The sequence below is a fragment of the Lactuca sativa genome, chromosome 9 (genome assembly GCF_002870075.4).
Source record: "Lactuca sativa cultivar Salinas chromosome 9, Lsat_Salinas_v11, whole genome shotgun sequence".
Taxonomy (NCBI): domain Eukaryota; kingdom Viridiplantae; phylum Streptophyta; class Magnoliopsida; order Asterales; family Asteraceae; genus Lactuca; species Lactuca sativa.
The window spans coordinates 49,925,779-49,997,867 of NC_056631.2; the positions used below are offsets into that span (position 1 = coordinate 49,925,779).

At 34.1% G+C, this 72,089-nt stretch overlaps 5 protein-coding genes and 1 pseudogene across 10 annotated transcripts; 5 read left to right on the forward strand and 1 right to left on the reverse strand.

The window, feature by feature from the left end:
• Window positions 1-172: 172 nt before the first annotated feature.
• Window positions 173-3,766, forward strand: LOC111921277 (probable (S)-N-methylcoclaurine 3'-hydroxylase isozyme 2). 2 transcript variants are annotated; one of them, XM_042898258.2, is made up of 3 exons: window positions 173-1,379; window positions 1,573-2,214; window positions 2,930-3,766. In XM_042898258.2, exons 1-2 carry the CDS (start codon window positions 492-494, stop codon window positions 2,191-2,193), a joined length of 1,509 nt encoding a protein of 502 aa, XP_042754192.1. In that variant the 5' UTR covers window positions 173-491; the 3' UTR covers window positions 2,194-2,214; window positions 2,930-3,766. The 2 variants fall into 2 exon arrangements, with proteins under 2 accessions (XP_042754192.1, XP_023772621.1); XM_023916853.3 differs by lacking the exon at window positions 2,930-3,766 and having other exon boundaries at window positions 174-1,379; window positions 1,573-2,389.
• Window positions 3,767-29,163: 25,397 nt separating this feature from the next.
• Window positions 29,164-29,844, forward strand: LOC122196034 (FACT complex subunit SSRP1-like). The gene is made up of 2 exons (XM_052767147.1): window positions 29,164-29,327; window positions 29,423-29,844. Exons 1-2 carry the CDS (start codon window positions 29,196-29,198, stop codon window positions 29,543-29,545), a joined length of 255 nt encoding a protein of 84 aa, XP_052623107.1. The 5' UTR covers window positions 29,164-29,195; the 3' UTR covers window positions 29,546-29,844.
• A 3,225-nt stretch (window positions 29,845-33,069) lies between these two features.
• LOC111921276 (probable (S)-N-methylcoclaurine 3'-hydroxylase isozyme 2) lies at window positions 33,070-35,028 on the forward strand. The gene is made up of 2 exons (XM_023916852.2): window positions 33,070-34,121; window positions 34,196-35,028. The coding sequence occupies exons 1-2, from the start codon at window positions 33,264-33,266 to the stop codon at window positions 34,799-34,801; spliced, it is 1,464 nt and encodes a 487-aa protein (XP_023772620.1). The 5' UTR covers window positions 33,070-33,263; the 3' UTR covers window positions 34,802-35,028.
• Window positions 35,029-41,189: 6,161 nt separating this feature from the next.
• On the reverse strand, window positions 41,190-43,344 carry LOC111921275 (uncharacterized). 5 transcript variants are annotated; one of them, XR_002860131.3, is made up of 5 exons: window positions 42,906-43,344; window positions 42,719-42,772; window positions 42,443-42,517; window positions 42,134-42,259; window positions 41,190-41,408 (listed from the first exon to the last, which is right to left on the reverse strand). XR_002860131.3 is itself a non-coding variant. In XM_023916851.3 (4 exons), exons 1-3 carry the CDS (start codon window positions 43,287-43,289, stop codon window positions 42,218-42,220), a joined length of 480 nt encoding a protein of 159 aa, XP_023772619.1. In that variant the 5' UTR covers window positions 43,290-43,343; the 3' UTR covers window positions 41,190-41,408; window positions 42,134-42,217. The 5 variants fall into 5 exon arrangements, 1 of the variants encoding a protein (XP_023772619.1); XR_002860126.3 differs by having other exon boundaries at window positions 42,719-42,789; XR_002860127.2 differs by lacking the exon at window positions 42,443-42,517 and having other exon boundaries at window positions 42,719-42,789; window positions 42,906-43,340.
• Window positions 43,345-49,947: 6,603 nt separating this feature from the next.
• LOC111921329 (ras-related protein RAB1BV-like) lies at window positions 49,948-53,104 on the forward strand (annotated as a pseudogene).
• A 6,539-nt stretch (window positions 53,105-59,643) lies between these two features.
• Window positions 59,644-61,704, forward strand: LOC111921274 (probable (S)-N-methylcoclaurine 3'-hydroxylase isozyme 2). The gene is made up of 2 exons (XM_023916850.3): window positions 59,644-60,736; window positions 60,858-61,704. Exons 1-2 carry the CDS (start codon window positions 59,864-59,866, stop codon window positions 61,461-61,463), a joined length of 1,479 nt encoding a protein of 492 aa, XP_023772618.1. The 5' UTR covers window positions 59,644-59,863; the 3' UTR covers window positions 61,464-61,704.
• The last annotated feature ends 10,385 nt before the right edge of the window (window positions 61,705-72,089 follow it).

The window sequence follows — 72,089 nt, forward strand, 5'->3', positions numbered from 1 at the left end:
TAACTATCATGCCTCCACGGGTTTGGTCCACAGTCCACACCTTTTCTTCAAATTGGTCCGGCACCAATCGGGTCCGAACCCGATACTCAACTTAGTAGTAATGAGTAGTTATAATTATAGCAGCACCCATATTTTTTTAATAATAAAGTTGCTAGTTGCTCTTGTAGAATAGTTTAAATTTAACTAATGTTCTGGTATGAAGTGGAGGTAGAGTGTTAATTTCTATACAAAACTATTAACAATTATATATTTTATAGATTGATATAAATACATGAACATGTCACAAGAATAATAATTATCTGAGAAATATTTCTGATCAACCATTTTCAAGCTTCTTCTTGTTAAACACTCTTGCAATCCAAACAATTTAAGTCAAAGCCTCTTCTTGTAACCATCGGAAAAAAGAAAGAAAAGTCCCCAATCTCTTCTTCAAGAAATCTTTGCATCCTATCTGTTTCTGTCTTTTAAGCATTAACGAAAGAAAGAACACCATGATTCTGGGAAGACTTTCAATGGGAGAGATGATCATGTTCTTGATTCCTTCGTCACTCCTTTTCTACTTCTTCTTTCGTATGATTAAATCTTCTAAAGAGAAACCACTTCCACCAGGTCCATATCCATGGCCAATCGTAGGCAACCTTTTCCAAATGAGAAAGAAAGCACATATTCGTCTTGCGGAGATGGCTCAAGTGCATGGACCACTCATTTCACTACGTCTAGGTCAACGAATTGTCATTGTCGGGTCGTCATCTGCTGCAGCTTCTGAGATTCTCAAGACCCATGATCATGTGCTTTCGGGTCGACATGTACCAGTATTGCTTCGAGATAAGGAATCAACTGTTCACAATATGAATCTTGCCTTCACCTCAGAAACCGGTGATGGTTGGAGAAAAATCCGAAATCTCTATACATCACAGATTTTTTCAAGCAAAGCTCTTGAATCTCGAGCGAACATGAGACTAGAAAAAGTTATGGAGATGGTGAAGTACATAGCTTCAAAAAGTGGTGAGAATATAAGTATAAAGGATGTCATGCTTGTAACAGCTACTAACATCATGGGCAATATATCATTATCCATGGATCTTGTAGACTTCGAAGGCAATGGTATTGGTGCAAAGATTAACGACGCTTTAAGAAGATTTTCTTCGTTGGGTGCACAACCACAGTTAGCCGACTTGTATCCAATATTTGGTCGATGGGATATACAAAGCTGGAAGAAGAAGTTCATGCAGATTGTAGAACAAGAACTTGGAACTATTTGGGAGGATATACTCAAGAGGAAAAAAAATGGAAGGAATATTTCCACAGATAAAAAGGATTTCACTGATATTTTGATTGATAAAGGTTGTACACACCAACAAGTTAATGCTTTGATGCAGGTTCAAGTCCTCTCTCTCTCTCTCTCTCTCTCTCTCTCTCTCTCTCTCTCTCTCTCTCTCTCTCTCTCTCTCTCTCTCTCTCTCTCTCTCTCTCTCTCTCTCTCTCTCTCTCTCTCTCTCTCTCTCATATTAATATTCTTGAAGTAAAACTTAATTAATTAGTCATTATTTAACTCGTTGATTTCCTTCTCAGGAGCTATTTTCGGCTGGCACCGAGTCTATGGGTTCTACCACCGAGTGGTTAGTTGCAGAGCTTCTCAGAAACCAAGAGATAATGAAAAAGGTTAGTGATGAAGTCAGGAAAAAGATAGATGGGAATGTAGTCAAAGAGTCGGATTTGGTTCATTTTCCCTTTCTTGAAGCATGCTTAAAGGAAACCCTAAGATTGCATCCTCCAGGACCACTTCTTCTGCCACATAGAGCTACACAAACATGTGAGGTGATGGGATACACGATTCCAAAAGATAGTCTAATACTGGTTAACATGTGGGCCATCGGTCGTGATCCAAGTATCTGGGATGACCCTTTAAGCTTCAAACCCGAAAGATTTATGGGATCAAAGTTGAGTTATAAAGGTAAAGACTTTGAATATCTGCCGTTTGGTGCCGGGAGAAGAATGTGTCCTGGTGAAGCACTGGCTTCCAAGACAATACTTACAGTCGTTGCTTCTTTGATTCTAAACTTTGACTGGTTCCTTGTCGACAACATGAATCCTGAAGATATTAACATGGAGGAGGTTTTGGATGTAGCAATGCACAAAAAAGAACCATTGCATGTAACTCTCAAGCTCCGAGAGCAGGTCAAGACTTTTTGAGATCATGAAACGGGTTCAAAAGTAATTACTCTTCTAAATTAACTTTATTTTATATCTTTGAGTATATGATGGAAAGATAGTTATGGTCTTATGGATTATCATCACATCCTTATCTTTAGAGTAAACATATATATGAAGACTTGTTTTTACCTCTATGGTAATATCAAATAATTAAGATACGGGAAATTACATTAAAGGGTTTGCATGAGTATAGGAAGAGTGAATAACTGAAATCCTCCCTATGGTTTGGTAAAAATTGTATGTTTGGTCCCTAACGTCTTTTTGCACTCGGATCGTCCCTGTGGTTTGATTTTGTTGCGTTTTTCATCCTTATGGTTTGATCAAAATTGCACGTTTAGTCCCTAACTTTATGTACGTAAGAGATAAAAAAACACAACAAAATCAAACCACAAGGACGATCCGAGTGTAAAAAAAAAGTTAGAGACCAAACTTGCAACTTTAACTAAACCATAGGGAGATTTCCGTAATTTACTCCTTCAAGACTTATTTTGAATTTTTAAATTTGGAAACTTAAGATTGTATTTTATTGTTAAGTGATTGTATTTTATTTAATAGTTAAAGCTTAAAAGCTGGTATCTATATTTACTTTTAAAAGCAGGCGTCGGGCTTTTTAGTCGCTACTTTAATTATCTGGGTGGGGTCGGCATTCTAATCAAAGTAGATTACTTTTTTGCACGAAGTATGTGCATTTGTAATGGATTGGATAATATTGCAGGCAAGGTAATTCGGGAAGCTACTATTTTGACGGCGGTGGTAGAGATTAGTTTGAGTCTCTTCAATTTTTGGGCTGCAAATGAGAGGTTACGACTTCAACTTCTTGGTTATTTTAACCACGGTGGTGGTGTTTTGTTAAAATTTCTTGGACACTCTCAACTGGGGGTAGGGGTGTAAACGAACCGAATCGAGCCGAATACTATCAAGCTCGAAGCTCGGCTCGACTAAAATACTCGAGCTTGAAACTCGGTTCGAATTCGACTTGAGCCTTGATTTTAAGCTCGACCTTAGGCTCGTGAAATATTCGACAGTCTCGAGCTCGGCTCGGCTTGGCTCGACTAATATTAAAAGAAAACAAAATCACTAAATTGATTAAGAAATATTAAACATTCCACATGTAAATGTCCAACCTACTATTAATCACCTAATATCAATATAACATCAACCATATATGTCATAAATGAATAATTATAAAGAAATGACATATATTTTATAAATGAACAATTATAAAGAAATAGCATATATATATAAATTACACTAAGCTCGACTAAGCTCGCGAACCTTACGAGCTGAGTATTTTTGTACTCGAGCTCGGCTTGATAAGGTACTCGAGTAGCTCGAGCTCGGCTCGATTAAGGTCGAGTCGATTTCGAGTATTTTTCGATTCGGTCTCGAGTTTCTCACGAGTTGGCTTGTCTCACTTACACCCCTAAACTGGGGTGGTTTGAAGTTATTGGTAGTGGTGCTTTTTTAATTTTTTTGGCCACTAGTTGCCATAATCATACAAGATATCTATTTTGTTTTGGGGTTTTTGTCTCGGAGACCCAACAAATTTTTACATTAGATTTTAAAAGACCAATATTGTTTTTTTGGCCTTTATGGAACCTCAAACACGAAAATTACACGTCTCTTATACACTTATTCATTTCCGAATTTATTTAGCTGGTAAAATAGGTGGCGTAGCCATTGGCTTAGGTGGTCAATTATTAATTGTGCCAAGTGTGTTATTCTAGAGTGTAAAAACGGGTAAAAATTTTAATTCATTTTCCTTAGTCGTACGTCTTATAAGTAGAGGAATGAAGATTTGAACTAGGGTTTTTAACCATCTTAGCCACTATTGAGATTACACTACTTCTGTCGAAGGTATTCTACTCTTTAAAGATTGCTTCATTGTTGCATGGTTGAGAACGATAATGAAGCTGTATATATGAGAGTTCATCTACACTACAATGGTGTATTTGTTCGACATCCTTATGGATATGCTGGTGGGAATTACTTCATCTTCACTGATGATGATTGGCCAGGTATGGATGTAAGAGACTTTTTTGCTTTTCTTGATAGAGCTATTGGGGAAGAGTTTCAAAACCTCTACTACTTCTTACCTAACATCCCTTTATCTAAAGGGATTCGTCCCATTGTAGATGATTTGGATTTTGCCCAATTTATAGATACCAAGAATGAATACGGGGAAATTTCAATTTATGTTGATCATAATGGGAATGGGTTTGAGGAATGGTGGGATGATGACATGAATCTGGTTGTTAATGAAGATAATGAAAGTGGCCTTGAAGATGATTGTGTACCTAGAAATGAAGGAAACACTGCCCCTGATGAAACCCATCCCAATGTAGGTCTTGAAGATGAAGTAATTAACATTGTCAAAATACCTTTAAACAATAAGAATGGGGATGAGTTTCTTAATAAGTTATGTCCTCCATAAGGTGATACTGGTAACAATAAAGTTGAAGAAGAAGATGTTGAGATCCATTCCATTTTCAACCCTGATTTGCAGTGGAAAAGGCAAGTACCTGTTCTTGGGATGAAATTTGAAAGTCCAAGGCAGCTGAAAAATATGTTATGTAACTATGTTGTGGCAAATGAATACCAACTATGATTCAAGAAGAATGACAGTAAAAGGTTGTTGGTGGTGTGTTACAAAGGAGCTTGTCCATTCTGTTTATGGGCTACATGGATGAGGCAGGAGGTGTCATTTCAAATCAAGTCATTGAAGACTGAGCATAATTGTGCTAGAAACTACAAACTAGGATCAACTGTCACATACTCTTGGATAGGAGAACATTATACTAAGCAAATTTTGCACAGATAAAAGTTAACAATTAGACAATTAAGATTGGAGGTGATCAGGAAGTTTGGAATACAGGTTCGTTTAAGTCAATGCAGAAGAGCAAAGGCACATGCCATGAATTTTATTAAGGGAACCTTACTGAGCATTATGCAAAATTATGGTCTTATGGGGAGGAAATTAGAAGAAGCAATCTGGGTTCAATAGTCAAAATGGATGTCCAATGCATGCCTAATGGTTTCAATTACTTCAGTAAGTTCTATGTATGTTTTGCTAATGTGAAAGCTGGTTGTTTAGAAGGTTGTAGAAAGGTGTTAGGGATAGATGGATGATTCCTTAAGGGTGTATGTAATGGGGAGTTATTGTGTGTTGTGGGTAGAGATGCTAACAACCACATATTTCCAGTTGCATGGGCAATAGTGTGTGTTGAGAATAAGGAAGACTAGATGTGGTTTTTTGGAGTTGCTGAGAGATGATCTTGAACTAGGTATGGGCACTGGGTTCACCTTAATGTCTGACCAAACAAGGGTCTTATGGAGGCAGTTAAGGAGGTGCTTCCCTGTGTTGAGCATCGACAATGTGCAAGGCACATTGTTGCAAATTTTAAGAAGAGGTTTGCAGGAGCTATTTTTGAGAACCTTTTTTTGAATGCTTGCAATGTAACAACACCACAATCTTTCAATGTATTCATGAAAGAAATTGAAAGGTTAACTTCGAAGCCTATAACTACTTGATGGAAAAGGAACCAAATACCTAGTTAAGAGCATTTTATGAGGTAGGGAGGGCATGTGTTGCAGTGAAGAATGGTCTTTCTGAGAGCTTTAATGCAGTAATTGTGGACGCCAGAAGGAAACCAATAATCACTATGTTGGAGGAGTTGAGGTTATATATCATGGAGATGTTGTTTAACTTGAAACACAAGAAATGGACAAAGGATGTAAGTCCTGCAATAAGGAAGTTACTGAATGGTTTAAAGATTGAATCTAAGTACTGGAAAGTGCTCCCAAGTGGACTAAACAAGTCTGAGACAAGAAATGAAGATCAAGCTTATGATGTGGATCTTGACAACAAGACATGTTCTTGTAGGTTATGGCAACTAAATGGATATGGGTGTACCCATTCAGTTGCTACAATCTGATTTCTGAATAGGGATGTGGACACATATGTGGATCCTATTTTCTATAGATCAAACTACAATAAAACATACTTGAATAATATATTTCTTATTAATGGTAGTAACATTTGGACAGAGACATCATTCACCCCACCCTTACATCCCCAAAGAAGAAGGATGCTTGGAAGACTTGCAAAAGAAAAAAAGAAGAGAGATGTGACAGAGAAAATGGGGAAGCATAAGGTATCAAAGAAGGGTAAACCCATTGTATCAGCTTTATACCTCAAATAAGATCTAAGACATGAATAGTCAAGGTATCAGCTTTATACCTCAAATGAGCTGGGAATATGCCAAAACCTCTGGATCTACTTGCTTTCTCTTGATCTCCCAAGCTTCCTCTTTCTTCTCAAGCTTCAAATACAAACAAATGGCACAAAAAGCTCAAGAACACTCAATATTTGATTAGGGTTTCGTGAAGAGAGTCTGAGGGTGATGGAGGTTGGCGTGGAGACCCTATAAGTTGTTTAAATAGGGTGCAAACCCTCAAATTTAGGGTTTCATCTAGACAGGTCTACTTGTCGAGTCGGGGCTTCCGACTCGGCAAGTAGACTCTTCCACCCGCGTCCAAATTTTGCATCTACTCAATGAGTTAGGCCTCCAATTCTTCGAGTCCCAGTGTAAAAGTGCAAAAACTTATATTAAAAATATGTACCGGGAACCGAGCGTTACATACTTATCAGAATGCGAAGGCGGAACTGTACACACACATCGATAGTTTTATGATTCGAGATTTCGCATTGTCTTCTTATAACTCTGATTTTTGAATAATGGTTTATGAACAAATGGTTTGACCTGAATGTAACTTTATCAAAAATAAGTGTTTATTCTATTTTAAAAATGAAAATTTTATTCTAAAATTTGGGATGTTACATTTTGTTTAGAGTGTTTTGTCTAATGAGTAACCGATCTCTGTTTTACTTTTTATGACACACATTGTCGGGTCGGGTTGAATGCTAAACTTACAAAAATCATAACTTTCTCATACGAAGTCAGATTTGCACGTTTTTTTTTATATTTTTGGAATCTTGTTGACATGTACTTACAAATTATGTTATTATTTGTATAAAATAATACAAAATTTGTGCGCCTATATTTTTCCGTAATTGGATGATTTAATTCATTTTTCTTAGGTTTTCTAATGTATAATATTATATTTTCATCAAAAATAATTAAACGTTATACATTGGATTCATTACTTTAATGTTCGTCACATTTGCGATCAACAATCATTGTCTAATTTTTTACGGTTGCCACTAGGGCTAAACATGGTACGGTACCAGATTGTTTTTACTCAAACTGTGTACTGTACCAACAATAGTTGGGACAAAACCTTTGCTACCACTATTATATCAAATATACTTGGTATCAACTTGTTTGGCTACCTAAAAATTTCGCTCACACAAATTGACAATATTATATTACCAAATTTTTTCTGATTTTCAATTGTAATAGTTAAAAACTAAAATATCCGAAAACCGAAAAACCAAACCTAAAGACCTAAAAACCGTACTAATTTTCATGTTAATCAAATCGATATTTTTGAATTTCCTGTTTGGTTAACCAAACCGGTAAAACGGTTTTTCGTTTCAGTTATGGTTGATCCGAAAAACCGAAATTTTATTTTCTATTTTTATAAAATATTGTTTATGTTACTCGTTTAAGTCAATGTCAAATTTTTTCTTAGAAATTTTTAGTTACAATTCAGAATCGTCATATTATTTACGTTTTCTATCTTAAACCATGAATTATCATCGTTAACAATTGTTATAAATATACATATGTTGATATAGATAAAAATTGTCATTTATATTTCATCACCATTGCACATAAAAAACTAAATATTTAACTATCTTTTATATGTTGATTAAAAAGTATGTTTTTTTACTAGTTGATATTATCTTTCATATTCTATAAATATTTGATAATTCATCATATTTTCATTATTAATAGAAGCAACAATATAATTAAACAAATTATATGGATTATTCATTGTCATTCATTCTTTTTTAGGAAATTTGTTATGAGCATCAATAATCTTCACATGTTTTTATTAATTAGTAATGGTTAATTAGTTAACTGGATAACCGACTCGAAAAAATCGGTTAACCGATAACAGTGTCACAACTAGCATTTTTAGCTAGAAAATTTTGTCTTCATGTAAAAATCAACTCTTGTTTAACTTGTAGTCTAAGTTGATGTCATGTACTATGCTCATTCAAAATCAACCTTTTGAATCAAAACTCATGAGTGAAGTTCAAAACCTAATTCAATACATCTCATATACTCAACTATGGGTTTGAAACCCTAATATCCTGGTTCAAACATTTTAGAGGGCCAGGAATCATTTATTGGGCCTAATGGACCAATAAAACCTCAACTTGATTCTTTTAAGATAAGAGTCTTCAATTGGGCCCTAATTGGACTCACATTCATTTAACTATAGTATTTTGGATCATGTTGGACCAAAAATAAATCACTTTGTAATCATGGGCCTTAATGGGCCATAAGTGTTTTCTTAAATCTAAATGGGCCTAAAACCCATTTTGTTCACTCTTTTGGGCCATAAACCCTTAAGAGGGCCCAATGGGTCAAAAATTTCCACATTTGGGCCTTGTAATTTCAAGAGTATCCAAATTTAAGCCCAACACACCTTTTATTCCCTCTTCTCACCCTAATTCTCGGTTTCTATAAAAAAATAAAAATAAAAATAATAATAAATAAAAAGAGGAGGAAAAGATGGGGATTAAGCATGTGACACCTCATATTTATTTATTAGATATATAGGCTAATTATCCAAGTTAAGCCTTAAACCTCCATGTATTAACCTCATGTCAAATCACCCTCTTCTTTCTTCTTCTCTACCTCTTGGCCACTCTTTCCCTCTCTACCCTCATTCACCACGTCAATTCCAACTCATTTTCTCTCAACATTCAACATCCTCCCACCCTCTATCTCTCTAAGATCTCATGTCAGAGTGTGTGTGTGTGTGTGTGTTCTTCACAAACTCTTCATCAAAGATCATCATTTTTGGTAAGTAATTCTCTCACCAAAGTGTTTAACTCCACTTTATGATAATCTTCACTCCTTAACACATCCTTTCCTGATCCATACTCACAGATCCATCTTAAGTTCGAAAAACTCCACTCAAGAAGCTTCTAGGGCCAAGATCCTTCTCAATCTTCATCAAAACCAAAAACAACAACCCAAAGTGACTTCATACCCCCTATTTTCGGTTTTTACAATGTTTTGGGAGAGAATACAAGTTGTTTTGTGTAGATCTATGTGTGTAAGAATGATTTTGTGTGTTTTTCATGATATAAGTGTGATTATGTCATATGAACTTCATAAACTTGAAAATATACTAAAATATGAGGATATTTGTGGAACCCAACACCTATTACAACTTATTATGCAAGAAAAGGTTTAAAACACATCAAAGTTGTTCAAAACTAATAAAAGTGCATAAGAGGTCCAAAAATGACAAAATAATCAAAAATGAGGTTATTATATGTAACTCACGGTTTTTAGGGGACCAAAAAGGATTATTTTTTGTTAAATACGAATATTTATCGTATTTGTGATTCTAAAAGGGCTAAAAGTGTAAAATTTCGCAAATAAGCCTCATTTGGGCTTTTACAAATTTGGACCAAGATTGTAAATTTTTGGACTTTTGTGGCCTTAAGTGTCATTTTCAACAAAGTTGTGCCAAAATGTAAACTTTTGATAAGAAGAACTAAAAATGTAAATTTGTTAAAACTCGGGCCAAAGAGATAAATTTATTTATAAATGGGCCGAGAATGCACATTATCATAAAACTAAGCCAAAAATGATATTTTAGACAAAAGTGACTTCAAAATGTTATTTTTACTAAAACTAGCCTTAAATGCAAGTTTTGGCCTTAAAAGGACCTAAAATGTCATTTTTACAAAAAATGTGCCTGAATTATAAATTTTCATTTTGAAGGACCAAAAATGTCTTCTTAGAAAATTGGCCCTTTTGTGTCATTTTGGTAAACAACTAAACTTAAAAACCAACATAACAACAACGGATCAACTCCGTCATTTACATGCTTTTTGGGCTTGAAATATAATTTACATGTTTAGTGGGCATTAGTTGTCCTTTTACATGTTTATTGGGCCTGAAATACACCTTACATGCTTATTGGGCCTTAGTGGTCCATCTACATGCATGCTGACTTCACACATTCACATACATACTCGTTGGGCTTTGAAAACTAAATTGTAACAACCCGAAATTTGTTCCTTCGCCGTAACCGTTTCGTCAAAACCTCGTCTTAAGCGAATTGTTCCGATTTCGTCTTGAACTAGGTCAATTAAGTTAAAACCTTTATTTTGACCTTGTAAGTATCCCAACATGTTGGAAACATGTGAAAATGTCCCAAACTAGTAATTTGAAAAATTATAGTTTCGACCATATCGGGTAACGACAACTTAATCGGGTGCGACCCAAAGCATCGTTAACGTCGGTATCGGGTAGAATTCCACTATGTATCCACTTCAAACCATATTTAAAGTGAATTAAGACTCATTTGGAGCCTTTTCACTCTCTCTCTAACCTCTCTCCTCAAATCCAACTTGTTGATCCAAAATCATCCATTTCAAGCTTCAAAACACCAAGGTAATCATCCTAGCTCCTAGTATAACATCCTAAGCCTACATTTTTGTGTTCAAATCATGGAATAGGACCATAAACATGTGTTTACGGCCCTCGAACAGCCTTAGGCCATGACCACATGTAAATGGGGTTTTTGAGCTTTAAAAACACTTCCAAATCACCATAGGAGCTTAGATATGGCTTAAGGACTTATTGGATTGGACTTAGAACACCTTGAATATCATTTTTAAGGAGTAAACATGAGTTTACTGCCCAAGAACAAGCTTGGGCCGTAAACACCATTTCATAGGGAGTAAACTCCTTTTTGGGTGTTAAAATGCAACTTACACACCCCTTAAGCTTTGGAATAAATTCTAGAACCAACTAAAAATCATTTAGGGGACTTAAACATATCAAATACCCTCTAATTGAGAGTTTACGGCCAGAGCATATACGCTAGGGCCGTAAACTCCTAGATGAGTGCCATTTGAAGCTCTAAACTCACCCATTGGCTTGAAAAAATTAGTAGAATCACTTGGGATAAATCAATGACCTTCAAAACAATTATGGATGATGTGGGTGAGAGTTTACGACCGTAAAATCTTAGTTTACTACCGTAAACTCATCAATTAGTCCAAATGGTTGAAATAATTCCTTGATAATGCCCTAGAACCAAATCTAGCAACATCGTTCATTTGATTTAAGGCCATTTAGCACATAAAACACCCCCACAATGAGTTTACAGCCGTAAAATCATGGGGATGAGGTGTTTAAGGCCGTGAACACTCCCTAGAGTTTACTCATGGAGAGTAAACTCCATATCCTAGCCATTCATGTTCAGAAAAGTCACCCGGGTCACTCCAAACACTTAATTTGAAGTGTTTTCGCGTCTTGGAGTGTAGAATCATATCTGATTAGTGTTTTAAATTCTAATTAGATACCTTTGTGTATCATTTAAAATTACATAGGAACCTCTATCGTATTCAAGCCTCGATTCAACATTTAGCATCCTAGTCGTCACATTCCACGATCGGTGAGTTCATACCCCTACCCTTTTTCAATGTTTTTCATTGTTTTCAGGGGGGAATACAAGCAAAGTACAAGTAATACTTGTACTCAAAACTATTTTATGTGTTGTGTTTCATACTATTTATGTTTTTAACACTGTTAATCATAACATTGATAACCGTTTGAACTTGCAGATTTCATTATCATAGTATTTGTGAAAAACGTTATAAATTGTCGTATTTTATATTTTCACAAAAGATTTTCCTCATTTCAATAGTTAAAAAGCATAACCTTTAAACTTTGAACAGGAAACTTAATAAGTTTTTTTGTCCTCGGTAACACTCCACGGAGATACGCGAGTGGAGGATAGTAGATAGAACATTTGTAATGTATGTAATAGAAAACACTTAGGTTCGAGTGTAAAAGACAGACACCATCAGAAAAACATAAGACATCTGTATGCCCTTAACAATACACCTAGGCTCAAGTGTGAAAGACAAACACCATTATAACACATAAATCATATGTAACGTCCTTAATAATACACCTAGGCTCGAGCGTAAAGGACAGCCTCTATTAGAACTTAGTTAGTCGTAGATACTACTTCTCCTAGGCGAGAAGTAATGAGTAATCTTAAAGATTGGATACACGTCCTTTGTAACACGTCCCGTGGCATGAGAGTGGAGGACTACCCCTATAACCAGAATCTCCGAACGTAGGAGAGTGTGACTTGAGTGTATAGATCTATACGGGACTGACAATCCCGCACCTGGCTGCTAGCTATAGCTGAACCGAAAGGTTCAAGGGTGACGAAAGTCATAAAAAGGATACTGACCACGACTCGAGTCATATCTAGTCTGAAGTATGGTTAAGGACTCGCAATCAAGATTATTAACGCTTTACACTTATTTATTAGTTTTATGTACATAGTAAAACTAATGTATGTTTGAGGATAATCGGAATCGGTAACAGTTCACACACACACACATTCAGGAAAACATGGGGTTTTCCTGGGGATAACATTGAACATAATCGGAATCGGTAACAGTTCACACACACACATTCAGGAAAACATGGGGTTTTCCTGGGGATAACATTGAACATAATCGGAATCGGTAACAGTTAGCACACACAGAATCAGTAACAGTTCACACACACATGTAGGAAAATATAGGATTTTCCTGAGTAACAGTAGTACGTAACCAGAAAAGTATAACAGGTTAGATAACTAAACTTTACAATTCACAAGAACAATCATGTTTTCAGTATACGTCTTTTACATTACAATTTGGATTTGGTATCTAACTCTTAAGAAAATATGGGATTTTCTTGGTTAACCACTTTTTCAGGAAACTAAAGGAACTCGTTCTTTTCATAAAACAAACCGCTTATGAACTCACCAGCTTTATGTTGAATTTCAAACCGCTTGTATTCTCAGGTCCGCTTTAGACAGGTACTCGACGATCTCTTTTAGTGAAGACGGAGTTTGTAGAAGAATGGTCTTTCTTTTGTTTAAACTATGTATCTATGAAACTTGTACTACTTTACTTTTCAACTGATGTAATGAAATCAATGTAATGTAATGTTTTGTGTTTTACTTTGCTTACTATGTACATTGGTTATGATATTCCCATGAAGTCACCTCCACCCCGAGACGTTTCCGCCTTCGGTTTCGGGGTGTGACAGATTGGTATCAGAGCCCTTGTTTATAGTGAACTAAGTATACCAAACTTTACATGGTATAAGACTATAAACATTAAGGGGCCTAAGTGCTCTGAACTAAAAGTATACTTCAAAATATAAGTATTTTCAAAAACATTACAAGTATACCTAACCGCCGAGATCCGTAACTACAAGTAGAACAAAACATAAGTAAATGGGTGTTGTATGTTGTGGTTAAACCTAGGAAGTTATGTAGTTGTGTCTAGGGTCAATATAGCCTGATCAACTATATTCATTCAAGACACGGCCAACATATGTCTGGGAGTGACTGTGGTATTCAGCAAACCTAAAACTTACCCAAATATCCCAAACAACGAATCGTCGTCGCTGTGAATCATGAAATACTATGGGAGTATTTCTAGATCCAACTTTGTCGTAGAAATTTTTGTTCAAGCGTTGTCCCTCGATCATTCCTTTAGCGACAGTTTATCTGCCTTGATAATTCATTCCTGCTCTATCGCTTAATGGAATTATATGTTTGTCTTAAAGAGATATCCCTTGGTTCATATCTATTGATTTAATGCAGAGGACTTACCATCCTCTTTTTCCTAATCACTTTAGATCGAAATGTCTTCAAAGGAAGGATCCAGTTCAAGTAACAACAACCCTCCGTCGCCACCTCCTCCTCAATTCAATCCAATGATGACCCAGTTGGTTGTGTCTGCCGCAGTGGCTGCCATAGTGACATATTTGTTCTCTAACGGGTTCAGGGGACCAGGAAGTAATACCAACCCCCAAAACCATGAAAATGTTCAGGAGCATCAGAACGATCGTAATAAGAGTAAGAAAGTTTTCTGGAAAAAGCGAAAGGGTCAGAGTTCCCAAGGACCCTCCAAGAGGCGTGAAACTATGGTAGTTCAAGCTGCCGCTACTCCTGTTGCTGTATCTACAGTTCAAGCTACCGCTACTCCAATTGTTGCACCTACAGCCCAAGCACCTATCACTAGGTATGCGAGTAATCTCCCTTGGTGTGATAACTGCAGCTACCATCATTATACTCCAGGACCATGTTGCAAAAAAATCTGTAACAACTGTGGCAAGAAGGGCCACCTTACTCGAACCTGTAAAAAACCAACCCCACTAATCAATCAAGCTTCCGGAACGAGTACTGTTCGAGCCTGCTATGGTTGTGGAGAAATCAGGCATTTCAAGCGAAACTGCCCAAAAGCAACAACCACCAACAACTTCAACAACGCCGAGATGGTTTTAGCTATAAGGCAAGAGGAGGCAAGCGCTGATCCCACCACCGCCGCGGGTATATTTCTTCTCGACAATTCTTATGCTCGCATCCTTTTCGAATCTAGTGTCAAGAAAGTTTTATTAGTCATTCATTCAGATACCTTCGTAAACATAGTCCTCGTCCAATAACCGAAACTTTTGTCGTCAAGATGGTTACCGGTGAGAATGAGTGCACTAACGACTTATCTCTTAACTGTATCCTTATCTCGAGTAATCATTCTTTCCTTATTGACCTGATGTCAGTTTCAATAAAGAGCTTTGATGTTATCTTTGGCATGTATCAGTTGAGTCCTGATCATACTGATACACTTTGTTGCGAAAAAGTTATTCATCTCAATTTCCTCTCTGACCGGACCCTCATGATATATGGTGTCAAGCTTGGCCCAAATCTTCGCATCATTTCCTGTATCAAAGCTCAAAAACTTCTACAAAAAGGAGTGTCAGGTAATCCTAGCTCATGTAATCAGCGAGAAACAAGAAGATAAAGGCCCCGAGAGCGTCTCCGAAGACTGTAATATTCCTGATATCTTCCCGAAGAGCTCCTGAGAATTCCTCCCGAACGTCAAGTCGAGTCTCGTATCGACTTAATCCCTGGAACTATCTTCGCGGCCAAATCTCCATACCATTTTTGTCCCAGCAAAAATGCAGGAGTTATCCAGTCGACTTAATGAGTTGACCGTCAAAACCGATATCCTCTTTCCTGAGTAGATGACTTCTTCGATTGAATTCAGGAGCTAACTACTCCTCGAAGATTAGACCCTAGGTCGAGACATCATCAGTTACGAGTTCGTGAGAGTGATGCTTCAAAGACAGCATTCAAGACTCGATATGATCACTAAGAGTTCGTATTGATACCCTTTGGTCAAACAATTTTCCTCCAGTCATGTAGTAGGCAATGAAGACATATGCGTGGATCCTCTTAAGATCGAAACAATAGAGAATTGTTCGGAACCGAAGATACCCATAGAAAGCTTCAATAGATCGATAGAATAGTTACTCCTATAGATAACATAAACCTCTGGAATTCCAAGCTGGAGATTGTGTCCTGTTAATGGTCTCACCCTAGAAAGACATGATGCACTATGAAAAGCACGGAAAGCTTAACTAGTGGTACATTAGACCCTTCGAGATCCTCATTAGGATTCACCCCGTAGCCTTCAAACTCCGAGTACCTTCAGAATTTAGAAACATCAATCCTGTCTCCCATGTTCCGAATCTTTAGAAGTACTTGTCCGATGAAACCTTAGTAATTCCTTTTAAACAAATCGAGACCATAGACCGAGAGATCAAACGTACGAAACAAAGCCATATCCCGTTAGTGAAGGTTCGCTGGACTTCCAAGCGAGAACCTGAATTCACTTGGGAGTGCGAAGACCCAATACAGCAGAGACATCCGCATCCTTTTCCATAACATGTATCTTAATTCTTGAATTTCGGGACGAAATTCCCTCTAACGTGGGGATAATGTAACAACCCGAAATTTGTTCCTTCGCCGTAACCGTTTCGTCAAAACCTCGTCTTAAGCGAATTGTTCCGATTTTGTCTTGAACTAGGTCAATTAAGTTAAAACCTTTATTTTGACCTTGTAAGTATCCCAACATGTTGGAAACATGTGAAAACTTCCCAAACTAGTAATTTGAAAAAATACAGTTTCGACCATATCGGGTAACGACAACTTAATCGGGTGCGATCCAAAGCATCGGTTAACGTTGGTATCGGGTAGAATTCCACCGTGTATCCAATTCAAACCACATTTAAAGTGAATTAAGACACATTTGGAGCCTTTTCACTCTCTCTCTAACCTCTCTCCTCAAATCCAACTTGTTGATCCAAAATCATCCATTTCAAGCTTCAAAACACCAAGGTAATCATCCTAGCTCCTAGTATAACATCCTTAGCCTTCATTTTCGTGTTCAAATCATGGAATAGGACCATAACATGTGTTTACGGCCCTGGAACAACCTTAGGCCGTGAACACATGTAAATGGGGTTTTTGAGCTTTAAAAACCCTTCCAAATCACCATAGGAGCTTAGATATGGCTTAAGGACTTATTGGATTGGACGTAGAACACCTTGAATATCATTTTTAAGGATTAAATATGAGTTTACTGCCCAAGAACAAGCTTGGGCCGTAAACACCATTTCATAGGGAGTAAACTCCTTTTTGGGTGTTAAAATGCAACTTACACACCCCTTAAGCTTTGGAATAAATTCTAGAACCAACTAAAAATCATTTAGGGGCCTTAAACATATCAAATACCCTCTAATTGAGAGTTTACGGCCAGAGCATATACTCCAGGGCCGTAAACTCCTAGATGAGTGCCATTTGAAGCCCTAAACTCGCCCATTGGCTTGTAAAAATTAGTAGAATCACTTGGGATAAATCAATGACCTTCAAAACAATTATGAATGATGTGGGTGAGAGTTTACGGCCGTAAACTCTTAGTTTACTGCTGTAAACTCATCAATTAGTCCAAATGGTTGAAATAATTCCTCGATAATGCCCTAGAACCAAATCTAGAAACACCGTTCATTTGTTTAAGGCCGTGAACACTCCCTAGAGTTTACTCTTGGAGAGTAAACTCCATATCCTAGCCATTCATGTTCAGAAAAGTCACCCGGGTCACTCCAAACACTTAATTTGAAGTGTTTTCGCGTCTTGGAGTGTAAAATCGTATCTGATTAGTGTTTTAAATTCTAATTAGATACCTTTATGTATCATTTAACATTACATAGGAACCTCGCTCATATTCAAGCCTCGATTCAACATTTAGCATCCTAGTCGTCACATTTCGCGATCGGTGAGTTCATACCCCTACCCTTTTTCAATGTTTTTCACTGTTTTCAGGGGGGATACAAGCAAAGTACAAGTAATACTTGTACTCAAAACTATTTTATATGTGTTGTGTTTCATACTATTTATGTTTTTAACACTGTTAATCATAACATTGATAACCGTTTGAACTTGCAGATTTCATTATCATAGTATTTGTGAAAAACATTATAAATTGTCGTATTTTATATTTTCACAAATGATTTTCCTCATTTCAATAGTTAAAAACCATAACCTTTAAACTTTGAACAGGAAACTTAATAAGTTGTTTTGTCCTCGGTAACACTCCACGGAGATACGCGAGTGGAGGATAGTAGATAGAACATTTGTAATGTCTGTAATAGAAAACACTTAGGTTCGAGTGTAAAAGACAGACACCATCAAAAAAACATAAAACATCTGTATGCCCTTAACAATACACCTAGGCTCGAGTGTGAAAGACAAACACCATTATAACACATAAATCATATGTAACGTCCTTAATAATACACCTAGGCTCGAGTGTAAAGGACAGGCTCCATTAGAACTTAGTCGTAAATACTACTTCTCTTAGGCGAGAAGTAATGAGTAATCTTAAAGATTGGAGACACGTCCTTTGTAACACGTCCCGTGGCACGAGAGTGGAGGACTACCCCTATAACCAGAATCTCCGAACGTAGGAGAGCGTGACTTGAGTGTATAGATCTATACGGGACTGACAATCCCGCACCTGGCTGCTAGCTACAGCCGAACCGAAAGGTTCAAGGGTGACGAAAGTCATAAAAAGGATACTGGCCACGACTCGAGTCATATCTAGTCTGAAGTATGGTTAAGGACTCGTAATCAAGATTATTAACGCTTTACACTTATTTATTAGTTTTATGTACGTAGTAAAACTAATGTACGTTTGAGGATAATCGGAATCGGTAACATTTCACACACACACACATTCAGGAAAACATGGGGTTTTCCTGGGGATAACATTGAACATAATCGGAATCGGTAACAGTTCACACACACATTCAGGAAAACATGGGGTTTTCCTGGGGATAACATTGAACATAATCGGAATCGGTAACAGTTAGCACACACAGAATCAGTAAGAGTTCACACACACACATGTAGGAAAATATAGGATTTTCCTGAGTAACAGTAGTACGTAACCAGAAAAGTATAACATGTTAGATAACTAAACTTTACAATTCACAAGGACAATCATGTTTTCAGTATACATCTTTTACATTACAATTTGGATTTGGTATCTAACTCTTAAGAAAATATGGGATTTTCTTGGTTAACCACTTTTTCAGGAAACTAAAGGAACTCGTTCTTTTCATAAAACAAACCGCTTATGAACTCACCAGCTTTATGTTGAATTTCAAACCGCTTGTATTCTCAGGTCCGCTTTAGACAGGTACTCGACGATCTCTTTTAGTGAAGACGGAGTTTGTAGAAGAATGGTCTTTCTTTTGTTTAAACTATGTATCTATGAAACTTGTACTACTTTACTTTTCAACTGATGTAATGAAATCAATGTAATGTAATGTTTTGTGTTTTACTTTGCTTACTATGTACATTGGTTATGATATTCCCATGAAGTCACCTCCACCCCGAGACGTTTCCGCCTTCGGTTTCGGGGTGTGACATAAATACTTACACGGAAACAATATACATTGTGCAAATTCATATTCGCGTAAATTTAGTTAAGGATCTTGTGAGACACTTCGTTTGGCACCTATCGAGTGTACAACCGTTTCCTGTAGTTATAACCAGAGTCTCATGGAGTGAGAGTGAGAGTTTGTGTATAGATCTATATGGGGGTGACTGTAACGCTCGTAGATCCGGGCTAGCCAATTTAGAGACAATGAGCGTCAAAAACTGAGTTTTTAATGGAAGATTACTTAGAAGGATTAATCTTAACCAAGTATGTCTCAAGGGTTCCGTACATATAAAGAACGCCAAAATCCGAATTATAACAAAGAAGTTATGGCCCATCGAAGTTTTACGGCAAAATCGGCACGGCACTGGGAGACGTTAATAGTGAATTTTTGATAAAGTAATTTTTAGCCTTAGTGATCTAAACAAAATTTTTAGTATACGTTAAACAAAGAACATACAAAAAAAAAGAACGCCCAAATCTGACTTCGTATGAGGATGTTATGAATTTTCTAAGATTTGGCATAGCAGTGCATGTCCCGAAACTCGAATTTTAGATCGAGCAATTTCTGGCCTACGCGACCTAAATGAGAATTGAAGATCTCATTAATATGAACTTAACGGTAAAAAGACAGACGAAAACGGAGTTCGTATGTAGAAGTTATGAATTTTACGCGGACATTTAACAGTATAATCTCATCGTACTGTAAGCATCATAGGATGTCGCCCTGATGATCACTCCCACCCGACCACTAGTTCCTCCCTCTGTCGTTTGTCGTCCGACCATCGCTACCGGCCCATCACTGCCCCACTAGCACGCCGCTAGTATTATTTACTCTCTCGTTTTTTTCGGTTTCACTTACATAAGGAACCACGTAGTTTTTTGTTCTAGATATAGATACAATAAAGTTAAGGTTAGGAGAGTTGACTGGTTTAAACACTCAATCCTAAATATTTTTATATAATTTTCTAACTTCTTACTAGTTTCGTTATAAAATACAGTTGTTTTAAAAAATCAACATAGATAAGCAACATCATCGTACAATTACTAGTTCACAAACATCATTTTGTTCAGGTAGTTGGAATAGTTTCAATCTCATACCTAAATCCGATGTTAGCTTTTAAAAATATGAAATAATGAAAACAAATAATTATAGGAGATTTAGACTACGAATGCTACCGGATACCAAGAATACCATAAAGATGAAAACATAAAATATTACGTGAAAAATTAAAATAACCAAGAACATGAGAGAGTAGAGCACGTTTTGTTCAGTGTGGTCCAACCAATCCATCAACCGCCTATTAGTAACAACTAAGGAGGGATAAAAATGTTCCAAAAGTGTCAAAAGAGATGTAATGCAACTAGACATTATAAATAAATCATTAAAATAAAAACATAGTTTGTTTTTCCTCATTTTTTAGTGGTCACATTGAAATCTAGATCTGGTTTTTGGTAATCTAGACTGTGATCCACGATAAGTTTCTATGAGACCCTCAAATTAAACGATCGACATGACCCAAATCGACCGAATTGGATTCCGATTTTTATATTGTATCGAATATGGGGCCGGGTCTGTTTTGGTGTGCCCCTCTAGTAATAAATAAAGCTAACGCATGGATGTTAGGGATATAATTGAATGCAATTTCAGCTTTATATACATTTTCTATAATAATATAATAAACATATCTTGATAATATTAATAATATTTCATGATGTTTCTTATCATAAACGACTAAAGAAAGGAAGGAATCAAAAATATTCAAAAATCAAATCAAATATGACGGGTGACCACACACCGCGTATGATTAATACAAACTTATACGGCTTTCAAAACCACCATGAAGTTATGCAATCCAATGTTGTTTTAGAAATTCTCAATATAATAGTAAGCCGTAAGAAAGAAAGTCTTACTAAAAATCCTTTTAAAATGAAATCATATGGTGATATATGACAAATTTTAATGTAGAAGCTATCCGATCATCATCGTGATACAAACTAAGGAGAAAAGATGAAATGATTGATTGGTACTTGTTACTTAGTGATTTACATTTCTCACACCATCATCTTTCTAATTAAGTAGAAACACTTTGGTGTAACAAATGATTGTTCTTAAAAGGATTAATGTCACCATATAGTCACCAACTATCATCATTTTGAATTTGAAGTTATCTGCGAAATCAAAATTCCTATAATTTTGAGGTCTTATTAACTTGAGGGGCACTTCATGCAGTGGCGGATCCAGAAAAAAAAAATCTCTGTTTTTTAGGAGTTTTCTAGGAGTTGCATTATTAGAAAAAAAATCCCAAAAAAAATTTGTTACACCAAAATGTTTCTAGGAGTTGCACTATTAGAAGAAATTCATTTCTAAAGCCGGTTAATTTCTATCACAAAATCATCAAAAACCAACGAATTTACTCTAAATTCGCAATTATCAAACTTTTTGATGGATTGCCAACGGTTTCGTGATAGATTTGTGACAGGATTCCAACCGATTTTGACGAATTTTCATTAATTTATATTTGACGGGAAAATTTAAAGGATAGTCTGTGCTACCCGTGCGACATAGTAAATGCGCCCATAACTTCATGCCACTGGTGAATTTCCATCAAATCTTTACATAGTGTGTTTCCCTATATTTATAGAAAAAATATGTATAATCATAACTCATAATGTCGATAAAACTTGAATAAAAAACAATTGTTCATCTTGTATTCTTGGTAACGTTTCATGGTTGTTTCACATGGAGTTTCAAAATCCGCAACATCTCCATCTTCATCTTCTATTGGTGGTTGCATTGCTAATACAAACCCTCCCCGTCATTCCCCTTCAATATTAAACATTATGTTAACGTTTCATGGTGTTGGATTTTAAATCTTTCCCAACATTGTAAGCTAATATGTGTATGGAAGATCACAGATTTAATGGAAAACACATGATGTAGAAGATGATGATCATGGATATTGAAGTATAGTCTACCAAAGAAGGCTTATTCAAACAATTTATTCAACTCGTTGAATTTAAGATTTGTTGCTATATATGTAGGATGCAAAAAAGACCCGAATTATGGGTTTACCCTTCTACGAACTAAAATGGTAAAATCAAATTAAAAATTAATGTGTGACTCACTGGGTATAAATGGCAATTAGTCGGGGGCTATATAATGACCGGTGGTGCTAAATGAACCTGTGTATGTGCGGGGAAGGTCCACGACCATACGAGTCTAAGAGCATTGGGTGTGGGCAACAAGGTGCAACACCGCATCACATGTCACATAAGCAAGTGGTGTTATAACACCAAACGGAGAAATGGACAACAAGATGTAACACCAAATTTTTGAAAATAAATATGTTTTCTTTTTTATTTTTATTTTTTTACTTTTTCGTTATTTTTGCTTTTTTTCTTTTTTGTTTTTTCTCTTTTTGCATTTTTTTAATCACTAACATTAATATATTTTTTATAAAAAATAAAATTTTAAAAACAAAAAAAAGACATAATATTTAAAATTTAAAATTACCTTTACAACTAAAAAAAAAACATAATTTTAAACCTAATATTATAACTAAAATATCATTCAGATTACTACTAAAATCACATAACAATCATAATTAACCTAAATATTTCTTCCTAATTTGTTCCTTCATCGTTTGTAACACTGCTAGATCAGCGGGTGCCAAACCCTCATCGCTCGTCCGAAGAATTGACAACTGATGTGTCATTAGTTCCCTCTCTTTTTGCTCCTGTTTCTCCCGTGCCTGCCTTTCCAGGAACTCCAAATGACGACGTTTCAACTCATTTTTTTTATTAATAAATTGTGGTCATCGAATTTCGTTCTCATTTTCGCCGCATCTTTTGCTCTCATCTCCACCTCCTTCGCATGTCTTGCAGCGCACCTTGCTTTGTCGCGTCCGGGCGGTCGTCGTGGTGGGGATATCTCTTGGATATCATCAGGGATCTCATCGTCGTCGGCGTTTAGGTCGATGTTACTCCGTGCGTTCGACACGTCGACCGAGCTAGAATTGCGAGACCTTTTGGATTGAACCTCCGATGATGTAGGCGTTTTATTCCACTTTGGATCCGCTCGCAACAATTGTCATGATTTTTCAAAGTCGAAAACATGACCCATTTCAACCCGATATTGTTCCTTAGCAGATTTGAACAAATCGAAGTCGTTGGTTCCGCTTTGTTGTTGCGCCTCAAGTCAATTGTAAATACCGTTGAATTTGTTGCAGCGCTTAGTTATCATACCCATTTGCTGCTCAACATGTCATCATTACGGTACGAATTTTTCTTTAAAATAGCGTGAAACTTGTCGAGCACTGCCCCTCAATAAGCTCCGTTTTTCATTATATTTCCACGAAGTTCGTTTTTTGAAGTAGCACACCAAGCCGCCGTCAAAGCGTATTCATCCTCCGGTGTCCACCATTGTGGAACGTCTGCATTTTCTGTTTCTACCACTATCGATTTCCTTTTCGATTTTCCTTTCCATTTCCCTCTCCTACTACCTCCCGCTTCCACTTCAACTGATTGTTGTGTCGTAGGCGATGGTTGGTTGCTTGTTTGTTACATCAAAGCAAAAGTAGGGAAAACATTCTGCTGTAAATTTGGGTTTTGACCAAATTGATTTTGTTGAAGGTAAGGTGAGTTGGGAAATTGCAGTGGCGGTGAAGCGGGATTGAAAGCGTCGCCTTGGTATGAGATTTGTGGTGAGACTTGAGACTATAAAAGGTTGAAATAATTTGCGTAACCCGCGAATCCGAGAAGCGATGTTGTGTTTGGGTTTGATGATGGAGGGGGGGGGGGGGGGGGGGGGGGGTAGGGGGTGTTTGAGTTTTGCTCCATTTTTTGATTAACAAAGTGTAGAAAATATAGAGAGAATTTTAAAAAGATATGTAAACTTTAAATTAAAAAGAGTGTATATATATATATATATATATATATATATATATATATATATATATATATATATATATATATATATATATAAAGGTAAAAAAGTTTTTTTTTTAAATTGAATATCGATCGTTTGCAAACGGTCATAAAAAGCAACGGTAAAAATAGTCGTTTCACTTCGTCATAACACCCACGAGAATTGTTCGACGAGATGCAACGAGTTGGGGGGGGGGGGGGGAGGGGGGGCGATGTTCCCCCGTCACAACGGCGTTTTCGTGTGCCACATCATCCGGTTGCTTCTCGTTGTTGGCCCATACTGCATCGTCTAATGAAAGTTTATTTAAGATCAACATATAATGATATTAGCTTTTTTTTTTACAAATACCGACACAACTTTGAATATTGGAAGGTGAGACTGAAATTAAATGCACAATGATTAACAGTATTTGTTTTATAAAATGATGTAGATGTATGAACATATATAGTTGTCGAATTCTACCCTAAAATACTATTATTTACCTAATATATATATATATATATATATATATATATATATATATATATATATATATATATATATATATATATAACGACCAAAAGTTTCAGCCAATTTAAAACATTTTATTTCATTCAAAAACCAATACGTTCATACATTTTGTTTTAAAAATAGTTTAAACATCAGAGTATCCCCCAGAACCATATCACATAGATCATAAAACATGAGGAGCGGTACGATCACGCCTTCGCCTTGCCACGATCTCCTGAAGCACCTGAAACAATAAACCACAACTATAAGCCCGAAAGCTTAGTGAGTTTCCCCCAAAGTACCCATACACACATATACATACGCATACAACAAAGACCAACATACTATGGGTCTAATCAACCTTCCGGTTGGAATACCCCTGGGCCTCAACCATCGGCTTGGAATGCCTACATACTACGAGCCCAATCATCCTACCGGGATGGAATACTCTCAACCCACAACCATCGGGTTGGAATGCCCATACACCTATACGTACAACAATAACTACTATGGGTCCAATCATCTCACATGATGGAATATCCCAGGGCCCTCAACCATCGGGTTAGAATGTCAACATAATATGAGTCTAATCATCCTACCAGGATGGAATATTCTTGGCCCACAACCATCGGGTTGGAATGCCCCACTTCCTATACATGCAGTAACTACTACCACTATGGGTCCAATCATCCCTCAGGATGGAATACCCCAGGCCCACAACCATCAGGTTGGAATGCCAACCTACTATGAGTCCAATCATCCTACCGGGATGGCATACTCCTGGCCCACAACCATCGAGTTGGAAGGCCCCACACTAGCAAACATGCACACATAACAGGCAATCACATAGCACTCTACAGAACCAACATATTAGGGCCCTATCATCCTACCGGGATGGAATACCCTCTGCTACTACTCAACATACATAACCCGCAGGTAACCTCCTATCAGTGTACATAAGGCAAGACCAACTACAGGTCTATAAATAACCACTACCCAACTACCAGGGCGCTGATCCAACAGAACTAGCCATCACTTAACTATCCATTCCTCTAGGGTACTAAGCTAACAAGGACTATCCTCATATCATTATCCTATCTACCAGGATACTAGCAAGCATATCATCACATAACATAACAAACTGTAACCAACAATTCAAAGGGCCGGCCTTGGTGCCTTAGACCCTTGAGTACAGTGAGGATAACTCACCTGAAATGAAGGACCGAACAACGGAAGCACACACCCAAAGCACTGCTCCAAACTCCAACACCTATTGCCATCAATGGACCATAACCAATCACCATAACACCCTTAAAGGTCAAAGTCAAAGTCCAGGACAAAGTCAACTTCCTGACTGACTCTACTCATCGAGTCAACCCGTTGACTCGTCGAGTCCTTATACCCTAAAAGCTCTTAGAACACAACTCAACTCGCTGAGTCACCCCAAGACTCGTCGAGTCCAACGATCTCCGAGTCCTATCCTTCTCAACTCACAGAGTCACCTCTCGACTCACTGATTCGAGGCTTTAACCAGAAAAGGTTAGGGTTCCGCGAATACTCCCGAATACTCCCGAGTACTCGCTACTCGGCAGTCCACTACTAGAAAAACAGCCTTTTACGACGTGCAAAACACGACGCTCTTTGATTTATGTTACGCATTAGAGAGTGACATTAAAAAAGTATCATCTCTTCAAAAAATTTAAGGATAGTGGACACGCATTTGTGCGTGCCCTGAAATAAGTGTTAGAAAAGAAAAAAAATACAAACACGGAGGGCGCTTATCTTAAACGTGTGACCTCTTCAAATGTCGCTTTATATTTTTTCTTAAACGCGCGTTTTTAAAGGGGGAAAACGAAATCGTAAAATTCTAAAATTTTGAAGAATCCCGCTTCTACCCTCTCTCATCAATATAACCCTTCATTCACTCCTTCCTTCTCTCTGTAAACCCTAATCGCCACCGCCACCTCCACCACCATTGAACCTTAAAATCTGAATCCATACTTCACTTTAATTCACTCAATCCGGCCCTTAAATTTTAGCAAACCCACCAGAACCCTAAGTCATGCCTTTTATGCTTTCACATCCTTCCTTCCATAGTCCCGCCTCTATCGCATCGCTCTGCTCACCGTCGTCGTCTTAGGCTCTTACGCCTCCATCGTGGTCTCTGTGCTCATCGTATCATCATACATGCCATTTATTCTCGTCGTTCTTCTCCTTAACCCTACGCAGGTAAATATCATCAGTACTCCCTCTTATCGTCGTTCTGCTCCTTGACCCTACGCAGAGCGTGGCTATTACCTTCTTGTCGAACGACCCATCAACCCAAATCCTGACATGGCTATCCTATGGCGATTCACCGCCCAATGCTGACGACTATGGCGACGATTGGAATTCAAGCTTTTGACCTAATACACTTCATCTGAGAACGACAAGGAAGATTTGATGAATTCAATCAGACGGTCAATTGTTCACTTCTCGAGGTGTGTTACAATCTCTATCTTTTATTAGTTTTGTTTGTAGATTTTGGTATGATGCTCGTTTCTTCAATCCCTTAGAGACATGGCTTTTAACATGTCATCATCATAAGTGGATCTGGATCAGTAAACAATAGAGTACATGAAATTGAAATTGAAATTGGTATTATCAAGCTGAATGGATATCGATTTAGACATACTAGGTTCTATGGTTCCGGTTCTTAAATCAGAATATCCTAACAACTCGTAAATTATATAGACAAAAGAAATATCACCTTTAAAGGATTCCCGAAAAGCCTGTCAAACGAAACCAACAATTACTTTTTTAATCTCAACACTTGTGAAACACCATGTAACAAACAGATGCAATCCACATTAATTCTTTGGACGAGATACAAAAAAAAGTAAGAAGCATAGGGTAAGGTAACCATCAATCCCTGATTCTGAAATCTTTATGTTGTTGAGATGTATTATGGATATAGTTTGAGAAGCATCACAAAATTTTCTCGTTTTTAGCAGATGCCCCTGTTTCATATGTGGGGGGAAAATTGCTATGGTTCTAAGAAAAGGCATGATATTTACACAGAATGACTAAAAACTGTGATATTGTATGGGCCTTAAAAAGTGACAATAAAAGGTGTTACCTTCCCCAAAATCAAGGGTATCAAAAGTGTGATTATAAGTCTTCTGAACAATTGCTCAGTTGGAACAGATGCCCCAAGTCCAGAAGCTATTAGTTTTGATATAGAAAAAGGCACCTGCAAAGATGCAGCCACTAATCACATGAAAACTCAGATTGATTATTTTCTCTAATATGCAAGATTAGAGACAAGAATCACTTCTAAATGTAGTGAACTTTTGTTTTTAAATGTTTTTAGAGAAGCAGGTAACATCAAGTGTAGATATTCAAGTATTTTGTCAATTACTAGAAATGCATTAGGAAAAGAGCATATGTAGGTGAAAATGATGGTCACAAGTGATAGGATTCTGTTGGAGATTGTGGTTCAAGGGGATCTCTAGCACTGTGAGATGAGGAATGAGTTTATTTGGTGTAATGGTTTATCAAAAATAAAGCGTATGCATCCTTTGAATAAATTAATTGCATTCTAAAGATAGATGATGAAGGGCATAACTGTCAATTTACTTTAAAAATCCATGGATGTATAAAAAGATGTGGAATTATCAGCTCCCCTTATATATATATATATATATATATATATATATATATATATATATATATTAGAATTTCTTTTTATCATAGCATTGTAAATAATAAATATACAATCTTTTTATGTACAGACATTCCAGGTCTTGTCTGAGTACCTCCAACTTCTGGATAGCTTACCAGTGCTATCAGCTATACAAGAGATGAGTCGTGGTGTGGAGGTAAGATTACTAAGATACCCTTCATATACATTCATTATTATCCTATATTACTTTGCCAGCTGGACATATACGTGTACATCATCTGTACTGATACAGTCATCACAAACGTACGTTATAGATATGGCTGGGAAGAACTCTACAGAAGTTGGACTCACTTTTATTGGGTAGGATGTTGAACACAATAGGGGAGGATGTTGAAGACAACCCTATGGCTGTTGAAGTTGATAAATCTGATATTTCTGGTCTTACATGGATGAAAGTTCCATGGACTAATCAGCTTGCTGTTAGAATAAAAGATGGTTTGAAGTACAAGTTCATTGGTTTTCGTGATCAGGTAGCTTTTCATGGTGATTCATGCATGTATCTTTATTACATATCAAACATCTTTTTCCTTATCATAGTTTTCTATTTTATTATATTACAGGATGTTATTAGCCTGACCAACTTTATCCAGAACTCCTGTGGGTTAACAACAGAAAAGAAACAGCTTTCTATTAGTGGGAAAAACTGGGGAGAAGTTGATTTAAATGGTTGAGACCTTTATCCTTATCTTGTTTTGTAAAATCTCCAAATTAGTATATTGTGGAGCAACACACATTTAGTAATATTGAGATGTAAATGAAACTAGTTAACATGTTATTCATACTAGTATCTTCCTTTCTGAAACTTTTCAGGCAATATGCTGTCTTTTCTTGTTGGTTCAAAGCAAGCATTTGAAGTCTCCATAGCTGATGTCTCCCAAACACAGCTACAAGGAAAGAATGATGTCATATTGGAATTCCATGTGGATGACACAACTGGTGCAAATGAGGTTCCTCTTTGTTAATTACTTTCAAATTTCTTCCTCATGGTATATGACAATTTTGATTTTTAACTATCTTTTTTTTTCTTTTTAATTTGATGCAGAAAGATTCTTTGATGGAGATAAGTTTTCAATTGAAGCCTTCTTATGTTTTTTCCTCTCATCTATCTTTTAATGTTGTTCAGATTGTAACTAATCTTTGCAAATTGATACATACCATGTTATGAAAACTGAAATGTTTATAACCAATTCATATTGAAACTGGTAATTTATTTTCCAATCTAATCTTCTCATTCCTTTAGTCCATCTCCCTACAACTTTCTAACATGCTTTCTGAACAATCCAGAATCCAGGTCAACTTAAAATTCATCCAGGTGGTATATTATGGAAGAAACAAGGAGGTGGTAAGGCTGTTGAAGTTGATAAATCTGATATTTCTGGTCTTACATGGATGAAAGTTCCACGGACTAATCAGCTTGTTGTTAGAATCAAAGATGGTTTAAAGTACAAGTTCACTGGTTTTCGTGATCAGGTAGCTTTTCATGTTGATTCATGCATGTATCTTTATTACATATCAGACATCTTTGTCCTTATCAAGTTATCATAGTGTTCTATTTTATTATGTTGCAGGATGTTATTAGCCTGACCAACTTTTTCCAGAACTCCTGTGGGTTAACAACAGAAGAGAAACAACCCATGACTTTTTCTGATGATATCACAACAATCCTGAGCAGTATCAATCTTAATGGATCCATACAACCCATGACTTTTTCTGATGATATCACAACAATCTAAGAACACTTGATATTTTACAGGGTATTGTTCTTGATTCTTATACTCAATAAAAAAAGAATTTCATATGATAAAAGATTACATTGATCTGTCAATGAATCAACTTATTGGAAATATTCCCTTCTCATATGAGTTTTCTTGCCCTAGGCTATTATGAAGAAACTAGTGGAACTTAGTGGACAGGGAATGACAAGATGAGCCACATCTGGATAGGTGTCGGTGCCAGCTTGGAGCATCTAGAAGGAAAAACACTTCTAGGTATGCTGACCTTGAATGACGCTTGAGCCCATATCTTTAATCTTGTTTTGTCTTTTGAACCAGGGTTAGAAAGTTATAATAGAAACTAACTTGCCGTTTTTTATGGTTTTGAAGTTTAGACTAGAAGTTAATAAAGGTCATGTGAATAACCTTCAAACAAAACAAATGAAATTTCTTCTGTTTATTTTTTAGCTAATTTGGTAGCTTACTAATTGGGGAAATACTCAAATAACATGATGCCAACGTATGATATATATTTTTATAGGAAAATGAACCATTTATGCTATTATTGAGGGTCATATTTTGTCATTTGTAGATAAAATGTCATTATTTATTTAAATATTATGTTTCTACATGTTTATAGGTAATTCAAAGAAAATTAGTAACTGTGCTTACACTATCCACCTTGATCAATGGCAACATTGGGCCTTGATCAATGTCTTACACATGGACTATCCAAATCCAATGCTTCCTGTTGCATCTTCAACAATAGATGTTACTGGTATGGTAAAGTCATTATTCTTTATAACAACTTGAAGGATTGTTTTGTAAAATTACTCAACTTTTTGTTGTGTTATATATTTATACTTTTATTATGCTTACTAGTTTGGCAACATTGTTGATCCTAGACAGCACTTATTTTGTAGTTATGTTTTTTTGCAGGCAATATAGATACTGTGACTAACTTTATAGATTTAGAGTCCTTGAGTGGTGTTATTAAGGAAGAGTGGAGACAAGTCAGACACACATTTAAAAAAATCAGCACATATCTTGTTTACAGTGAGGCACACATTAGGTTATTAGAACTATTAGTTTGTAAATTTTTTTTACGTCTATTGATTTATTTTATCTTTCCATGCAACAACTATTTGTATGACATTAACTTCTGTGCAATGTATGGTAATTTTTTATATATGGTATTTTATTTTCTATTATGAGACATGAAATGCAAATTTAATTTGAAAATCAGTAAATATATAAATAATTTTTTTTTTTTTTTAAAAATTTAAAATTACGATACGCAAAAATGTGTGTCGTCTTCATTTATGACGTGGCCTTTCTTGACAGGGGCTTCCTTGATACGTATTGCGTGTCATAAACACGCGCGTCGTAAGGTTACGACACGCAAATGCGTATCATTTTCTTTATGACAGGGCCTTCCTTGATACGCATTGCGTGTCATAACCGCGCGTCGTAAATGCGCGTCGTCTCTCTTTATGACAGGGCCTTCCTTGACGCGCATTTGCGCGTCGTCTGAGCGTTTTACGACGCGCAATGAGCGTCGTAAAAGGCTGTTTTTCTAGTAGTGGTCGACCGAATAAATACCGAGTAGCAAATTCTACAACCTTGCTCTTGATAAGAAAAAATTAGTTCTTCAAGGAATCTGATGAGATTATTAAGAATCGAAACTCTTGGGATTGGAAATGCATTTTAAATATTGCTCTTCACTCGGTACATTCTTTATTAACTCTACTTTTGTTGATACGACTATTGATGTGGAAAAAACGAGTATCAAAGGAATCTAATGAGATTATTATGGATAATATCATTCTTGAAATTGAAAATATTTCCATTGAAGAAAACATCATGATTCCAATATGAATTGGTATTTAGCCACTGTCTTTCTCTATATGATTGCAAAAACAATATAATTAGATGTCAAGCTTGCGTTGAATATTGTTCTTCACTCGTTACAATCCGTAAGAATCAATACAAATAGATTTAGATATGCATTTGCAAGAAATTTGTTCGAAAAACAATATCTAATATTTCTTTTCGATTATAATGTTAACTAAGGACCATCATGAACATTATAAGTAGGAAACATGAGAATTATGAGATAATTTAACGAAAATGTTCAAAAGTCAATTAGAGATTGTTTTTTCTTTTATTATTATTATTATTATTATTATTATTATTATTATTATTATTATTATTATTATTTTGGAAAAGAAAGCAATAGAGATTATAACAAAGAACACATGAAAGTTGAGGTTATATTTCCAAACATTTTGTTTTGTTTTATTATAAAAATAATCTAAGCTGAGGTATTATTCTTCATCTGTTATAATCCATATCAAGTATTAACTCCACTATAATTGATATAAATATCAATATCGAAAAAATGAGTCTTAAAGGAAATTAATAAAAATATTATGGTTCAAAACACTATTAAGAGTGTAAATATTTCTAGAAGAAAACATAATTTCACACATAGAATGGTGTTCATGTGTTATCTTTCTATTAGATTGAGAAAAAAAAATCTTAGATGTCAAGCCTTTATCGAATGATGTTTTCCACCTGTTATAATCTGTAAGATTCATACAAACAGATGTTGATATGCATTTGCAACAAAAAATCGGGTTAACTATTTTTTTTTATTATGAGATAAAACAAAAAAAAAACAAAACAAAAAAAAACAAAAAACAAAACAAAACAAAAAAAAAAATCGGTTCAAATAATAAGGATTGTCAAATGTGATCGATAGCATTTTCTCAAAAAAAAATTAATAAATACATAAATAATAAATTCAGACAAAAAAATTATATCACATTAATATAACTGAAAAAAAAATTATGTTTAAATAGAAAAATCCCAAAAATAAATAAATAAATAAATAAACATTTATATATATTTCAATTTCAAGTGTCGATAATTACTCATCTACCATCTTGGCGGACTTCTTGTTAAATACTCTTGATATACAAACAACTGAAATTAATCAAAGCTCTTCTTGTATTTACGGGCAAAAAAGAAAGAATATTCCCCGATCTTTTATCAGTGAATCATAGCTTCCTATTCGTTACAGTCTTTTAATTAAGCATAACTTTCCAGGACTTTTAGTTGGAAGAAAGAACACGCTGAATTAATCGAGCAAGAGTTAGAATCGGAGAGATGATCTTGTTCTTGATTCCTTGCTCACTCCTTATCTTCTTCTTCTTCTTTAGCATAACAAGATCTTCGAAAAAGCTCCCACTTCCACCAGGTCCATATCCATGGCCAATCGTAGGCAACCTTTTCCAAATGGGAAAGAACGCTCATATCCGTCTCGCTGAGATGGCCCAAGTGCACGGACAACTCATGTCACTCCGTATTGGTCAACTAATTTTCGTAGTCGGATCATCACCTGCTGCGGCTTCGGAGATTCTAAAGAACCATGATAATGCGCTTTCTGGTCGAGAGGTAACAAGATCACTACAAGAGGAATCATCTTTCCACAATATGAATCTTGCTTTTACATCGGAAAGCGGTGATGACTGGAGGAAAATTCGGAACATCTACATATCAAACATTTTTTCAAGCAAAGCTATGGTATCTCGTGCACACATCAGAGAGACGAAAGTTATGGAGATGGTGAAGTACATACGTTCAAAAGTTGGTGAGAACATAAGTATTAAAGATGTCATGGTTGTTACTGCCACTAACATCATGAGCAATACAACATTATCCATGGATGTTATGGACTTCGAAGGCAATGGTATAGGTGCAGGGATTAAGGACACTGTAAGAAGACTTGCTTTGTTGCGTACACAGCCACAATTAGCAGACTTCTGTCCAATATTTGGTCGCTGGGATCTACAAGGCTGGAAGAAGAAGGTCATGCAGATTATAGAACACGAATTCGGAGATATTTGGAAGGATATCCTCGAAAGGAAAAGAAACGGAAGTCATATTTCCTCGGGTCAAAAAGACTTCACTGATATTTTAATTGAAAGAGGCTTTACACATCAACAAATCAATGCTTTGATGGAGGTTCTTCTTCTCTTTCTCTCTTAAATATTGAAGTTAAAACTAATTCTTTAACTTTTCTTTTGCTTAATTCTCAGGAGTTATTTTCGGCTGGAACAGATTCTATAGTTTCTACCACCGAGTGGTTTGTTGCGGAGCTTCTCAGAAACCAAGAAGTAATGCAAAAGGCTAGGGATGAAGTCCTGAGAACGATTGATAGAAATGTAGTCAAAGAGTCAGATTTGGTTCATCTACCCTTTCTTGAAGCATGCTTCAAGGAAACATTAAGATTACACCCCCCAGCACCACTTCTTCTACCTCATAGAGCTATCGAAACATGTGAGGTGATGGGATACACTATTCCAAAAGATAGTCAAATATTGGTTAATGTCTGGGCAATAAGTCGTGATCCCAAGATCTGGGAGGACCCTTTGAGCTTCAAACCTAAAAGATTTATGGGATCGGAGTTGAGTTCCAAAGGTAAAGAGTTCGAATACCTTCCATTTGGTGCAGGGAGAAGAATGTGCCCTGGAGAACCATTGGCTTCCAAGACAATACTCCTAACAGTCGCCTCTTTGATTTTAAACTTTGACTGGTTGCTTGTCAACAACATGAATCCTGAAGACATTAACATGGACGAGGTTTTGGATTTACCAATGCAAAAGAAAGAACCATTACATGTAAATCTCAAGCTCCGTCAGTAGTTCAAGACTTGTTAATAGTCATATACTCATATGCATGTAATTCCAAGGCCTTTGTGTTTGTGTTTGGTGATTAATAATTAAGATGTGGTGCGACTACATCTTAAAATGGTTCGTATGAATGCATGTTATGTTATCAAAATTATTATTATCATGTGTTATTTTACATATTTATATTTTATATAGCAACGTAAGAAAGTATTTCATGTTAGGATTGTAAACACATTCGGCTTATAAATGAGGAAATTATATTAGTTTTAATTTATACTTATCATCATATCTTGTACATATTTAAGATTCGATTATTATGGATCTCATATTGTAATCCTCTATTATATATATGATACTCAAATCCTACGGGATCATTAACCCAAATACACTTTTCGACTTGGTATCAGAGCCTCAACTCTAGGGTTCCGATTTTCTTCCCCTCGTCGACCCAACCCTTGATCACCTCCTCCGATCAGGTTGTCTTTCAATGGCTACTGAAGCTACGTTTATCAATTCATCCAAGATCGCTACTGCTGTAACGTGCAAACTTAGTCGCACGAACTATCTTCTCTGGAAGGCGCAGGTTGTTCCAATTCTGCGTGGAGTAAAATTGTTTGGCTATCTCGATGGGTCCAGAGCTACGCCACCAACCAAAATCACCGTTGGCACAGGTGATGCTACCAAACAGGAAGACAATCCCGCATATGAAGTGTGGACTACTCAAGATCAAGCCATCCTTGGGGGCTTGTTATCTTCAATGACCGAAGATGTTCTTTCACAACTAACCAGATGTGCAGATACCTCAAATCAGCTGTGGACCGCCTTGCAAACTATGTTTTCTGCACAACATAGAGGTAATTCTATTCAAATCAAAACTCAATTATCAAACACAAAAAAAGGAGACTTGTCTGCCTCTGAATATTATCAAAAGATGACTGCTTTGGCAGATACTATGGCCAATATTGGGTACCCAATGACAGATGAAGAAGTGATTGGTTATATCCTAGCGGGGTTAGGACCTGGACATGGCGATTTGTTCACCGCCATAACCGTACTTAGCAATCAGCAGGAGGTAAAGTTATCTGAGTTTTATTCGTATCTTGTTGCACATGAAGCTCAAAGCATTGCTATGAATGGTCCTGCCGATTTCGTGTCCTCTGCCAATATTGTCACTAAACAGGAAACTTCCAATAATCATAAAAGTCAAAATAGCAATACCTATAACAACTCGAACAACAGCAATTCTCGGTCAAATTATCGAAACACTGGAAACCGTGGCAGGGGGCGTGGCCGAGGCAGATACAGTGGGGGTCTAAGGTGCCAAGTGTGTGGCATACCCGGACACATTGCCCTGAACTGCCGTAATCGATTCAATCATGCATACCAGAATGAGGACTATTGAAGTAGTAATAGTGCAACATATGGACACTACAAAGGATACAATGGCTACTACAACAATGACCCAAATTGATACCTTCACACAGGTGCCACCGATCATCTCACAAGTGACCTAGACCGGTTGTCTATACCCGAAAGATATCATGGTAAAGACCAAGTCCAAGTCGCCAATGACACAGGTTTGCATATCTCTCATGTTGGTCACTCTAAAATTCACAGTCTAGGTCGACCTTTTGTTCTTAAAAATGTCCTTCGTGTCCCACATATTAACAAAAATTTGCTTTCGGCCGATAAACTTGTCAATGACAATAATGTGTTTATTGAACTTTTCCCAATGTTTTCTTTGTTAAGGACATAATCACGAAGAAAATCCTCCTAATCGGTAAAAGCAAAAGAGATCTCTATCCGGTGCCAATTCGCCACTCTTCACACTATGTCGGGTCTAGCACTAAAGTTTCGTTTTCTTAGTGGCACCAACGTCTCGGTCATCCTCATTCAGAAGTTGTCAAGTCTATTTTGAAGTCCAATAATTTAGATGTTTCTTTTAATGAGTCTTTAGTTTGTGATGCATGTCAATGTGCTAAGAGTCATCAATTGTCGTATAAAAACTTTGTTCATGTCACCACCTCTCCACTTGATCTTATTCACACGGATGTTTGGGGGCCGGCTTAAGTGTCAAGTGGTGGTTTTAAATATTATGTTAGTTTTCTGGATGATTACAGTCGTTACACTTGGATTTATCTCATTAAACACAAATATGATGTTGAACAAGTATTTTACAATTTCCAAACTCATCTTGAACGTCTCCCTAACACCAAAATTCGTGCAGTCCAATCTGATTGGGGAGGTGAGTACCATAAACTGCATAAATATTTTCAAACTTGTGGTATTGCTCATCGTGTGTCATGTCCACATACGTCACAACAAAATGGCATAGCTGAACGTAAACATCGTCATATAGTTGAAACTGGCCTAGCTCTTTTAGCTCATTCTTCTCTACCTCTTCGTTTTTGGGATGAAGCATTTTTGACAGCATGTTATTTAATAAATCGAATGCCCAGTCGTATTATTAAAAATTCCACCCCCATCACACGTCTTTTGAATGTTCTCCCTGATTATTCCTTCTTACGTAATTTTGATGTGCATGTTAGCCGAGTCTCCGCAAGTATAATGCTTATAAACTTGCTTTTCGTTCCACTCTATGTGTTTTTGTTGGGTACAGTTCTATGCATAAAGGGTACAAGTGCCTTGACAAACAAACAGATCGTGTTTATATTTCCCGTGACGTACTGTTTGACGAGTCTCGTTTTACATTTTCCATATCAGATGTTTCGTCCTCACCCTCCTCTAATGCTCGTGGTGCTTCTTATCCACAATCTGAACCTAGTACTGTGAATGATCACATGAATAGATATGACCTATCACTTTTACTTGATAATTTGTCTCATGTAGCTGCAGCTCCTGTACATACTGGTTCGACTTTCACTAGCAGCTCATCTGCCATTCCGAGGATATCTCCACCATTGCCTGCGCTTACTGCCACACCACCTACGGTTCCTACTGTGGCCTCGGATCCACTGGTCATTCTCAACAAACCAGAACCAGCATCTCCGGCTCCTGCTCCGGCTTCACCTGCTCCAGCTCCTATTTCTACTGTGCCCCTTCATCATTCACCGCCCCTACAACACGTTACTCGCACACAAACAGGTTATGTGCAACCAAAACAGTTTACAGATGGTACTAAACTCTACAATCCTTATCGTCGGGCTTTCTTTGCTGCTCCTACTTCTCACAAAGCTGCTCTTTCTGACCATAAGTGGCGTTATGCTATGGATGCCGAGTTTGATGCTCTCCATAAAAATCATACTTGGGACTTGGTACCATCACCTCCGGGTGTTAATATAGTTGGCTGCAAATGGATTTTTAAAACAAAACTACATCCAGATGGTTCACTTGACAAACATAAAGCACGGTTGGTTGCTCAGGGGTTTACTCAACAATATGGCATTGACTACCATGACACGTTTAGCCCGGTTGTCAAACTTGCTACAGTCCCGTTGGTCTTATCTCTTGTTGTTTCTAAAGGATGGCTTCTTCGTCAAATTGATGTTAACAATGCTTTCCTCCATGGTCTTTTAAACGAAGATGTATAGATGAAACAACCTCCCAGGTTTGAAGATGTTCGTCATCCGCATCATGTATGTAAGTTATGCAAAGCTATCTATGGTTTGAAGCAGTCGCCACGTGCATGGTTTTCTCGACTGAGTGATAAATTACATCAACTTGGTTTTCGTTCCTCCAAAGCTGACACTTCCTTATTTGTTTTCTCTCAAGGTTGTCATACTATTTACATGTTGGTGTATGTCGATGATATTGTTATTGCCAGGTCTTCTCCTACAATTATTGATGGTCTTGTTCGTACTCTGTCATCCTCCTTTCCCATCAAAGATCTTGGTCGGCTTAGCTACGTCTTAGGCATTGAAGTCACTCCCAATTCATGGGGTATAACCTTATTACAGCACAAGTATGCATCTGATTTGTTACACAGGTCTCATATGGAGAATTGCAATAGTGTCTCAACGCCTATGTCGGTCACTGATAAACTAACAAGAGATTCTAGAATGTTACTTAATGAAGATGATGCATTCAAATATCATAGTATTGTAGGAGGTTTACAATATCTTACTCTAACAAGACCGGATATTTCATTTGCGGTGAATAAGGTTTGTCAATATATCTAGAAACCAACTGATGTACATTGGGAGGCAGTCAAAAGAATTCTTAGATATATCAAAGGCACGATAAACACCGGACTATACATCAAGAAGTCCAACTCCACACTTCTAAGCGTATTTACAGATGCTGATTGGGCAGGTTGCTTAGACTATCGCAGGTCCACCGGAGGTTACGCAATATTTATGGGTCCAAACCTGATTTCATGGAGTTCACGCAAGCAACCTACTGTGTCAAGATCAAGTACCGAAGCTGAGTATAAGGCATTAGAAAATGGGACAGCCGAAGTGATATGGATTCAGTCTATATTAAAAGAACTTAATGTCAGTCAACCAAGGCCACCGGTGTTGTGGTGTGACAACTTAGGAGCTACCTACCTAACTACAAATCCAGTTTTTCATGCACGAACCAAACATGTTGAAGTTGATTTCCATTTTGTACGGGAGAAGGTAGCAATGGGAGCATTGGATGTCCGTTTTATTGCATCTGGAGATCAATTAGCATATGGTTTTACAAAGCCAATTACACGTGCTATGCTGGAACGAATGAAGCGCAATCTTAACCTCGTTGCGGTCAAGATTGAGGGGGAATGTAAACAGAAGGATAATTTGGCTTATAAATGAGGAAATTATATTAGTTTTAATTTATACTTATCATCATATTTTGTACATATTTAAGATCTGATTATCATGGATCTCATATTGTAATCCTCTGTTTTATATATATATATATATATATATATATATATATATATATATATATATATATATATATATATATATATATATATATATATATATATATATATATATATATATATATATATATATATATATATATGATACTCAAATCCTACGGGATCATTAAGCCAAATACACTTTTCGACTAGGATTTTCACAAAAGATATAATTTTGGGACTTATAGTCTTACACAACAAAAATAAGTTATTGTCATCAAAACCCTACAAACTTATGCTATCATCTTAATTTGGTCACCAAACTATTTTTTGTGTATTCTAGAATCTAAGCCATTAAATTATGAAATTCTATGTCAAAAAAACCATTTTACAAAAGTTTAAGGGGTCATCTAGTAAAGTGTAGCTGACGTGCACTTTGACCAAGCCGATGTAGGTTTTACCAGAAGTTTGTAGATGAAACTCTACTCAACATCGCCTCCATCGCCTTCATTCCATATCCAACCTCCCACCCTCTTCCTCCAACCTATCTGCCACCTCCTACCACCACCACCACCACCACCATTCATCTAACTCCAACCCACACTCTACTTCTCACCGCCACCAAAACAAAATCAATTAATTACATGAGTTACAAATCTGAAAGCACAAATTTGTGTAGCCATACAAGATCAAAATCAAATACCAAAATCGCAAATAAAAGAACAAATACAATATCAGGTGAATATATAAAGATATCGATCGCAAATCAAAATCAAAATCACATTCACTTCCAAATTCATATTTTGCCAAATAAAAATCAAGATCACAAATCAAATTCATATACATTGAACCTTCAAGACTGATAACTATATAAAGTCTCCCTCCTCACTCATCATATGCACATCATCTTCATCATCAATTCCATTTGTATCTCTCGTTACCATTACCATCTCTCCTTCGAACCAAAGCAGAAAAATGATCTCATACCTCTAAAAGATACTTGGAGAAACTAAGTAAGCTAGAAATTGACACCAACCAAGAAATCAGAAGTTGAAAACCCAAAATAATGTCACCTGAGATTTTTGCCCTAAATCGAACACATATCATATATTTCTTGCACATAAATCAAAAGATGAAAAGAATATATTTTCATGCTCTAAGTCGAAACCTAGATCTTCAATACAACACATGTAGTTGACTTTGGACTAGGAGGGGATAACAAGATCAAGAAAACTAGGAATTGCTACGGACTATCTACAAAATAGCTACGGCTTTTTCCATAGATATAATACCTATGGAGTAGCTATGGAATACCTACATGTTACTCACTAGAGTCAAGTTTGACTATTTTCCTACAGAATAGTGACGGAAATACATACCTGCTGATTTCGTACGAATTACCGATGGAGCCCACTTTCAAATTACTTATTGATTTTCCGTAGGTAATTACTTTTAATTTTAAAAAAAAAACAGCAAAAGTTTATTAAAAAAATCCATTTGTTTATGTCCAAATTATTGAAAAACCCCATTACATTAAACTTATAACAACCACAAAACAAATAACATTATAATAAAACTAATAAACCTAAAAAATATCAAATACAAATACATATTACTAATGAACATTGTCTAATAATACATTAAATGTGTCTAATAATACATATTAAAAGTGTCAACTACAAAAGTTTAACTAAGTGCTTACAAACATAAAACTGAGAATTATTTTGTGGATTACTTGGCAAATTAGCGGGTAAGTTGAATCGATAAAGGCTCACAAGTGTTCTTCAATTTGAGTTTTGAATCATATTCTTCCTGTTACAACACACGATAATCAATGATCACAAAAAAAAATACAAATATAGCAATGTACTTTCATTTACTTTTTTAATATAGCCTTAATTAGGAATACTTTCGAAAGTACAACGTTATAAGTAAGACAAAATGAAAGTAAGATGTTATAATAAACATGTATATCTTGCATTTAACTAGCTCAAAAATAAACACATTTCCTTCTAATAATCAACTCCTTCATCATGTTGTTGAATCACTACAATAATTGACTCATTCATCATTTTGTCATCACAAGAAGTTGGCTACCAATATAATGATCCATAATCCATAATAAAGATAGAAATTAAAGCAAATATATGCAGGCACCAAGATTTAATCATTTAAAAACCACTCACCACTCCAATATGCAATTAATGGCTACCAAAATCTTTGAAAGATGCTACATCTAGCTCCCAAAAATAACATATTTGTGTCAATTATTTATTAGTAGTAAAATAAAAGGAAAGTGTGTTTAAGGAAATATGAACTTACAATACAATACATGGTCAATTAATTGTTCAAATCATATCCTCAAAATTCATCCCCAACTCCAAATCAGCCACCATTACACCCAAATTTTCAATTATCAAAAATTAAAAAACCAAAACTGAAGTGAAACTCGTAAAATAATGGCAAAATCAATGCAATCTGATAAAAATTGGAAGAAAAACTAAAGGAAATATGGAAAAAAAAATTGTCTTTTTCACCTGCAAATCGATCTTGGAGAGTTACAATGGTGGTCTATTTGCTTCACCAGCAAATCGAGCCCGATGGGTGGAAATGGTGGTCCGTCAAGAGAGAGAGGGGGAGGAAGATACATTCCAGATTTCAGCCTGCAAAGCAAATCTGATAGATAAATACCGATAAGGTCTTACAAGCTGTAAAAAGGAAGGCAATTCTTAGAGAAACTATGAATGGTCTTGTAGTGTTTGTAATCATGGAAGAATTATGATCAACAACATTATCTTTTGAACATTTCACAAGACAAGACCTAAAAGAGGCTATTATTCATTTACCTTGGATATTGGGTGTGCCATGAAGCCTAGTAGAGCTTAAATCTAGCTCCTCTAGGTCAGTAAGAAGTGATAATTCTGTCATACGAAAGAAAAACACACACACACATACATATATATATATATATAAGGTATTATGATAAACAACATTATCTTATGTTCATTAGTGTTTCTACATCATTATAAGTAGGTAGCCTTATTTAGAGTGTAATATCGGTCCAATAAATATGCCAATTCTCTTTGAGAAATTGTACACTAGGCATAAATACTAGGGTTTACCTTAGTTGGAGAACAAATCGAACAAAAGAGGTGACTGAGAAAGGATGAATGTGCCTAGATCAAAACAAAACCTAAATCGAAATGAATCCAAAACCAAAATAAACCCTAAATCAAAACAAAGCTAAATCGAAATGAATATTAACCCAAAATGAAAACCTAAGTGGAATTAAACCAAAAAGAAACTTACTTGAAACGGTGATGACGATGGTGATGGCAAGCAGATGACGGCGACGACAAGCAGATGACAATGACGACGAATCAATGATGACGATAACAGGAAAAAAGGAACTCCGATGGCGGTGGAAAGAAGTAAATTTGGCAAGCAGATGACACTGAACTCGATGTGAACCATTGCAGCTGCTGCAAACAGAAGTAACTCTGGCGGAGTAAGCTTCAACAGTTGGAAAATGAAGAATAAAGGATCGAAGGAGAGGGTGTGAGTGGAAGGATCGAGTAGGAAACTGAACGAGAAAGAGGGAAAACGAATGAAGAAAGGAGATAGAGGGAAGCGGGAAAGAGGGAAAATGAATGAAGAAAGGAGATAGAGGGAAGCGAGATTAAAAAAATTCATCTACGGAGCCCGCTAAAATGGAGGCGGACGTTTTTCATGTGAAAAACAAAACCCTAAACTATAGATGGCCAAAAAATGAATAAACGGGGGGTATAGTAAAAATCGAACTCACGCCAACTCCAGGGATAAACAACAACACTACCAACTAGCTGGGAATGCCACATCCATGCCATCTTTGTCTACTATTAATTTTGACCACTTCCATTTTCTTTTTTGTGATATTAAAATGATACAAATTGGCTCATGCATTTATACATGTGGTTCGAAGAGAAGATAAGATGATAAATGAGGTTAATTTTGTTAATGATTTATTAAATCTAGAATAAAGAATTAATAATACGCACATTAGTCATGAAATCTAGTTTCCTACACATTTTATTCAATTAATGAAACAAAACGGACACTACTAGAAAATATATAGGTGGTTTTCCTATGGAAAATAGCTACGGAAAATTTTCGTAGTTAATTAGCTACGAAATGGCTACGGATCAGCTATAGAATGGGACGCCCTAATTTAATAACGGAATAGCTACGAAATAGTTACGGAATAGCTACGAATGCTAATCCGTAGCAATTATATAGCTAGTTAGCTACATAATGGCTACGGAATAGCTACGGATACAAATTCGTAGCTATTCTGTCGCGAATTAGCTACAGGCTAGCGACAGAAGAAAATAGCTACAAAATAACTACGAAATAGCGACGGAATTATAATTTATATTATTATTATGATTACTCCCATTATTATTATTTTTCATTATTCGACTCTTAATTTTTTTTGGATCATTTTTGTTACATATTTAAGACACGAACAATTAAAAAGCATACTAATAATACTATTAATAATAATATTTATAAACATCATAATAATATATAATAATTGTAACAAGTGTATTTAGCGCACAAACAAATGATTAAACAAAAAAAAAACTATGTTTAACACATCAATAAGGTGAAATAATCTATGTTTAATTTATAAATAATGAAAAATGATTATAATAAAGGGAAATATGTATATTTGTATATGTATTTATGTATGTATGTATACATGTATGTATGTATGTATGTATGTGTATGTGTGTGAATGTGGGTGCATATGTAAATGTATCTGTATATGTGTATGTGTGTATGTATATGTATGTGTATGTGTGTATTTGAATGTGTATGTGTATGTTTATGTGTATGTGTATGTGTATGTGTATGCATGTGTATGTATTTGAATATGTATGTAAGTACATATGTGTATGTTTGTGTATTTGAATGTGTATGTGTATGTTTATGTTTATGTTTATCTATGTGTGTATGTGTCTACATGTGTGCATATCAAAAATCACAAATATTAATAAGTATTACAATATTAAACCATTAAATGAGTAAGAGATCTCGAAGGTGCACACGACTTTATGACCGATGTTAATAGGTATAAGTTGGTGAAAATATAGATAATCATGTACATGATTATCTATATTTTCACCAACTTATAGCTATTAATATCATTCATAAAGTCGTGTGCACATTTGGGATCAAGTACACGTTTCACAGTTTAACAATGTAATGACTATACTTTTCACCAACTTGTGATGGGTTTATGTTTGTATATGTATATTTATATACATGAATGAGTTGTGGTATATATGTACGTGTATATGTGTATGTATACGTGTTTGTGAGTATTTATATGTGAATATAGATCATAAGCATTATAGTTTTAAACCATTAAACGGGTAATGGATCCTGTATGTACTATTTATTTCCATAGCTATTTAGTTCGTAACTATTTTGTAGCTATCCATTTCCGTAGTTATTTTGTAGCAAATTCGTAACTATTTATTTCCATAGCTATGGTAGCTACGGAAAATTTCGTAGCTATTGCGTAGCGATTCAATAGCTATAATTTAGCCACGGACCATTAGGCTACAGACATTTTTCCGTAGCGATTCCATAGCTATCCACTTATAGCTACAGAATAGCTACAGATTGTGTTGTAGCTATTGAATCAGTTTTCTAGTAGTGGGATAAGATTTTGAGATACTAACCTAAAAAAAACTAAAAGAAATTTTAAGACACAATTATATTTAACTATTTATTTTTAGTATGGCAAAGAGTTTAAAATGAATTATGTAAAGTGATATGAAAAATATCTTTTACCAACCGAAATATTAGAACTATGCCTTTTTATATTAATTGTGTGTTTGGGTGACAACGAAATTTATATTTTGTTTATTTAAATAAAGCTTGATTTTCAATTTTGTAGTACAAAATAATGATTCAATTTAACTTAAATTTGATAACAGGTAACACGCTAATTGGATAAGGTTATATCAGGTAAATCTTGTTTAAAAAATGGATTTCATAAAAAAATGGTAATAGTTTCATATACTTCTTGTATAAAACAAATTTTTATTTTCAAAAATAAAGATATATATATATATATATATATATATATATATATATATATATATATATATATATATATATATATATAGGGCTAGGTTATTTTATTTCTTACATTTATTGTGTGTTAGAATGCATCAATAGGAATTTAGTAAATTAAATAATTATTTAATTAAATAAATATAGGTATTAAATGATTTTCATAATTATATGTATATTAAATGATATCCATAATGATAATTCTCTTTTTATGGAAATTAATTAAATCCGTCACTACAAGAAAATTTTGATTTAGCTACGAAAAAATTCCGTAGCTAAAAGCTAAAATTTCATAGCTAAACCTGAATAGCTACAGAAGTTGCTACGGAATTTGTCAATGAGATTTCGTAGGTATATTTCTTGTAGCAAACTGTTTAGCTACAGAATTATAGTTCCGTAGCAGTTTTGCTATGACATTTATTCCGTAGCAATTTAACTATAACACACTTCCATAACAATTCCGTAACAATAGGGTGCGTAGAAAATTCCATAGCTATTACTTGTTCCGTAACAAATTTTGTAGCCGTTTGTTTTGTAGCAAATTCCGTAACCATTTGTTTCGTAACAAATTCCGTAGCCATTTGTTCCATAGCGAATTCCGTAGCCATTTGTTCCGTAACAAATTTCGTAGTCATTTGTTCCGTAGCAAATTCCGTAACCATTTGTTTCGTAGCAAATTTCGTAACCATTTGTTCCATAGCAAAAATAGGTTCCAACACAAATTCATAACGATAAAAATATTCAACAAAATCCAATTTCCATTTATAATATTCGTTGAAATATAAATAAATGCAATAAATTTAATTTTAATAGTTACATAGATTTTTATAGATATATTACATAATTGAAAATCCTTTTACATGGTTCCCTAATCATCAAAACTGAATATTCGTTACAAATATCGTTACAATTATTGTCACACAGTTCATATTAGAACCAACATAAACACATAAACAACCATAGATGATCAAGAAAAATGGCAAAACCTACAAAATCAAATTTATAAACAACTTAATTAACATTCAAATCTCTTGTATGAAATCTCATTATATCTCTAGTTTTTTATTAGTTTTTGACCGACTAGAGATTTAAAATCTGAAATTAACAAAAAAAATAGAAAAAGAAAACAATTCAACTCTTCTAATTGATACATTATTACCATATACATAAGAAACATAATGATAACTAATTTAATTGTTTTTAAGTATTTATTGCATTAACATAAGACTATTATAATTTTAGTATATAATTTCATCTTTCTTTTTGTGATGTAATCAATAATGATACAATGTACAGGGGAAATTCTTGTAGTTTAGTCTTTTTGTGCTAGAATAGTAGAATGAGTCGTGCATAGAAGTTGCTATACTTTATTTTAAGAAAAATTGGATGCCACTAAGTATTCTTCAAAAAAAAAATTAATATTCTAACTGAAAATATATAAATGTTTCCTTCATTATTAAACTAACAATATATAAATGTTTATTTTGCAATTATGAATTACTCAAAAGAAAATTTTAAGTTTTTCTTTTATTGGGGATATCATTTCATTTTGACCCATAATGACAATCAACTTTCATTCTTATATTGGCAACATACTTTAATTTTTAACCAATCATAGCATCTTACTTTCACTTTAACCTATAATAGCAGCCTACTTTCCTTTTTAACCCATCATAGCATCTTACTTTCATTTTAAACATGTAAACTTACACAAAGTAGATTGCTATTATTTGTAATATATATATATATATATATATATATATATATATATATATATATATATATATATTAACACAACTTTCCTTTATGACAATAATAGCAATGCACACACAAACATCTACAGTCCAATACACACATAAAAGTAGCTAAAAGATAAAATCAGTTCATCTTTCCTATGTTTTGAAACCTATTATGGAATTCTTGGGTTGTATCAGATGAGAAAAAAATGAAATTGCACTCTTTTATTAGCCCATATGAACTATTTCAGATGTCCGTACTATTTATTTTAAAAAACAAATGGATTCATTTTTAACAACGGAAAATTTTCTTTAAAAAAGGTCATAATTTCATAACATGTTATCATTGCCTCCAAACAGTTTCAAAATTTAAATTTCAAACATTTCATTAATCTTTAAAATCTAAAACCAAAATTAAAGAAATTATAAACCCTAACCTTATAAAGTCGTATCCTCTGATGCGTTGTTATCGGACCAAACAATTTTTGAAGTCTTCATTTCTTCTCTCCTCTCCTAGTGTTGATTACAGGTACACATTCTTTGACATAATGCACATCAAAACATACCTGAATCGTAAATTAAAAAAAAATCAGATTATAAAAAAGGACAGGTGTTAAATATGGAAGAGGAATGAGGTTAACTCACACATAGCGAGATAGTACAATTTTCTCAATCTTACATCTATCTTTGAGTAGTCACGTAGAAGCTTTGTATTTATAATAGCAAGCAAGTTGTTTACACAAATATCGCAACGGATTCCAATAGTAAGATCCATAAGCCTCACTATGGGAACCTGGCTCGAGTCAGTGCCTATAGAAATAAGGGCAAAATGGTCATTTGAGATTTTGAGAACTGAGAACTGATTATGTTTTGCATAATTTTAGGATTCATGTTTAAGATAATGAGATGATTGGATTTGTTTTGAAAACAAAACCTAAAAAGACCAATTTACCCTTCAAGAGAATTACATGAACATTCCCAAGATTATCAGATTTCAAAATATCTAGAAGCTTCAACAAAATCTCTGCTTTGTCAATATTTGCATTTCCCTTTGCAAGACAAACATCAATGTTACTTTTACGAAATCCAAATGAATAGGCACATGATCCATAAGGAAATAATCGAGCTTCAGGTCATTATTTTGTAACATGTTTATCCAATAATGCCATGAGTTGCTTCTGTTTTTCTTTCTCTTCTTCCCGTGGAATCAGTGACACATTAATTGCAAGAAAATATGCATTTAGCCTTTGTATATCTCCCATACATTATGTACGGCTTCTATAGTTCCTCATTCTTTGGTTAAGTATCCACTCTCCCCTTTTATCTGCTCTGTAATCCTGAATTCATATCACAAGAGTTGAAAATAAAGCTAAAGATAAGAAGTGAGATTATTAAGTTAATGGAAGCTCATTTCAATGCATATAAATGGCTGTTACGTTTTAATTTGATGAGTATTGTGAAATTTTATTTTGGAATGTAAGGGTAAAAGAGTTATTTAGTATGATTCAAAATCAGACCAAGTTCTGCTTCAATCTAGTAAAAAAAAGCAAACCAACAATTTCTCAATACAAAATTAAAACGATAAACCAAGACCCCTGAAGAAAAAAAAAACTTGGACGAAACTATCATGTACCAGTAACACATTGTAGTTGTTACATCTATATCTAACCTTTAAGGACCAGGTGACACCATGTTGTCTTCATTGATTACATGCAAGAATCGAATAGGGATGGATGAGCCTCCATCTTCTTCATTGCTTCAACAACCATTCTTTCTACACATATGGTTCTTAGGTTTCTATAATCACAATGCATTTATAATCTTTATCAAAACAAAAATAAGTGTTAAACACATAGATTTCATCCTCTTTTCCATAAAATCAAAGTTATTTATGATCAATGTTACATGTTGCACATCTCACCAACAGTAAGTTTAATGATCCCTTTTGCTAGCTTTGAGTATATACCTAAGATCACTATCAGTGGCAATCATCATTAATCACTAGAAGACAATCACATCCGTTATTTCTTAGCTCCACCAATTATTCCATTATTAGGTCTCCTTCACCACATATTGGAAGTTCATCTTGCTTCTTCATAACATCCTTCACCTGCAACATGCAATCAAATCAACAGATCGCCAAATAGATTGGATGTAGGTTGAAGGAATATGTTATTACTGAACTTGCTACATAGTTTACCCTAAAATTGACATGAGACCTACTGTTGTTCGAGATTCCTAAAAAATCGGCACCCAACAACCACAACAGAACCCCCGACACAAAAGTAAATCAGAAGAGGCGATAGAATAAGACGAATGGAAAAACCACAAAGTAAACAACGACCAATTGAACTGAACTAAAGAATGTGTCGGCGACAGGTGGTGGTGGAGGCTGAGAAAGGGGAGGGGCTTGAGGTGCAAGAAAGGGGAGTGTCGGAGATCGCAACGGGCATCAAAGGCTTCCAAAGGAGAGAAGGAAGTCTCAATCGATGGATGTATGCATTCAAGTTGATTATCAGAGGAATCAGAAAGCAATGATGGATGGTGGCTCACCGACTTCTACTCCAATTTCTCCAAAAATGTTTAGATGGAACCAAAAAGAAAAAAGCGGTGGAAGCAGGTTGAGGGGTTAGAAATAAACCAGCAAACCTTAGAATATAGTGGAGGGACTAAAGGTATAACACCAGAAACAATTGGACTAGAAGTAACAATAGAAAATGCGTGGGGGAGTAAACGCATGAAACCACAAACAATTGGACGGAAACTGACTAAATGATTAAAAAAATGTGGCCAATCTCAAATAAATAGAAAAGTGACTTATCTAACTACAACCACAGTAACTACAACCACAGGAGGCGATATTCTGTAATAATATGTAAAGAATTTTATTAATCATAATTAAATTATAATTAAAAATCATAACACAATTAAAAACGGTAATTTATTTTTTGTTTTTGGTAAAATATTTTTTTTTTGTATTTTACAACGGAAGTATATCCCGTAACTAATTGACTACGCGATATTCCGTAGCCACATAGCTACGGATTAAGATTCTGTAGCTATTTTGCAAATTCAAAGACAACTTAGATACACAAATAACAACAATTAACCTTTCCGTTACAAGTTCCGTTGTATATTAGCTACAAATTTTTATTGTGTAGCAAATTTTCGTCACAAAGTAGCTACGAATTTCTATTATGTAGCAAACTAGCTACATATTTTTATTTCGTAACCGATTTTGTAGCCAACTAACTACGAAAATGGATTATGTAACAAGTTTCGTAGCAAACTAGCTACAACCAACAACCACGTAGTATATTTCATAGTAAAATAGCTACAAATTTTGATTTTATAGCAACAATTCAAGATTTAGCTACGAAAATGCAACTCCCTAGCTATTTCCGTAGAAAAATAGCTACGGTCAACCATTTTGTAGCATATTCCGTAGTATAATATCTACAGATTTTGATTACGTAGTAACTTTTTGTAGTTATTCCTAGTTTAGCTACGGAATGTAACTCTGTAGCCATTTTCGTAGCAAAATATCTACGAAAAGCCATTTTGTAGCACATTCCGTAATAGAATAGCTACGGATTTTAATTCCGTAGCAAGTTTTCGTAGCTATTTATGATTTTTCTTGTAGTGCGTCACTAATGTCAGCAACAACATTTTTTCAGAATGAGTTCGCATCTAGGTTTTTATATATGAATTAATATATTGTTTCAGCACTCACTCACTTAAAATACAATAAAGTTGCATGACATATGAAGAACGAGAGTGTATTCTATTAGAATACACTCTCATTCTGCTGGAATACACTCTCATTCTTCTATATATGAATTCATTCTGAATGAATATTATTGTCGACATTAATGACGAATTTAATTAGTTTCCATAAAAATGAGTTATAAGTATGGATAGCATTTAATATACATATAATTAATACTAAATTCGTATTGGTGCATTCTAGCACAAAATAGATGTGAGAAACATTTGAACCTACTTATATATATATATATATATATATATATATATATATATATATATATATATATATATATATATATATAGAGAGAGAGAGAGAGAGAGCTAGGTTTAAATGTTTCTAGCAACCATTGTGTGCATGAATACACCAATAGAAGTTTAGGAATAATTTAATCATTAAATAAATTAATAGGGGTAAATTAGTAAATCATGACTCTAAATTTATGGTAATTGAGATAAATGGGGGATTTGATTTTAAAATCACCAAAATAAAAGGATGAAGCATGACCTGCCTTCATCTTCTGCTCCGCTTCTTCACAACCCAACCCTAAATCATGAAAGTCATCAGACACCACGACCACCACAGCCGCAATAAACTCTAAAATCACCATCTGATTATGAAGATTCTAAGTTCAAATGATTCTGAAGATTGGCTGCTAATCAGAATGAAGGAGATGATGAAGCATAAAATGATGAATAGGTTTCACAAGCGCAATTCCTCTTCAGCATCGTATGTTGATTTTAAATCAGACAAAGTAATGGAGCTCCTTTTAAGTTTTTAGTTCCCCTGATCTATGCTCATGTTCTTTCTCTCAGTAAGTTTATACAATTTATTCTCAATTTTTCTGGATAATTTAGTTCAATTGTTTTTGGGTGTACTTATAGTTCGATTGTAATATTTCTGCATGGACTATGTTTTTTTTTCCAAATTCCAATTTTTTGTGTTATGATGAATGTGCCTATGTGTGTTATAACAATTGTAATTAATTACAGGTGTGGGTAAAAGTTGTCTTCTTTTGTGTTTTTTCTGATGGTTCTTTCATCACTACAATTGGGTGAGTTAATTTCTTAACTACTGTACTAAAAATTAATTTGTTATTTAAATATGTTTAAAAAAACTATTGATACAGTATTGATTTCAAGATAAGAACCGTTGAACTTGATGGCAAACAGATCAAACTCCAAATTTAGGACACAGCTGGTCAAGAACGATTTCGAACCATCACAACAGGTATAGATTTTTCTCATGCTTTTCAGATTATAATGCTATGTAATTGACACTTTTACCCCACTATACTCCAGCTTACTACAGGGGTGCTATGGGGATTTTATTGGTGTATGATGTTACTGACGAATCATCTTTCAACAGTAAGTTTTTTTACCTTATAATGAATGACACATTGTTGACAAATCTCTTTATATCTCCATACATAAGAAACTGGATTCGCAACATTGAACAACATGCTTCAGACAATGTTAACAAGATTCTTGTTGGGAATAAAGTTGATATGGATGAAAGCAAAAGGGTATGCTAGTTTTTTCTATTTTTTACAAATTTACCTTTGAAAAAATCCAAAAATGATATGTCACGAACTCATGATCTTATTTTCTTGTCGGCTGTTCCAACTGCAAAGGGTCAAGCTCTTGCGGATGAATATGGCATTAAGTTTTTCGAAACTGTAAGTACACTTTTTTAATATCTTTGAATTATTTATTTGAAATGGTTAAAACACAATTCAGTAAGTTACATTTTGCTTCCTGAGTATTGCTGTTTTTTTTACACTATTATTCTGACATAATTCGATTTCAATCTCCTTATTTGTCAAGATAGAAAAAGTAAAAAACATTGCAAGATGGGAAAAATGGAATACATTCTGTTAGAATATGCTATCATTCTCTATTATTTAGTTTCTATTAAATAAGTAATGCTTGTATTCTGTCGGAATTTATTTGTATAAATGCATTCTGTTATAATGTCTTTGAGAATGTCTGTTAACAACAAGTACATTAGCTTCACCGGTAATACTAACGAATAATGCATCTTATTCTTTCAGAATGACTTGAAGAAGGAATTCAATATTGATCATACAAGATAAAGATTTTGGAATCGAGTTCAACAACAAGTATATTTCGCGAAGAATTACATTCTTACGATAATATATCACATTTTCATCATAGTTTGAATCAAGTGCATTATTTGGACCATTGATGAAGATCATGTGTATTTGCTTAATAATTGTATATTTAAGAATGTTATTTCTTAATATTTTTATTCATTTTTAATTATATTCTGTTAGAATATATATAACTATATTAAATTGTATAAGACTATTAGTTTGTAAGCATATGTATGATTTTGTATTCACGTTCGAATGTATATGAAGAATATATATTGAATTATTAAATCAGGTTAATTATCAAAAATATATGCATTGGAAATAAATTCTGCAAGAATAAAATCGAAAATATATTTACTAATTAATGTTTGACATTTTGACAGAATAAAATCAGATTTTTAAGTTTGAATTAATTTAAAATATTCAGGGGGTGTTTGGATAGGAAAAAAAAAGGTGCTTATTGCTTATTCCCACAATAAGCTAACTTTGAGTGTTTGGATAAAATTCAGCTTATTAAGCTAAATAAGCTAATTTTAATAAACATCTCTCCCCATGCTTATTGATTATTGCTTATTGCCACCACAAATAAGCTAATAAGTTAATCCAAAGGGCCCCTTTAGATTTTTAAAAATAACGGAATTAATTATCCCTAAAAATCCGAAAATTTCTTTTTTATAACATAAGTTAATTGACTAAAATGCCTTTATGCTGGAATTTGTATGATTATGTGGTATATGTTATCCTATTCTACTATCATAAACCCTCAGATCATGACCTTTGATTATATTCCATCCAATGGTCCATATCTGTGCATTCTGGCACACAATAGTTACTAAAAACAAAAAAAACCTAACTATATATATATATATATATATATATATATATATATATATATATATATATATATATAGAAAAGTTCAATAGAGAACCATAATTATGGGTTCTTCAAGGAATCAAATCTTTTTTTCAATTTTTAGAGCTTATTCTTTATCGAAAAAAAAATCTAAAAATATCTAAATTCATATATTAACATTGTGAATGTGAAAAATATTTTTCGGATTCACCGTGTGAATCCAGATTCACGTTAAAAAAATCGAATTTTATATCATTGGAAAAAAGATAAAAAGTTATGAATTTCTGTATTTTTAGTTTTTTTTTATAAAAAATAAGTTCTAAAAGTTGAAAAAAAGATTGGCTCCTTGGTTCTTTGGTTAATTATGGTTCTCTATTCAACCTCACCCTATATATATATATATATATATATATATATATATATATATATATATATATATATATATATATATATAGGTTGGGTTCCTTTGAGACCACCTATATTTTGTGAGACATGACGACCAAATCTTAGCCCTCGGTCAAAATTAATATGTGGTTCAGATTTAATAAAAAAGAAAAATAAATAAAAAAACTGGCGGTGGCAGTTTGTGTAAATAACACAAACTTTGTAATTAACTAGAAAACAAGGAGGGGTAGAAACATAACCTGTCACATTCACAAACGCATTCATATGCTTTTCATTTCCCAAAACCCTTTCATCGATCGAAAACCCTTCAATCACAAATTTGTTTCGGATTAACCCTAAATTGATTGAAAAGTCGAGCTCTTTATTCTGATTCTAGCTCGAATTCATCCTCTGATTCATACTCGAAAACAAATGCTAACTGATTTATGTAGCCAAAAACGATCAGAAAACCCTCGATTAATCTCGATTATCAACAAATTCTTATTCCTTCAAATTCATAACTTCAACCTTCTTATTCAATCTCGATTATCAACCATTCCTTCACAAAACAGGTATTAATTAAAGCTATTCAAATTTCAGATTGTGTAATTGAACCGATGAATAATTCAGTTTGTACAAATTCTAAGTTGAAGAACCCTAGTATATCAAATCAAAACCATAGATCATATCCTCGTTGTTAACCATTCTCCCAATTGAAGCAAAGAGAGTTAATTTCGTTTTCTTGTTTAAAAAAAACGAAGATCAAATCTAGAAGATCGCTAAGGAATCAAAATCATATATACATGTTCTTGCTTTCCTTAATCTATCATCCTTTAAATTCACATAAACCTTATCCTTCTAAATAGAAGGAATCGACGACCATTCAAAATCATAAACCTTAATTATGTTATTCAGATTGTTTCATTATAGTTTTTAGAATCGACTTTAGAACTCATACCCATCAAAGGCTTTGATTTCATCTTTCAACTATCCCTTGTTCGAGAGAATCAGATTCCAATTCCTCTGCTCAATATAAAAGATGAATCACCAATGTCATTCTATGAAGTAGATAGAGTGATTAAAATAACATGTACTGAAGTCTAGTCTAAAGAACCAAAGAGAAGTAACTGATTCAAAAAGAAAGGACATAAAGCTATTTTCCAACAAAAACTCAATTATTAGCTTTCAAAACAATATTCTACTAGTTCTGATTTCGTATAGTACAATATCTGATCATCATGTTTTGTTTTGTATATGAGCTTCTAGTATGCTTTTATAGTAATTCTGAGTTTTGTATCCTAGAGTTAGTATTCTATCCATTCTAATTTTGATGATGAATTGCTAAAAATTGAAATTATTGATGAGTTTTTCATTGATTATTCTTGCTGATATTTATTTTATAATAGCAAAATTGATGAATAATTGTTGAAAATCGATCATGTACGATAATCCTTTGATAATATAGAATTGATGATGAATTGTTGAAAATAAATGTTGAAATCTAGAAATTCCTTATCGGTGTATGTAATCGAGAAAATGATCATGAATTGTTAAACATTGATGTTTAGTAAAATATTCTAGTCATTTTTATTTTGTATAATATATTATTCTAATCATTTTGATTTGTGTATTAGCTTCTAGTATAATATTTTAGTCCTTTTGATTTTGTATATTAGAGTTAGTATGGTAGTCATTGTCATTTTAATGATGAATTGATGAAATCGATTGATTATGAGTTGTTGATAATCCTTATGTAATAGCAAATTTATGATAAAATAGCTGAAAATCGATCATTGTTTTTAATCCTTTAGTAATCGCAAAAAAATTTGATGATGAAGTACTGAAAATCGATGTTCTGATATAAGATTACAAAATACCTTGAAACTAGTTATCTCTCTAATTAGGTTAATTATTCTAAATATTCTAAAGATATATATTTGTTTTAAGTTAAATATTTCAAATATTCTAAGAAATTGTCAAATCCTTTATTTTGTTATCATTTAACTGTCGTAGGTTGAATGTAAGTATCTAATTAAATTTGTTAAACCTCATATGGAGAAATCATTTTTTAAGAGATAATATCAAGATGTAATCTAACACTTATTATCACATTACAAGGTTCAAGGTAGATATTGCTTATATTGGTTAAGAAATGAAACTATGTTGCTATAATAAGTAAGTAAAATACATTGTTTATAGTTGAAGAAAGATTAAAGTATGTTGTTATTTTTTGTAATTCTAGATATTCTGATATGACATGATTTTTGTTCATAATTGATGTTCTACTATTCTGATATGATATATCGTATGGTACTTCATAACTTATTATTCAACTGAATATTATGATTTCATTTAATAAGTTATACTTATAGTTCTAGTGTCTTATTGTTTTTTCAGGAACATGAAAAAATATTTAAAAAGGTCTTCAAGAAAGTTTTTGTAGAAAAAGAGAATATGAAAGAAATTGTTTCTAACTGTATATCGATGTTTCCAAATAAAAATAGAACATGGAACTAGCAAAGAAGTTCAATGACTTATTTTCGGGTACTAATTTTTGAAGTACCAATAAGCCAGAAATCCAATAAGCGCGGGTTGGAGTTGAAGAAACCCAAAAGCAAGGGACAGAGGAAAGGGTTGAAACCGAAGATAGTGAAATGGAGGATAATGATCAAAATGCTTATGATCAACATATATGGACACATTTGTCAAAATAAATGGGAAACTAACTTTGGAGCATAATTTTTTTTTGTCAAATTCTAATTAGATGTCGAAAGGATAAATACATAATGTAATTAGATGTACACAACATTGTTCAACATATTCTAGTATGAAAAGATGAAAATATATATAGAGAGAACATTGTACAAACTATTCCTTGAAAATATTGTTCATTGTTAAAGATTTCCTTTTATCATAACCTTGCACGCCACATATTTTGTATGATCTTGATTTGTTTGACCTTGAATGGTATTCTTCTCGAAGATAATCTGTATCTTCTGGCTCCACAACCTTTATTCCTCATTATATGTGGATTTTCTTCATTGTGATGAATAACTGCAAGATAATAACACCATGTAATGAAATATGAGTGATGGTATCTAATAATTATAATCAGAATGATATGCATGTATAGATATCATTATATACTATTATGAATTTACAATTTATAGTGTTACAAGAATATATAGAATAAAATACAAGAAATCAAAATAAATTAATGTATATGTAAAATATTCTAATAGAGTAATGTTCTAGATAAATACGTTAGCATATTAGAATTATATTTTTTAGTCTTGATATATAACAATGTTTGTTATTATGAATATAAAATAATAGAATAATATTCTAATTTACAAATATTGTTAGATTGACAGTTAACAGTTACATCTAATACTATATTATGTATAAAGTTAGAAATTTTGGAATAAAAAACTGCAATCGAATGGAATTTCATATTACTAATTACATTCTATTTAGAATACTTGACTAAGTAAATTGAAACAAGCCATAATTCAAAACATCATAATCATATTATATGAACCCTTTAAATCTTATTAAGATAATCCCTATCTTAGGTACTTGAAAGAACTACTCTTCTAAATAACTCTTATTTCACCATTAACATGAACCCTAACTTAATGAAATTAACATATACTTATGATAATCCAATAAATCTAATAAGAATAATATACATTCTTATGAAACTAATTATAAAATACCCTATTTTTAACATATACTAGTTTTAAAAGAACAATAATTGATTTAAGAGCATCTAACCTTTTCTTTAGTATAACCCTTTTTCTATAAGGTAACGAGAGCATATTAAAATAAAATTTTGCTAAAAGACATATCCGACAATATGTATTTGAAGAAAAAGACATATTCTAATAAAACTAAGGTAAATTTAATAAGAGTAATCAACATGGAATTATGTTACAGTAATTCCAACTCATATTGAAGTATATTCATATTCTTAAAGAGGACATTATTCGTGGGAATGAGGGGTGATATATAAGACTCTTTATTCATTCATGACTTTTATCAAACAGGTGGAATGCATGTTTAGTTGAAGAAAATTAGCTCAAGAACAATAATCAATTTGTACATACCTAGTTAATTTGACAGAAAGAGTGCAAAATGACTCAAAGATTTGTTATTTCCACTTGATTCTCTTCATGTATTATGTGCTCGACTGTGGAGAATAATGTATTCAAATTCTCTTGAATGAACATTGCAACAAAAAGATGATGAAATAAATCAGACATTGTAATCGATGTCTAGAGAAAAGAAATTAAACCCGATGCTAGTGAAAACAATCTCAATTGACAACCAATTGTTGATCACGATTAAAATTGTTGAACATAATTTGAAGTAAAGATGAATTGCCGAAATCTTCCTCAAATACTAACTAAAGGAACGTGAAGTTACTGAACTGGATCTCAAGTGATCATTGATTCTGAAATCTTGATGCGCCATTGCTAAAATCTTCATTTAAAACATCAAAATTTATGATCGATTTGTTGAATTCTTCATCTTGATTGCTTCCAAACTCATCACCAGATGAAACCAAAATTCCGTTAAATCGAATTGCACAAATCTTAAACAAATTGTTACGAATTAGTGATTGATTGTTGAAATCGATATATGTTTTATAACATTGAAACAGAATAGATCTCAATGTTAGGATAATATGAAAAACGTAATTCACAATCTAAGGCTTCCATGAAACAAGACGTCATATATAGATTGTCATCAAAACTAAGGGATCAAAAATAGAAAAGTGACTAAACTACCCCTCATAATTTAGTTAAGCGCCTTAATCAACATTAATCAGCACTAATCACGTTTTATTGTTGAACTATTAGATCAATTATGATCAAAGACTGAAAATTAGTCCCCTTGTCTCACAAATTAATAATAGTCTCAAATGAACCTATATATATATATATATATATATATATATATATATATATATATATATATATATATATATATATATATATATATATATATATATATATATATATATAAACAAAGTAAACATAAAAGAGTTTGAATATAATTGTTTGCTACCTATTTGTCAATATTACAATTGCGAATAATTCTCATCTACTCTGTCTACCATGTCTTAGCTTCTTGCAAATTGTTAGATACTCCTGGTATTTGTGAAATCAATCCCAGGCAAAAAAGAAAAAATGTCCTCTAGCTATTTCTTGATCAACGAATCTTTACTTCCAATCTGTTACAGTCTTTAGCATTTCCGAAAAAAATCTGGGAAGAGTTACAATGGAGGAGATGATCACGTTCTTGATTCCTTGGTCGCTCCTTCTCTTCTTCATCTTCTTCTTTCGTATGATTAAATCTTCGAAAAAGCAACCACTTCCACCAGGTCCTTATCCATGGCCAATAGTAGGTAACCTTTTCCAAATGGGAAAGATTCCTCATATTCGACTTGCGGAGATGGCCCAAGTACATGGACCACTCATGACGCTTCGCCTTGGTCAACAAATCACCATTGTTGGATCATCAGCTTCTGCAGCTTCAGAGATTCTCAAGACCCATGATCATCTGCTTGCTGGTCGAGATGTACCAAGATTGCTTCAAGGTAAGGAATCGATTGTTCACAATATGAATCTTGTCTTTTCATCAGGAACGGGTGATGGTTGGAGGAAAATCCGGAATCTTTATGCATCAAAGATTTTTTCAAGCAAAGCTTTGGAATCTCGTGTGGACATGAGAGAGAAGAAAGTTATGGAGATGGTGAAGTACATAGCTTCAAAAGGTGATTCTAGTGTAGGTATAAAGGATGTCATGCTTGTAACTGCCACCAACATCATAGGCAATACATTATTATCGATAGATCTTGTGGACTTCGAAGGCAATGGTATAGGTGCAGGGATTAAGGACTCTGTAAGAAGACTTTCTACCTTAGGTGCTCAACCACAATTAGCAGACTTATATCCGATATTTGGTCGATGGGATCTACAAGGCTGGAAAAAACAGGTTGTTCAAATCATAGAACAAGAGCTTGGAACTATTTGGAAGGATATCCTCCAAAAGAAAACAAATGGAAGTAATACATCATCCGATCAACAAGATTTCACTGATATTTTGATTGAAAAAGGTAGTACACATCAACAAATCAATGCTATGATGCAGGTCTCTCTCTCTCTCTCTCTCTCTCTCTCTCTCTCTCTCTCTCTCTCTCTCTCTCTCATATACACACACACTTTGAAGTTGATACTTAATCATTTAAGTCGTCGTTTTCTATATATCTCAGGAGCTGTTTACGGCTGGCACTGAATCTATGAATTTTACCACCGAGTGGTTAGTTGCAGAGCTTCTCAGAAACCAAGAGGTAATGCGAAAGGTTAGGGATGAAGTCAGGAAAAAGATAGATGGGAATGTAGTGAAAGAGTCAGATTTGGTTCATTTTCCCTTTCTGGAAGCATGCTTAAAGGAAACCCTAAGATTGCATCCTCCAGGACCACTTCTTCTACCTCATAGAGCTATGCAAACATGTGAGGTGATGGGATACACGATTCCAAAAGATAGTCAAGTGATGGTTAACATCTGGGCAATTAGCCGTGATCCCAAGATCTGGGATGACCCTTTGAGCTTCAAACCTGAAAGATTTGTGGGATCGGAGATGAGTTACATAGGTAAAGACTTTGAATACTTGCCATTTGGTTCTGGGAGAAGAATGTGTCCCGGAGAAGCATTGTCGTCCAAGACAATACTCCTATCTGTGGCTTCTTTGATTCTAAACTTTGACTGGTTCCTCGTGAATAACACAATGAATCCCGAAGACCTTAACATGGATGATGCTTTGGATTTCCCATTGTACAAGAAAGAACCATTACATGTAACTTTCAAGCTCCGTTGATCATCAGTTGAAGACTTGTTGAACCACATCATGGAATGGGTTTGATAACCAATTAAGTGTGTATGATAATATTCACCGTGTAACTGGAAGGCCTTTGTGTATGTGGTGATCAAATAATTAAGATGTGCTGCGATTACATTTTAAAATGGTGCCCTTGAAAGTAATGTTATTTTAGAAAACATGTTATGTGTTGTTTGAATTTTATATTTTATTTTCAATCAATCGGTCTATTCAAAATTTATAGGTTAAGTTGAATCTGTAGCTTATTTAAACTAAAATTATAGAAGACCAATTGTTTATTGTCATATTTTCAATCAAGTCTTATCGGGAACAAATGGTAGATTTAAGAATAAGATTAAATCATTACTAGGCGAATGCCCGCGCGTTGTGTGGGATTTAAAAAAATATTTTATATTAAAAATAATTAAATCATTGTTATTAACAGTTAAATAATAATTTCATAAAAAATATAAAAAATGATTTTTAGTATTCTTATTATGTTGAACTATATTATAAGAGATAAGGTTGGAACTTGAAGTTGTTTTGCATATACAAAGTTATATGATTAAAATAGAAAAAAAAATTAAAAATAAATAAATCGTTATTGTTATCTAATTTCATATTAAAATAAAATGTTTATATTAATTATTATCATTATATAGAAAATACGATAATAGAGACATCTTTTTATCTATCTTAAATTTTATTATTGTGTACAATATATGATAATACATACAACTTTTTATCTTAAATAGTAAAAAAATTGTATCATAATTATTACCATAATTATGTAGAACATATGATAATAGTGACGTTTTTTATAAGGTTAAACTTTAAATTGTATTATATACAGGGTTGTAAAACTTGGCTAACACAACCAAATACTCGGCATGTTACTTAAACTCGGTCTCCAATGGAAGCGAGTTTGTCTAACTCAATCAGAAGACACTCAGATCCTTATTAAACTCGATCCAAATCAAAAAGATACGGTCCAAAATCATTTTCGAAATTCTAAAATTTATTTGGTCACTTGTCGACAAAGACAATCTCACCAAAGAATACACTCAACTTCCTCAAAAGTTAGATGCGAGGAAGATCTCATGGCTTAGCCCCTTTATAATATTTCACAATTTTTCCTATTTATAGAGGATAATACATTTTCTTGTTTACTCTCACGATCAATGTGGGATGAAGACATTTTAATTAAACGCATTTCTTTATTTGCCAATAATTTCATTTTGTTAAATAAAATATTAAATAATAAAAATAAAACGTTATCCAGAAAATTTATTGTTCAATAGTTCCATTTTTCAGTAATCTCGTAAATTGCTATAAAAAATCAAGTTTTTATTGAATAACTTTTTGTTAAATCTTAAAATCATAAATTCAGTTATTTACTTAATATAGAAAGTTTGTTTATATGTATTTTCATGATTCAAAATGTCATTATAAAATGAATTCATTTATAAAATATAATCGAGTATATATTTCGTGCTTTTGAATCAAAGTGATTTTTCAAACAATTATAATTTTATGTTTAGGTAGATTTTTTTATATTTATATAACATTATGTAATTTCTAATATTATTATAAACAATTTGAATAATCATGAGAGTTTCAAATACATGTAGTGAAAGGAAAATGCTTCATTTATCGGTTCAAATAGATCAAACTCAGACCGATTCAGCTTCATATACCAAACTACATAACGTTTTTTTCTATTGAAACCCGGTTTGTATATATGTGGTGTTTTTTAATCAAATTTATTTTTCAAACAATTATAATTTTATGTTTAGGTAACTTATTTATAATATTATTAGAAACAATTTGAAAAAAACATGGGAGTTTCAAATGTACGTGCTGAAAGGAAAATGCTTCCTTTATCGGTCCAAATTGATCAAACTCAGACCGATTCAACTCAATATACCAAACTACATAACGGTTTTTCAACTGAAACTCTGTTTGAACCTAAAAAAAATATTGTTCAAAACCATTTTCGGGATTCTAAAGCTTAAATGAACAGTTGCCAATAAAGACAATCTCACCAAAGAATACCCTCAACATCCTAAAAAGGTAGGCATAAGGAAGTTCTCATGGTTTGGTCACTTTCAAACATTTCATAACCTTTCCTGTTTATAGAAGAGGAAACATTCTCTTGTTTACTCTCACCATCGATGTGGGATGAAGACATTGTAATAAAACACGCTTTCTTGTTAATAAAACATTAATCAACTTATTTAGTAAAACACCAGTTCTTTTGTTTACCCTTTCTTTATTGTTCAATAGTTCTATTTTTCTATAATCTCGTAAGATACTATCCAAAAAAGTAAGTTCTTATTGAATAACTTTTTGTTCAATTCTAAAATCATAAATTCAGTTAGGTATTTAATATAGAAAGCTTGTTTATATGTATAACATTATGTAACTTTTTTAAAATATCATTGGAAACAATTTGAAAAATCATGGGAGTTTCAAATGTATGTAGTGAAAGGAAAATCCTTCTTTTATGGTCCAAATAAATCAAACTCGGACCGATTCAACTAAATATACCAAACTACATATATTTTTTTCTAGTGAAACCCGGTTTGTATATATTTCGTGTTTTTGAATCAAAGTGATTTTTCAAACAATTATAATTTTAGGTTTAGGTAGATACTTTTTTATATTTATATAAAATTATGTAACTTATTTATAATATTATTAGAAATAATTTGAAAAATCATGAGAGTTTCAAATGTTTGTTGTGAAAGGAAAATGATTCATTTATCGCTCCAAATTGATCCAGCTCCAGTTCAACTTAATAAACTCAACTACATAATTTTTTTTCTAACTGAAACACGGTTTAAACCTGAAAAAATTCGGTTCAAAACCATTTTTGTAATTATAAAAGTTAACTGGACACTTGCCAATATAGACAATCTCACCAAATAATACCTTCAAAATCCTACAAAGGTAGGCATGAGGATGTTCTCATGGTTTGGTCCCTTTGAAGCATTTCACAACATTTCCTATTTATAGAAGAGGAAACATTCTCTTGTTTACTCTCACCATCGATGTGGGAGGAAGACATTGTAATAAAACATCCATTCTTGTTTATAAAACATTATTTAACTTATTTATAATATTATTGTAGAGAAATTGAAAAGTCATGGGAGTTTCAAATGAATGTGGTGAAAGGAAGTTAAAAAGGGGGGTTTCAAATGCATGAGATTCAAAAAAAAAATGTTAGCTTTATAAGTATGTACGATATCACTAAGTGAGTTAGCCACTTAGCCATTAGAAAAAATAAAAATGATATTTTAGCCCTACAATGTATTTCGAATTTACTTTAGGATTTGGTACTTATTAAATGCAAAAAACTATTTGAAGCTTGTTACTAATCAACATCAACATATTCCTCTCATCTTATCAGAATTAGTTGCTTTTCACAAAGTAGACTCAATATTCATATTGATTATGGAGTTGACATCGAAACTAAAATCGTTGTTGGCTATTGAACTCGTCGTTGTATGCCAAAATTAGTGACAATGAAAACATTTCATCATCTATTAATCCTAATTTAGGAAAACAAGAGCAATAAATTTCAATAATTTAAAAAGAGTAATGAGACTCACCCAAACGAAATCCTCGACATCGTCAATCCTTTCCAAGCTCAATCTAGACGACGACTATGATTCTTCTGCGGTAGCCATTCTGAAACAAAGCAAATCCGAAAGAGATTTTAACAATATTTGCTTACGTGATCAAAAGAGAAAAGTAGAGACTGCAACTGTGTTGTTATACACGCAGTCATTATTAAATATGGAAAAACTTCAAAGCACGTGGTACAATTGAACTGTTTAGAAGTTACCCTTTATCCCAGTTTTAGAGCTTTCGTTCTCCCATAATACATGCAAATAAGTTGAAGTAGTAAATTTGAAATACATTGTAGGACTAAAATGACAGTTTCCTTAATCTATAGTTAATGTTCACTGCAGTAGGAAGTCACCCACACTAATTTTCTCAACCGAAAAATATTGAATTTTATAAGAATCCAATTATTCTATTTAGACCTCCTTCGTCCATAATGAGGATTTAATTCTCAATCAAAGACCTCAAAGACTAACCGAGAACATACTCGATGGATTTGGCTGCCATTTTCATCCAAGTCCAAGCCTTCAAGAAAAGTGTGATTACAATTAACCCAATTATTTGCTCCAACTCCTTTGATTCCATATTGGGCCTAATGGGCCTTTCTCTAGTTCCAAATCTACTAATATCGCACATGCCAAATTATCACTCAAAAAAGCAATGAAAATGCTATCCCTACATCTAGATGTTTTAACTCTAAAAAACAATAACAATGTTAAGGCCACATCTAAGATTTTTATTAGAAATTTCTGATAAAATTTTAATATTTTGAATGAATTTACGGTTTAATCTTAAATTAATTTAATTTTCTTTTTACAGAGAAAAATACAGACTATCAGCAATTGTAATCAATCAACCTTTTTTAAAGGTAGATAATGTAAGTTTTTCTCTATATATAAAAATTAATGTTTTAAAATGTTGTATGTGATGTATGGCAAAAAAAAGTGTTGTGCGAATGACTTCCTTTTTTTAAAATAACATATGCCATGTAATGGGCCTGAACATATTGCTAATGTGGGCTGACGTGAGCACGTTTCATTTATTTGAAAACAACCGGATTTTCGGAAAGAAAATAGGAGACGGTGGTATTCACTATTCAAATCGATGAACTCCCACAAACGGCATGCATATTATCACCGAGCTAGAATCACTTTGTTATATTTTTTTTTTTTGTTGAACATATGTATATAATGATTAACACACTAAAAACTTAAATACAATTATTATTATTATTAGAAATGAAAATACATATAAATATGTTTTCATATACGTTTTCAAAATTTTATTTTTAAATGTTTGCAGAATATGTTTTTGAATATGTTTTTCAATACATTTTCCAAAAATACATTTTTAAATAGCGTTTGTCAAAATATGTATTTTCAAAAACATATTTTTAAAAATATATTTAAAAATGTATTTTTGAAAACAATTACGAATAGTTGATTTGATTACAATTTTCGGTAATCTTTTTTTTTTGTAAAAAAAATAATTTGGTGTTAAATCGTAAACTGATCCAAAATATTTAGACTTCATCAAATCTTGGTTTTTTTTTTCAAATAAATGAAATGCGCTGACGTGGGATACCACGTTAGCAATCTTTCCAGCTTGGCCCACCACATGTGTAGTGTCCTCTAAGTATGTTGTTATTTTGAAGTTGTAACCTTAGGTTTAAAACGACGGTCTTTTATAAATGCTTTATTCCCTAAGGGTGCTAATAGTAAAATAATTAAATATGTAATTTTTATAATTTTGATTTATGTAAATGTGAACTCTATAAGAAAAGTGTAACATCTTGTTTCGAAAAGTTTCTTATTTCGGAATAGTGGGCAGTAAATGGATCAAGTAAAGGCATTAGGCATCAAAGGAATAGGGTTTAGACCCTATTGGATGTTGATATTATTGGTTATGAGATCCATGCCCTTAGTTGGTGTTTCAGAATCAAAGGGTAAAATGAGAAAGTAATGTTTCAGACTTCTTTCATGGAATAAGGATTTTAGTTCGGTATGTTTTAAGTCAAAAGTAATTAGATAGGATTGTGTGACTCTTCAATATCTTTTCGTTCATATAAAGAACGCCGAAAACAAAGTTCAAACAAAGAAGTTATGGTTGTTTGAAGTTGAAGTGGAAATTTGGGATTTTGGATTACGCACGGCGTAACGGGGGTTTAATGAATTATGTAGGATGTAATTTGGGCATACCAAAACCTTAAATCTCCGGTTTTTAACCCTATTTAAGGTCTTTAACTTATAGGAAACCATCTCATTACCAGCCTCCATCACCTAAGATCATTCCTTAAGAAACCCTAGCCTCTACTCACTTGTTTTTTAGCCTTGACATCATTTATGAGCTTATTTCTCCATTAGAAGGTTGAATCTTGAAGAGAAAGGTGGTGGCAAAGTGTATGGAAGAATATTTCAAGTATAAATCTAGCAAGATTACATCATTCCTGGACCATTATGAGTAAAAAGCTTCTAACTTTCTCATTGGGTTCATAGATCTAGTTATTTGTCATATTTGCCACTTTTTGGTCATTTTAGTGCATAAAGTTTAGATCTTGAAAGTTTGTGAACTTGTTATGTTTGAAGTTGGAAACTTTATCCATCTAAACATCATATTGATTCAGATCTGAAGGTTGGAGACTTGGACTTAATGGATTAAGATGAGAAAAATGCACTTTTGGTCCCTTTGAGATGTAAAGACTAGATCTTGGTTGTTTGGACCATGATTATGGATAAAGTTGGAAACTTTATCCATTATGGAGCTAGTAGGAATCAGATCCGAGCTTTGAGTGAAAGGTCTTAATGTATTAGGTGCTTAAAATGAAGTTTTAGATCCGGAGGTGTATGCATGGCGTACTTAAGGTTACGTAGTGCGTAGCCTATTTGGACCTCGTATTATGAAGTAAGGCTCTATGATATGCGTAGATCTAGAGTACGCAACACATAGGTCAACGAAAGGTTGATCGTTGACTTTTTGACTAGTTTGACTTTTGGTCAACTATGAGGGTTGAGGACTATAAGGGAAAAATGGTCTTTTGACAAAATGAGGATTTATATTAGTATTTGGAATTGATAAGTTGGAGTATTTACCTTATTTTCTAATTAAGGTTTGGTTGTGGATATGTTTAGTGGGAGGGACTTTAGCACCAACAACTCGTGTGTGAGATCTATTCATTTATCGATCGAGGTGACTCTCTTCACTGTACTCGTGGGTCGAAGGCACCAATATCGGCCCACTAGATTATGTTTGTAGGATGCTAGTTATATGAGTGATACTTGCATGTTTTATATGTTGGGTGAGACCCGTTATGCGAGTTAGGGCGAGGCCCGTTATACCCATTGGGCGGGGCCCATTATACAAGTTAGGGCGAGGCCTGTTATACTCATTAGGTGGGGCCCATTATGCGAATTAGGTCGAGGCCCGTTATACTCATTGGTCGGGGATCATTATTCAAGTTAGGGATGAGGCCCGTTATGCGAGTTAGGGCGAGGCCCGTTATACTCATTGGGGAGGCATGTTGCTTGTATGGTATGTGGTATTTTGGGTAACTCACTAAACTTTGTGCTTACGATTTATGTTTAAAATGTCTCAGGTACTTTTGTTTTTAAAAGGAAGGGTCCGGCTTGATCACACTGCATCCCATGGTGATTTATTTCGCATTAAATGTTTCAGAATTACTCTATGTTTTGTGAATACTTGACTATGATCGTCTTTTGGAACATTAAAGGAATGCTTTTAACTTATTTAAAATTGAAATTTTTACTTGGTATTTTTGGGATGTTACAAATTGGTATCAAAGCCTTGGTTTGAGGGATCCATGCACATTATCGGGTGTGGTTGAACTCAAGTTGAGGAATTGGTAAACTTTTTGAAAGAGTTTTTTTTTTCAAAAAATGTTTCTACAAGGAAAAGGGGTGTGATGCGTGCAATCATCCAAGCTTAAGTAAGTATTTCCCAAAATACTCATACATGTGTTATGATTATTGTTTTGGTATGAATATATGAGAAATGCATGCTAGATTAGGGCTAAGGATCTACTCAGGATTGCATGATAGAATGCTAGGAGAGATGCATGTATATGCCTATTGATTGAGCTTTTGGAACAACATGCAAGTATGGATATCATATGTTAGATAAAATGGCTTGATTTGTGATGCTTTGTAACCTAGGAGGATTTGGATGCTATGACGGATTTGGAATCTATGTTGGTGGAATTGATTGCTAAGTGTATGCTTTAAAAATTATATACGATTAGGATCATATAGACCTAGAAGGACTGATTTAGCTTTATTTCATGTTCCTTGTTTGGTTGTGGGCTTAGGGTAGAATCATTCATTCGACGGTTTATGTGATCCCGTTTTGTGTATAATTTACATGTATAAGGCAATCGACAGTGTTGGTAGAAGTTCCTAGCATCGCAGAAGCAAGTTAGTTGGAGGATGCCTTTTTATGTTTTATGGACTATAGAGTGTTACTGCCCGAATGCTGCTTGTTTTGTGCTTTGTGAGACCCATATTGATGTGAGTTGACTATTAAATGAGTATGTTAAGCTACATGTTGCAAAGGTTAAATAATTCTAGAATGATTGATTTGTACCTTATGCGCAGCTCTCGTTTGAGTCTAATCGTTGTAGGGTTGGGTCTTTTATTGGAAAGATTATTTAAGTTTTGTTGCAAGTAATTGTATTCATGAAGTAGTTAGCTGATATTAGTAGGGGTTCTTCAGCAGTTGATGGCATGGTGAAGTGGAAATCATGGGAGAGCCTAGGAAGTATCTTAGAGAAATTGGTGTGTTCTTTAGCGATGTGTATTTATTAATAGTGGGTATATGTGATTGGATCGGTCGATAGTAGACATGAGTAGTTACTTAGAGGATCCGCAACGATTCTTAAGGAAAATTGTGGATAGGTGTGGAAGGTAGTTTGGGCCAATACTACTGAAAGCATAGGATCCGTACTCGAATCGAGGAGGATTTCAGGGATTCTAAGGAAATGATGGAGGGTAGATTGTATGGTTTGGCACCATGATTCATTGTAGTGTGTTCCCATCTTTATCGACCTTTCTGTTTTGGTTTTTAGAAGGAGGAATGGGTATGGTGATTGTTTGGGCCTTAGTGGCCATGTCAATATGGGTTTGAATGATGAAAACCTATGTGAGTTAGTTGGTTTTAGAGGTCTCGAGAGCCTTGCTCAAGGTAGTGATAGTTGAGTTGCGGGACCTAAGAAGGAAGTGATTGTGACGATTGGCTCAAGGATTGCAACCAGAGGCTAAGTGATTGGCAGATGGATTGGGATGTCACCATCTTCTATGGGGGTTATGTTCTTCCAACTTTCCATGTTCGGAGGAAAAAGAAGGTAGACATGTGAATTTCAGAGTTGGGATGTAGACACATCATGGGGCCAAATGGTTGTGGTTTTTGGCAACAAGTATGGCAGTGTGGGAATGCACAAGAGGATTCTTGTGGTATAATTGCCTTGAGATGAGATCAAGGGTCTACTTTCTTTGAATTTAGTCAGGTCAGGTGCTAGTTGATTGTTTCGGGTGATCAAGGGAGGTGAATTGCGAACGACAACTTTTTTTGTTTCTATGTACCTTGACCAAATAAATGGTGCCTCCTGTATTTATGAATGATTCTAGCGATGAATTGATGGTTGGGGATTTGTGACGAGATGTGGGCTAGTCCATTTATTTCTAGATAGAGAATCAGTGCTATGAATAGACTGTCAGAATTATTACTTCTACATCTGCATATGATTCTTGATGTTAGAGGCAGTTATAATGGGGAAGTTTCTGAGGTCTCTATCTGAGACTCGGAATCTCTTTGAGCTTACTTGGTCTTTATCTGGAAGATCATCTTGTGATATGTTATATATTCCAAGAGTTAGGGATGGTATGTACGTAGTTGATCCGGTTTGAGATATGGGTTGTTTGCAACGCCAATCTATGGTAGTTCGAACCCCAAGTAGAGGAGAACTATGTATTTTGCTAGGAGGATCATCAAGTTGTTCGAGTTTATGGTTTCGAAATAATGGGTCATAATAATATGTGGTTTGGGTATGCAAAACTTTGGTTCAAGATTTGGTCGAGACGAGGGTGCATGGAAAGTTACTAACATATGTATGTGCTCAGGAATACATGAGTAGTCTTTACGGCGGGAAGCTGTTGGACAAGGAGCTCGTTGTATCCAATGGTTACTTTTGGGATCGCCAATGTTTAGGTTATGGGGTGTTTGGGTCGCTTAGGTTGAGTATCGGTTGTTGAGGGATTTGTTAGCTTGTTGTATAGATTTATATTTATATTCTAGGATGAGCATTGGATGAGCTATCAATCAACTTCAGAGTTGGGTATGTGTAGTTCCACATGGGCTTTGTTCAGTAGTGTATTCGATCAGTGGATTAGTTGTCAATGCATTATCGATCATGGGCCATTTTGTTCATCGTCAATGGCTGAGGTTTTTCGAAAGTTTTGAGTTGTATCAGTAGAAGTTCAAGGGATGCGTCAACCTATCATCAAAATATGTATATTGTAACTTTTGGTTCGTGGGTACGGGTACTCTCAATTGTTGGTTATGGAAGTATTGTTCATAGTAGGCTCGATTTTGGTAGTTGTCCTTGGTTATTGGGAGTTCGGACGTCGGAACAGTATTGTTTACTTTTTCAGGTGTAGCTTTGGATCTACGCGGAATCCAATTGTGGCATGTCGTGTCGGCAGGGTTGGTATTTGAATTGACCCAACCATGATTGTAGTAGCATTTCTGTATAACTTTGGAAATTTTATCGAGCTAGTTACGTGTTGGCGGAATCTGTTCAGTTTCAGTCAAGAGGTATGACCTTGTTTCATAAATTTATGTGAATGTTTTTGTTAATGATTGAGATTTGTCGTTTCATTATATCTAGTGGTACAGAGGAAAAAGGAAGGCAGTAGATCCAAGGTTCTCTTAAGGGTATGTATTGTAGTAAGTTCATTGGATGTCGTCGGGAGGGGTGTATGTGGACTG

Excerpts from the sequence above, each read along its gene's own strand:
- LOC111921277 (XM_042898258.2), top strand. The coding sequence starts at position 492 with ATGATTCTGGGAAGACTTTCAATGGGAGAGATGATCATGTTCTTGATT. Across the intron at positions 1,380-1,572 it reads AAGTTAATGCTTTGATGCAG|GAGCTATTTTCGGCTGGCAC; the intron begins GTTCAAGTCCTC and ends TTTCCTTCTCAG.
- LOC122196034 (XM_052767147.1), top strand. The coding sequence starts at position 29,196 with ATGCTGTCTTTTCTTGTTGGTTCAAAGCAAGCATTTGAAGTCTCCATA. Across the intron at positions 29,328-29,422 it reads ACACAACTGGTGCAAATGAG|AAAGATTCTTTGATGGAGAT; the intron begins GTTCCTCTTTGT and ends AATTTGATGCAG.
- LOC111921276 (XM_023916852.2), top strand. The coding sequence starts at position 33,264 with ATGATCTTGTTCTTGATTCCTTGCTCACTCCTTATCTTCTTCTTCTTC. Across the intron at positions 34,122-34,195 it reads AAATCAATGCTTTGATGGAG|GAGTTATTTTCGGCTGGAAC; the intron begins GTTCTTCTTCTC and ends CTTAATTCTCAG.
- LOC111921275 (XM_023916851.3), bottom strand. The coding sequence starts at position 43,289 with ATGAATTTTTTTAATCTCGCTTCCCTCTATCTCCTTTCTTCATTCATT. Across the intron at positions 42,773-42,905 it reads CATCGTCATCACCGTTTCAA|GCACATTCATCCTTTCTCAG; the intron begins GTAAGTTTCTTT and ends GTTTTGATCTAG. Across the intron at positions 42,260-42,718 it reads CGATTTGTTCTCCAACTAAG|GCTGAAATCTGGAATGTATC; the intron begins GTAAACCCTAGT and ends TTTGCTTTGCAG.
- LOC111921274 (XM_023916850.3), top strand. The coding sequence starts at position 59,864 with ATGGAGGAGATGATCACGTTCTTGATTCCTTGGTCGCTCCTTCTCTTC. Across the intron at positions 60,737-60,857 it reads AAATCAATGCTATGATGCAG|GAGCTGTTTACGGCTGGCAC; the intron begins GTCTCTCTCTCT and ends TATATATCTCAG.